Source organism: Coregonus clupeaformis, unplaced genomic scaffold (assembly GCF_020615455.1).
Source record: "Coregonus clupeaformis isolate EN_2021a unplaced genomic scaffold, ASM2061545v1 scaf2155, whole genome shotgun sequence".
NCBI classification, from domain to species: Eukaryota; Metazoa; Chordata; class Actinopteri; order Salmoniformes; family Salmonidae; genus Coregonus; species Coregonus clupeaformis.
In genome coordinates, this window is record NW_025535609.1 from 16,700 (window position 1) to 88,788 (window position 72,089).

Below are 72,089 nucleotides of genomic sequence, written 5' to 3' on the forward strand. Positions count from 1 at the left end.
TATAATGAGATCATGTGACACTTAGATTGCACACAGGTGGACTTTATTTAACTAATTATGTGACTTCTGAAGGTAATTGGTTGCACCAGATCTTATATAGGGACTTCATAGCAAAGGCGGTGAATACATATGAACTCACCAGTTTTCCGTTATTTATTTTTTAGAATTTCAGCTTTCTCTAAGGGTTTTGGGACATAGAGTCACTACTGTCCTGCTGCTCTCCACTGGAACATAGTAGAAACAAAGATTCGATAATTGGGCGACATGCACCACATTTCCATTGGCAAAAATCAATATTTCAGTATATATGAAACTATATGATAAATGTACTGCATATTCTAAAAATGTATAGATTTGAGGGGTCATGTGCTACAGTGATGTAGTGACGGGTACTAGATAAAGACCTCCACAAACTCTCATTTTAAACCAGGTTCATGGTTCAGGGTCCTCCAGACCACAACCCAGTCTGATATTATTTTACGTCCAACAAGAAAACTCTCTGTCTCTCTCCCTTTTCTATACAGGAAATGTACAGCTCATAACCACAGATGTCCTCTAAGCAAAAGTGTGAAAGTTAGCTGAGAATGCTGCAAGTTTAAGCTAAACTCATGCCATAATGTCATGTTAAATACTGAGCTATTCATTCTGTTGTTGGCTCCAATACAGCAAACTACTTCAGATACATCAGAATGTCACTCTCAAAATCACAAATGATCTTGAGAAGAATAAAATGTCTTTAAAAATATTCATGAAATTTTTTTTGATTGCTTTCATACTATTTTCACATGTATGTGGTAACATTTCACAACTCTTAGTACAAAACTCAAAACAGATCATCAAAAAGGCTGTTTTTTCAAAACTTTAAGCTATTGGTCACCATATAAAAAGGTGTGTGTGAACACTTGCAATTACTTTAACAAGGAGCAGGATAGACAGCAAGGGGGAGGGAGAAATCAAAGAGCTGGTGGACAAGGGGCCGTCAGAGAGGTGGGCATGGGCCCCATCAAAGAGGTCAAAGAGGTGGGCATGGGCCCCATCATAGAGGTCAAAGAGGTGGGCATGGGCCCCATCAAAGAGGTAAAAGAGGTGGGCATTAGACCCATCAAAGAGGTCAAAGAGGTGGGCATGGGCCCCATCATAGAGGTCAAAGAGGTGGGCATGGGCCCCATCATAGAGGTGAAAGAGGTGGGCATTAGACCCATCATAGAGGTGAAAGAGGTGGGCATGGGCCCCATCATAGAGGTGAAAGAGGTGGGCATGGGCCCCATGAAAGAGGTCAAAGAGGTGGGGAGTTGTGAAGGTTTGAGTCTGTGTGTGTGACACAGTATCTGTGTACTAATGTGTAGATCAGTCAAGGACAAAGGCACCAGTCGAGAATTACTCTACTTCCCAATGTTCACAGACCTCACTTTAACTCTTCCTGCTTCTGTTTGTGTGTACATGCCCCCCTCAGTGGCAGATAGCAGCTATTGCATTATATAGACTAGTTTAACCCAAACTCATAGTCACTACAACATTGTTCAAGCCCCCATGCAGTTTCATTTTATTTTTAAATCACTGTCTGTGTTCATTTCATGAAAACAAATCAAAAATACATTTTTCATGATTTATTTTCCTGAGCCTCCTTTTGACATTGAAATGCTCTGTGTGATCATGTGTGCGTGTTGATACAAATTTAAATATATTTAAATACAGAGCCCTGATTGGCGGAGAGGATTGTATAGACTAGAGCCTACCCAGCTTACCCCTTCAAAGTAGGAGGATACATATGCAAATAAAACAGAATCAGAATAATCATTTCAGATTGTGATGTCATTCTGTGGGTCAAAACTCCATCCCACTTGAACAGTCTGAAAATCCTGGCGTTTCTTTCTTCAAAAAGCTCTTACACTAAAAGGGCATTATCCAAATGTGTTACAATTTCACAGTATTATTTCAACCTCATAGTGTGGAAATATAATTTAAAAACAAACAGGAAACTCACATTTTGACTGCACTGCCCCTTTCAGCTTTCTCTAAGGGCTCTTTGGGACCAATAGTCACGATTATCCTCTCACCATCTGCTGGAAAATAGGTCACTAATGATTACACAAAGAAATGTATAGAATTGAGAGGGCAGGTGCTGCAGAGATGGAGTGATGGCTGCCTTCTATACAGGAAATGAACCCTGTTCACAGTAGACACAACTCAAAACCTCAGATGTCCTCCAACCTAAAGTGTTAAAGTTATGTCAGGAAGTTGCAGTACCAGAAGGCTGCAGGTTTCAGGTAAACTCATTCCATGACATGATGTTAACTACTGAGTTATAATTTCTATTGTTGGCTCCAACACAGCCAACTATTTCTGATACAACAATTTCACACCTAAACTCACAGAGCACATAATCTTGTGACAAATGATCTTGAGAACAGTATAATGTCTTTAAAAATGTTTATTAGCAAAGCATTTATATTTTCCATTAAAGCTGGAGAAGGTAAAGACAGAATAGTAGTCCAAGGCTCTGATTCAACAAGGAGAGGATTTGTTACAGTAAACCAGACGACCAAAAATCAACTACGAAACAACTCAAGAACTAAGGATTCATAAATCATGCTAAAAACAAACAAATTAAAATGTAACCTTGTTTTGTGTGTGTGTGTGTGTGTGTGTGTGTGTGTGTGGTTTAGTTCTACTATCCTTGTGGGGACCAGATGTCCTTACAATGACAGTAAAACAAGGACAAGTTGGGACAAGTGGGGACATTTCACTGGTAAAAGGTAAAAGGCTATTTTAGGTTTAGGGGTTAGGTTTAGGGTTACGGTTAGGGTTTAGGTTAGAATTAGCATTAGGGTTAGGGAAAATAGGATTTTGAATGGGCATACTTTTTTGATTCCCACAAATACAGTAAAACAAACGTGTGTGTGTTTTATCCTGAAGAAAGCTCAAAATATTTGTGTACATGCCCCCTTCAGTGAAAGATAGCAACTATTGCATTATATATACTAGTTTAACCCAAAACTCATAGTCACTACAATGTTTTCAGCTTCCAACATTCTCTAAGGGCTCTTTGGGACCAAGAGTCACTATTATCCTGTTACCCTCTGCTGGAAAATAGGTCACTAATGAGTTTCTCCCATTCTTCTCTGCAGATCCTCCCAAGCTCTGTCAGGTTGGATGGGGAGCATTGCTGCAAAGCTATTTTCAGATCGCTCCAGAGATGTTCGATCAGGTTCAAGTCCAGGCCAAGGCAGGGCCACTCAAGGAAATTCAGAGACTTGTCCCGAAGCCAGTCCTGTGTTGTGTCTTGGCTGTGTGCTTAGGGTCGTTGTCCTGTTGGAAGGTGAACCTTCGCCCCAGTCTGAGGTCCTAAACACTCTGGAGCAGGTTTTCATCAAGGATTTCTCTGTACTTTGCTCTGTTCATCTTTACCTCGATCCTGACTAGTCTCCCAGTCCCTGCCATTGAAAAACATCCCCACAGCATGGCGCTGCCACTACCGTGCTTCACCGTAGGGATGGTGCCAGGTTTCCTCCTGATGTGACGCTTGGCATTCAGGCCAAAGAATTCAATCTTGGTTTCATCAGACCAGAGAATCTTGTTTCTCATGGTCTGAGAGTCTTTAGGTGCCTTTTGGCAAACTCCAAGAGGGTTGTCATGTGCCTTTTACTGAGGAGTAGCTTCCGTCTGGCCACTCTACCATAAAGGCCTGATTGGTGGAGTGCTGGAGAGATGCTTGTCCTTCTGGAAGGTTCTCCCATCTCCACAGAGAAACTCAAGAGCTCTGTCAGAATGACCTTTGGGTTATTGGTCACCTCCCTGACCAAGACCCTTCTCCCCCATTTGCTTGCCCGAGCGGCCAGCTCTAGGAAGAGTCTTGGTGGTTCCAAACTTCATCCACTTAAGAATGATAGAGGCCACTGTGTTCTTGGGGACCTTCAATGCTGCAGAAATATTTTGGTACCCTTCCCCAGATCTGTGCCTCGTCACAATCCTCTCTCCGAGCTCTATGGACCTCATGGCTTGGTTTTTGCTCTGACATACACTGTCAACTGTGGGACCTTATATAGACAGGTGTGTGACTTTCCAAATCATGTCCAATCAATTTAATTGACCATATTATTCTTTATTTGATTTACCACAGGTGGACTCCAATGAAGATGTAGAACCATCTCAAGGATGATCAATGGAAACAGGATGCACATGAGCTCAATTTCGAGTCTCATATCAAAGGGTCAGAATACCTATGTAAATGATGTATTTCTGGTTTTAATTTTTTATAAATTAGCAAACATTTCTAAAAAACATTATGGGGTATTGTGTGTAGATTGTTGAGGATTTTTATTTATTTAATCAATTTTAGAATAAGGCTGTAACATAACAAAATGTGGAAAAAGTAAAGGGGTCTGAATACTTTCCGAAGGCACTGTAATTTCACAGAATTTCGTAACAGATGATCTTGAGAAGAGTAAAAAAAATTTATTAGCAAAGAATTTAAATATACCAATAAAGCTACAGAAGGAGAAGAAGGTGAAGAAGGTAAAGACATATCCCTCAATGAAAAATTTGCAAATGCTAAATAAATCTAGTTTCTACTCATCCTGTTTGACCTCAGAGTCGGTTTGCCGTGAACTTCACCACAGCAATGATGGTGCACAGGAGGAAGAGCACTGCATTAACAGTTTTCGGAAGGTAGAAGAGTGTTCTTTCCCATCTGTAGAAGAACAACATTGCTTTGAGGACATGACACTATGCAAATTGCAACCAGACAGTGTTAGTTGAAGACTGAGGCATACAGAAGGCATTTATTTTTTATTTTAAAACAACACAATGTATTCATCCAATAATTAAAATAAATGACCTTTTTGCTTATTGAGTACCGACTAAAGAGGTGGTAGTGTTCACCTACCCCTGGGCTCCATCGTGTGTGTTGTTGACTGGGGCCTGAGAGGTGGAAGAGGACACAGCAGGAACTACAGTTGTGGGTGAGGTCAGAGAGATGTCTTGAGGGGTCAGCTTTTCTGTCAAGGTTCAACAGCTTCTGTATTTCATTTATTAGTGTTGAAGTGACACAATTTCAGCGTGATATATCAATGTATCATGTATGCAAAATGACTTAAGTTGAATTCTGTGAATTTGAAAGACTAATTTCACTATATTAGGTTAAAAATGGTCTCTCATTACTTACTGATGATGGTGTCAGTCTGCGTTGTGGTCAGTTGATTGACAGTGGAGATGGTGATGGTGGAAGTGGGGGTAGGGGTGGTGGTGGAGGCAGGTGTGATACTCTGTGTTGTGGTCAGTTGATTGACAGTGATGTGAACAGGCATCTGTAGGTCACCTGTGGAACACCAGTACCAGCCAGTATCCCCATATTCAATCCATTCAGAGTCACTGTTAAAATGTGTCTGTTGTTGTTATCAATGGTCTGCTGTGATGTCACTGATGTTCCATCTAAAAGACCTGAATATCTTCCCACCAAGGGGACATAGTAGAGACCCATCTTACACCACAACCACTTCTTAGCCACAGTGTTACTATAGTGACAACAGACAGTGACACTCCCTCCTTCAACTCCAGTCACCTCCTGTTGGTCCACATAGAGTCCTGGAGTACCTGAACACAGAGGTACAGACACAAATTCACCAAGGGAGAAGCAACGCATGTCATATCATACAAAATGATGTACACTGAGTGTACAAAACATTAAGATCACCTGCTCTCTCCATGACATAGACTGACCAGGTGAATCCAGGTGAAAGCTAGTATCCTTTATTAATGTCACTTGTTAAATCCGCTTCAATCAGTGTAGATGAAGGAAAAGAGACAGGTTAAAGAAGGATTTTTAAGCCTTGAGCAAATTGAGACATGGATTGTGTATGTATGCCATTAAGAGGGTGAATGGGCAATAACAAATATTTAAGTGCCTTTGAACGGGGTATGGTAGTACGTGCCAGGCGCACCGGTTTGAGTGTGTCAAGAACTGCAACGCTGCTGGGTTTTTCACGCTCAACCGTTTCCCATGTTTATCAAGAATGGTCCACCACCCAAAGGATATCCAGCCAACTTCACACAACTGTGGGAAGCATTGGAGTCAACTGTCAGCGTCTGGGTGCAGTGGGGAAACGGAATCAGGCGCAGGACACAGAACTGAGAATAAATGGCTTTACTCGACTCCAAGTAAATATAGCAAACCCTCCACGCAGGGAAGAGCAAAAACAACAGCTCAACAGACGACGTAACAAAAACAATCACGCACACACTCAGGAGGGAAAACAGAGGTAATATAGGGAAACTAATAAGCCTAATGAGTAACAGGTGTGAACAATACAGACAGAACTAGTGGAGACACAGAAACATCGATCGGGTGGCAGCTAGTACTCCGGTGACGACGACCGCCGAAGCCTGCCCGAACGAGGAGAAGGGGCAGCCTCGGCCGATCCGTGACAGTACCCCCACCTGGACGCGGCTCCAGCCGTGCGGTCGACACCGCCTCGGGGACGGCCAGGAGGACGCGGAGCAGGGCGAGTCGGATGACGACGATGGAACTCCCTTAACAAGGAGGGATCGAGGATGTCCCTCCTGGGAACCCAGCTCCGTTCCTCCAGACCGTACCCTCCCACTCCACGAGATACTGCAGGCCTCCAACCCGACGCCTCAAATCCATGATGGAACGGACCGAGTACGCCGGTGCCCCCCTCAATGTCCAATGGGGGCGGAGGAACCTCCCGCACCTCGGACTCCTGGAGCGGACCAGCTACCACCGGCCTGAGGAGAGACACATGGAACGAGGGGTTAATACGGTAATCAGGGGGGAGCTGTAACCTATAACAAACCTTGTTCAACCTCCTCAGGACTTTAAAGGGCCCCACAAACCGCCAATCCAGCTTCCGGCATTTTGTGCCATTTCTGCCCAGGGGATGTAAACTGACCAATCCCCCTGCCGGTCCTGGCAATACGACCTCAGAAACCTACCCACATCCTGGTTTACTCTTTCCACCTGCCCATTACTCTCGGGGTGAAAACCTGAGGTCAGGCTGACCGAGACCCCCAGATGGTCCATAAATGCCTTCCAGACCCTCGATGTGAACTGGGGACCCCGATCAGACACTATAGGGCAAAGGAATGAGACGACAGGACTTAGAAAACCGATCCACAATGACCAGGATCGTGGTGTTACCCTGTGACGGAGGAAGATCTGTAACAAAGTCCACCGATAGGTGTGACCACGGCCGCTGTGGAACGGGGAGAGGTTGTAATTTACCTCTGGGCAGGTGTCTAGGTGCTTTGCACTGAGCGCACACCGAACAGGAAGAAACATAAACCCTCACATCCTGAGCTAAGGTGGGCCACCAGTACTTCCCACTAAGACAGCGCACTGTCCGACCAATGCCAGGATGGCCAGAAGAAGGTGACGTGTGAGCCCAATAAATCAAACGATCGCGAACCTCTGACGGAATGTACGCATGACCCACTGGACACTGGGGGGGAGTGGGCTCCGTGCGTAACGCCCGCTCGATGTCCGCGTCAACCTCCCATACCACCGACGCCACCAGACAAGAAGCCTGAAGTATGGGAGTAGGCTCCCTGGTCCGATCCTCTGAGTCATATAGCCGGGACAGAGCGTCTGCCTTAGCATTCTGGGAACCTGGTCTATACGATAGGGTGAACACAAAACGCGTGAAAAACATGGCCCACCTTGCCTGACGAGGATTCAGTCTCCTCGCTGCCCGAATGTACTCCAGATTGCGGTGGTCAGTCAAAATGAGAAAAGGGTGTTTAGCCCCCTCAAGCCAATGTCTCCACACCTTAAGAGCTTTCACAACAGCTAACAGCTCCTGATCCCCCACGTCGTAGTTTTGCTCCGCCGGGCTGAGCTTCTTCGAGAAGAAAGCACAGGGGCGGAGTTTGGGAGGCGTACCCGAGCGCTGAGACAGTACAGCTCCTATCCCCGCCTCGGACGCGTCCACCTCGACTATGAATTGCAAGGATGGATCCGGATGAGCCAGCACGGGAGCCGTGGTGAACAGCGCCTTCAGCTGACCAAAAACCACTGCAGGTGCACCGAACCGTTATGGGAGCTGCTACCTGGCCAAAGCCCTGGATAAATCTCCGGTAGTAGTTGGCAAAACCCCAAAATCGCTGCACCTCCTTTACCATGGTAGGAGTCGGCCAATTACGCACGGCTGAAATGCGGTCACACTCCATCTCGACCCCTGACTCTGACAAGCGGTATCCTAAGAAGGAGACGGACTGTCTGAAGAACAGACATTTCTCAGCCTTAACGTACAGGTCATGCTCCAACAGTCTACCAAGCACCTTGCGCACCAGGGACACATGCTCGTCGCGTGTAGCGGAGTATATGAGAATATCATCTATATACACCACTACACCCTGTCCGTGCAGGTCCCTGAAAATCTCATCGACAAAAGATTGAAAGACTGAGGGAGCATTCATCAACCCGTACGGCATGACGAGGTACTCATAGTGACCAGCGGTGGTACTAAATGCCGTCTTCCACTCGTCCCCCTCCCGGATACGGATCAGATTGTACGCGCTCCTGAGGTCCAATTTTGTGAAGATGCGGGCCCTGTGCAATGACTCCGTCATACTAGCAATGAGAGGAAGAGGATAGCTGTATTTTACGGTTATCTGATTTAGACCTCGATAGTCAATAAACGGGCGTAAACCTCCATCCTTTTTCTTCACAAAAAAGAAACTTGAGGAGGCAGGGGAAGTGGAGGGCCGAATGTATCCCTGTCCCAGAGATTCGGTGACATATGTCTCCATAGCCACCGTCTCCTCCTGTGACAGAGGATACACGTGACTCCTGGGAAGTGCAGCACCCTCACGGAGATCTATCGCACAATCCCCTCGTCGATGGGGTGGTAATTGAGTCGCCTTCCTTTTACAGAAGGCGAGAGCCAAATCGGCATATTCTGAGGGAATGTGCATTGGGGAGACATGGTTTGGACTCTCCACCATGGTTGCCCCCATACGGAAACACCTACACACCTTCCCGAGCACTGAGGTGACCATCCCTTAAGAGCCCTCTGTTGCCACGAAATACTGGGGTCATGGGTGGCTAGCCAGGGAAGGCCCAGCACCATGGGGAAACGCAGGGTATCAACAAGGAAGAGACTAATTCTCTCTTCATGACCCCCCCTGTGTCTCCACCCGAAGTGGAGCTGTGACCTCCCCTAACCATACCTGACCCTAATGGGCGACTATCTAGGGCACGTATGGGGAAGGGCACATCTAACGGCAATATAGGAATCCCTAATCTATGCGCAACCAATCTGTCCATGAAATTCCCAGCTGCGCCGGAATCTACGAGCGCCCTATGCTGGGAATGTGGGGAAAACTCAGGCTCCATAGGTGTGGACTCGGAAGTGCTGGGGGATGGACTGGACGGACCCTGATCTGGACGTCCGCGGGTAGCCAACAGGTTATCCAGCCGGATCGACAAATCTACCAGCTGGTCCAGGTTAAGATTAGTGTCCCTGCAGGCCAGCTCCCGACGAACATCCTCCCATACACTGCATCGGTAGTGATCAATCAGGGCCCTCTCGTTCTATCCCACTCTGGCTGCCAGTGTCCTGAAATCCAGGGTGTATTCCTGTGCGCTCCTCCTTCCCTGGCTGAGGTGAAACAGACGCTCCCCCGCTGCTCTCCCTCCAGGCGGATGATCGAATACTGCCCGGAAACGGCGGGTAAAGTCCTCATAACGAACGGACTCAGCGTCTATTCCACCCCACTCCGCGTTGGCCCATTCCAGGGCTCTGCCCGACAGACAGGAGATGAGGGCGGACACGCTCTCGTATCCCGAGGGAGCCGGGTGGATGGTGGCCAGGTAAAGTTCCACCTGGAGCAGGAAACCCTTACACCCGGCAGCTGTCCCATCGTATTCCCTCGGTAGCGAGAGCCGAAGACCACTGGACCCAGGGTTTGAGGATCTTGATGGAAGAGAAATCGGCGAAAGAGGAGGTGTAGAAAACCCAACTCTCTCCCATCGATCCATGGTGTGGATCACTTGATCCAGAGCCGAACCTAGTCGCTGCAGCATGGTCGCGTGCTGGTGGATGCGTTCCTCCAACGAAGCGCTGGGATCGGGCGTGCCTGCTGACTCCATAACGGGTGCGTGATTCTGTCAGCGTCTGGGTGCAGTGGGGAAACGGAATCAGGCGCAGGACACAGAACTGAGAATAAATGGCTTTACTTGACTCCAAGTAAATATAGCAAACCCTCCACGCAGGGAAGAGCAAAAACAACAGCTCAACAGACGACATAACAAAGAACAATCACGCACACACTCAGGAGGGAAAACAGAGGTAATATAGGGAAACGAATAAGCCTAATGAGTAACAGGTGTGAACAATACAGACAGAACTAGTGAGACACAGAAACATCGATCGGTGGCAGCTAGTACTCCGGTGACGACGACCGCCGAAGCCTACCCGAACGAGGAGGAGGGGCAGCCTCGGCCGTATCCGTGACATCAACATGGGCCAGCATCTCTGTGGAACACATTTGACACCTTGTAGAGTCCATGCCCTGACGAATTGAGGCTGTTCTGAGGTCAAAAGGGGGTGCAACTCAATATTAGGAAGGAGTTCCTAATGTTTTGTACACTCAGTGTATACAAACACTAGATTGCTGATGCTATGTATTGGCCAATGAGAGGCTTTGAAGCCACCGTCCGCCATATTGGTACTCCTCAGAAGGAGCGGTCTTCAATAGGAAGAATGGAATTCTACAGTATTTCAATTTAATGTCTCAAAGATAATTAATAAATCAGCATTTGGTTGTGATTTTGATTTCATTATGCATGGCTTATGAATGTGTTATGAAGTCCTTATGTAGAAACCCTTCATAATAAAGTGTTTCTGTTCTCCACAGTATAACAATGTATACCCACAATGAAAACACACTCCATACAGACATTGTATCTGCCTATATGTATAGCCATGTAAATACATTGTATTTAGAGCCTTAAAACAGTCTTCCCCCAAATCAATAGCTACATAGCTGTGTCATACTGAACAAATAAAAAAAACAGTGTGATTGAGGAGAGGTATGGGAGCTAACCTGTGGTAACTGACAGGTGCAAGTATGTGTGTTGATCTCTTCCTGTAGTCTCCACAGCACACCAGTAATACCCAGAGTCCTCTGGCTGCAGATCAGTCATGGTAACAGAGAAGATTCTTCGGGTGACATCATCAGAGATTGACACCGTCCCAGATATCTTTGGTTGGTCTGTGCGTACTAGAGCAGAACAAGAATTCCAGTAATCTCCTTGACACCAGTATTTGACATATTCTATGTATCTCAGATTATAGCGACATGGGATGGTGATGGAGTTTCCTGTCTTCACAGACACCTTACTCACTGTGGACACACCGTACTCCCCTGTCTGGGTACCGGCAGACACAGCAACAGAAAACACATTTAGACTCAGTCCTTTTGGTCAACTGATAAGGTGGTCTACCAATTACCCATTCAGGTGGACAAGGACAACAGTCGGAGTGAGTAGTGTACAAAATGGCTGGTATGGCAGGGATGAGTGTGGGCTGAATATGTAGGCTAGCTAATATTTTGTCTGACTTCAAGCAGCAGCGCACTGAACCATGAGACTTTTTCACTTCATAAAAACATGTTACCCTTACCTGAGAGTCGGGAGAAGAGGAGGAGGAGGAGGGAGAGATGAAGAGCCATGTGTGGTTTGTGTTTCTGTGTTATAGTACCTGTACACAAATGTATGTGTCAAGGACCGAGGCACCAAAGACAATGACTCCTATACACATCACTGTCTGTACCCCTCATTCTGCTTCTGTTAAAGTGAACATACCCCTGATTGGCTGGTAACAATACATTCTGTGGATCAGTCATTACAATTGATATGATTTGATTTATTCCAATTAATTGATTTCAATTCTTTATTTATGTACTTACTTGATGTATTTGTTCCCAATAAAGTTAGACCAATATCTCTACAGACCAGACCAAAAATCAGCTTCAAAGTAAACCCATGATTAGACTTCCAGTCTATGTGATTTTAAGGTGTTTTGCCAAAATCCAGATATGAACCCTCTCTGTCTTAAAAAGAATTAGACTAGAAAGGAATAGAAATAGAAACAATAAACGTTGTCCAGGAAATAAACCCTGGTCATAGACACAGCTCCAAACCACATTGTCCTGTAAGGTAGCGAATCAGCAGTAGAAGCTGCTGTACCACAAGTCTACAGATTTCAGGTTAACTCAATGCATTACATGTTGATAAAAGACTGCTTAGCTAAACTGTAGGGTTAGTTGGCAGTGGCTGGTATGGTGTCACTATTGGTTTATTTGACAAAAAGGTTGTTGCAGTTCCAGAATCCAGTGAGGAATATTTGCAGTGCGGGACAAAAACAGGAAAACCACACCAAAAAATTACAAATTTGAAAAACACGAGACTAGACTTCAACTTGGCTTTCAGTCGATACCCATATGTCTTGGGCTCTAAACGTTACATGCTTCTGCATCAAAGGTTCATTGCCGTGTTCACGTGCTGTCGGATTTCTTTGAAATTCCTAGTCCTGACTGGGAATTTTCACATGAAAAACCCTCCAAGTCAGAATTACAAGGGGATTTGAGAAAATGTTGCTGCCCGAGTTGTTGAGTTGTGAAGTTTCACCACTGACCTTTTAACCTTTTCAACCAAAGGATGACAACAAATACATTTTTGACCACTACAGCCTCATCAATATGTATAATGTAGCTAGTTTGACCATATTGTCAATGTTAAGTAAGCTAGCTAAACTCTTATTAGTTGAAGAATTGTTCCGACCAAATCACAAAAAAGCACATGAATGAAACAAAGTTGTATTTCCGACACCACAACTAGGAAATAGGAAATTCTGATGAGCACGTGTCACGATCGTCTAAGGAGGAGGACCAATGCGCAGCGTTGAAGGTGAACATATTTATTAGCGAATGATCACACGATCAAAACAACAGACGAAAACGTGATGTCTACGGTTGAACACAAACCAAAATAAGAACAAGAAACCACAAACAATGAATGCCTAACGGCTACCTAAGTATGACTCCCAATCAGAGACAACGAGCTACAGCCGTCTCTGATTGGGAGTCACCCTGGCCAACATAGATATACAACAACTAGAACATAAACAAATGAACACCCTGGCTCAACATACGAGAGTCCCCAGAGCCAGGGCGTGACAGTACCCCCCCCAAAGGCGCGGACTCCGACCGCGCCAACCAAACCCAACAGGGGAGGGACCGGGTGGGCACTCCGCCTCGGCGGCGGATCCGGCTCCGGACTTGACCCCCACTCCTTCTCTAAACCCCCAAAGTACCCCTGGTCCGGTCTGGCCCTGCTGACCGGAGCTGGACTGCACACTCGTGGAGCGGATAGCTTCAGCTCCACAGTGGAGCAGTTGACCGGGACCTTACCAGGCACCGGTGACCCAGGCACGGGTTGTGCTGGACTGACGACGCGCACCCCTGGCTTGGTGCGTGGAGGAGGAACGGGCCTTACCAGGCTGGACGACGCGCACCCCTGGCTTGGTGCGTGGAGAGAGGAACGGGCCTTACCAGGCTGACGACTCGCACCCCCTGGCTTGGTGCGTGGAGGAGGAACGGGCCTTACCAGGCTGACGACGCACACCCCTGGCTTGGTGCGTGGAGCAGGGACAGGCCGGACTGGGCTGACGAAGCACACCACTGACTTGGTGCGGGGAGCAGGAACGGGCCGAGCCGGGCTGACGGGCGCACCACCGACTTGGTGCGGGGAGCAGGAATGGGCCGAGCCGGGCTGGACGGGTGCACCACTGACTGGTGCGGGGAGCAGGAACGGACCGAGCCGGTGTGACGGCTACACCACTGACTTGGTGCGGGGAGCAGGAACGGGCCGAGCCGGGCTGACGGGCGCACCACTGACTTGGTGCGGGGAGCAGGAACGGGCCGAGCCGGGCTGGCGAGCGCACCACTGACTTGGTGCGGGGGAGCAGGAATAGACCGGACCGTACTGGGGACACACACCACTGGCCCTACACCGGGATCTGGAACGGGCCGGACCGGACTGGTAACACACCCCAGTACCTCTCGCCGTGCCTCTACATCCTCCATCCCCTCTTCGACCAGTGGCCCCCGTAACCTGGCGGCCTCCTCTGGCAACCCGCTGGGCCGCTCTATCGCGGCCTCCTGCTGCCCCGACGTCGTGAGCCCCCCCCCTAAAAAATTTCTGGGGGTCTCTCTTCCCCGTGGACCAGGCCTCTATCGTTCTCGCCCAACTCTCGCTCTCCTGCTTCCAACTCCAGCCATTCTGCTCCTCCTTTGGCTTGACCCAGTCGAAGCTCTTCCTCCATTGTTCCCAAGTCCACCCACTCTGCTCCTCACTAGGCTGCTTGGTCCAGTTCTGGTGGTTTCTTCTGTCACGATCGTCTAAGGAGGAGGACCAATGCGCAGCGTTGAAGGTGAACATATTTATTAGCGAATGATCACACGATCAAAACAACAGACGAAAATGTGATGTCTACGGTTGAACACAAACCAAAATAAGAACAAGAAACCACAAACAATGAATGCCTAACGGCTACCTAAGTATGACTCCCAATCAGAGACAACGAGCTACAGCCGTCTCTGATTGGGAGTCACCCTGGCCAACATAGATATACAACAACTAGAACATAAACAAATGAACACCCTGGCTCAACATACGAGAGTCCCCAGAGCCAGGGCGTGACAGCACGTGAATGCAGCATTTCATGGTCGTCACTAGCTTCCATAGCCACAAAGTCATAAACCCCGCCCATTTCTACAATTGATGTTCTTAAAATTCTATTTTAAACCTAACCATAACCCTAACCTAACCACACTGCTAACCTTATGCCTAACCTTAAATAAAATGTTGACTTTGTGGCTGTGGAATCTGACTCGGTGGCTATGGAAGCTAGTGGAATCTGCTTATCATGGTCTGCCCGCGACTCCAGGTCCGGGGACGAGCTCTACCCCAGCCTATAAATTGCCATAGCCCCCTCCTACGGAAACAATCAAATTCAATAAAGAAACTATACATTCAAAATTGCTAAAATATTCTAAAAACATAATAAAAGGTGCCATAAATTAATCAAAGTAAATGTTTACAGAAACCAACTTAAGGTACTTAAACAGTAACATATGATAAATGCCCCACTGTTCATCAATTCCCCTGCCCTGTACTTTAACAGATTTGGTTTGAACCCCGGAACTCCTCCACAATTGTCCTTTGACTCTCCACTGGGTTAATAATTTATTTTGGGCAGACGGAGACCAGGACACGTGAATGTTCAATGGCGACCACAAACAGTTCTGATTTTGTATATAGGTTCAGAACCTTTATGAAACAGCAGAGTTGAAAAATATATAGCAAATATAAATCAAAACTGGATGGTCTTCAGAGATAGATAGGATGGGTTGAGGGTAGCTGAAGGATGGGACTAAAAACAAACAAAAGAGAGCTATTTTAAAATATACTGTGTCCGTAAAATTTATATAGTTTGTATAAGCTGGAAGTAGAAGCTTAAGTGTTGTTGTCCATTAGTTTACTGGAAAGAGGAGACAGAGGGCTGTGAGACAGAGGTTTAATCCTTGATACATGAAAAGAGGGATGTATACGGAGGGTGCGGGGCTAAGAATCTTAGAGATGGGGAAAGGGCCGATGTAACGGGGGGAAAGATTGCGGAACTCCACCCGGAGGGGCAGATCCCGAGTGGTCCGCCATACCCTCTGCCCGAGACGACAATGGGGAGCCGGGGTCCGATGGCGGTCCGCCTGTCGTCCATACCCGGAGAAGAGCATGCCGGGCTCTCTTCCAGGTACGGCGACAGTGGCGGATGGATATCTGGGCCGAGGGTATGCTGACCTTGTCCTCTTGCTCAGGGAAGAGCGGGGGCCGATATCCCATCGAACACCCGAAAGGCGAGAGACCAGTGACTGAGCAGGGAAGGTTGTTGCAGGCATACAGTGGGGAAAGAATGTATTTAGTCAGCCACCAATTCTGCAAGTTCTCCCACTTAAAAAGATGAGAGAGGCCTGTAATTTTCATCATAGGTACACGTCAACTATGACAGACAAATTGAGATTTTTTTTCTCCAGAAAATCACATTGTAGGATTTGTAATGAATTTATTTGCAAATTATGGTGGAAAATAAGTATTTGGTCACCTACAAACAAGCAAGATTTCTGGCTCTCACAGACCTGTAACTTCTTCTTTAAGAGGCTCCTCTGTCCTCCACTCGTTACCTGTATTAATGGCACCTGTTTGAACTTGTTATCAGTATAAAATACACCTGTCCACAACCTCAAACAGTCACACTCCAAACTCCACTATGGCCAAGACCAAAGAGCTGTCAAAGGACACCAGAAACAAAATTGTAGACCTGCACCAGGCTGGGAAGACTGAATCTGCAATAGGTAAGCAGCTTGGTTTGAAGAAATCAACTGTGGGAGCAATTATTAGGAAATGGAAGACATAAAAGACCACTGATAATCTCCCTCGATCTGCGGCTCCACGCAAGATCTCACCCCGTGGGGTCAAAATGATCACAAGAACAGTGAACAAAAATCCCAGAACCACACGGGGGGACCTAGTGAATGACCTGCAGAGAGCTGGGACCAAAGTAACAAAGCCTACCATCAGTAACACACTACGCCGCCAGGGACTCAAATCCTGCAGTGCCAGACGTGTCCCCCTGCTTAAGCCAGTACATGTCCAGGCCCGTCTGAAGTATGCTAGAGTGCATTTGGATGATCCAGAAGAGGATTGGGAGAATGTCATATGGTCAGATGAAACCAAAATAGAACTTTTTGGTAAAAACTCAACTCGTCGTGTTTGGAGGACAAAGAATGCTGAGTTGCATCCAAAGAACACCATACCTACTGTGAAGCATGGGGGTGGAAACATCATGCTTTGGGGCTGTTTTTCTGCAAAGGGACCAGGACCACTGATTCGTGTAAAGCAGGGGTGTCAAACATACGGCCCGCGGGCCGGATCAGGCCCGCAAACGGGTTTAATCCGGCCCGCGAGATGATTTAAAAAAATAAAAAATAAAAAGCAATTTTTCAATAAAATAAACTGCTGTTCCAATTGCGTCCACTGGATGGCGCAATAGCAATTGTGTTAAGCAAGCAAACTGTTTATACCGGGGCAGAGCAAGTAGGTCAAGCACGTGCAGCCAATGAGCTACTTTGTTTTGCCCGCGATATTTATTACGGCTTCTACTTTTAACATTATGTGCTTTGGCACTCTCATTGCCCCAATATGTCTCTGTCAAAAAGAGAAAAGTGGACGAGAGTGCAGAGTGTTCCAAGAAAAATGGTCATCCTATTTAATCACGGAATTGAATGGGAAAGCTGTATGTTTGGTGTGTTCACAGCATGTTGCAGTGCTGAAAGAATATAACCTTCGTCGCCACTATGTGAGTCTTCATGCCGACAGATATGACAACTTTCAAGGACAGCGGAGATGAGAGAAGGTGAATGAACTTTTGGCGGGTCTGAAGAAACAGCAGTCTGTGTTTACTCACAGCCGAGACATCAGTGACGCTGCAGTGAAAGCTAGCTACCTCATTGCTAATGAAATCGCAGTGGCTTCAAAACCATTTAGTGAGGGTGAATTTGTAAAAACATGCATTATGAAGGCAGCGGAGATTGTGTGCCCTGAAAAGCGGCAGGCTTTTGCAAATATCAGCCTGACAAGAAACACAGTTGCAGACAGGGATTTCCGATCTTTCAGTGGATTTGGACAGCCAGTTGAAGCAAAAAGTAAAGTCATTTATTGCGTTTTGGTTGCAATTGATGAAAGCATGGACATTACAGATGTTGCACAACTGGCCATTTTTTCATCCGCGGAGTTGATGACACATTGACCGGTCACGAGGAGTTCGTGGAATTGGTGCCGATGACAGATACAACGACAGCAGCTGATATTTTTACCAGCAGCTCGTCGGGCGCGCTGGACAGGGTCGGAGTGGACTGGTCCCGCGCTGTCAGCCTGGCTACAGATGGTGCGCCCTCAATGATCGGGAAAAAAGCAGGCGTTGTGACAAAGTTCAGAGAGAAAGTGCAATCTGCAAATGGAGGACGTGATTTTTTGACTTTTCACTGTATTTTGCACCAGGAGGCTTTGTGTTGCAAGTCATTAAAGATGGATAACGTCATGAAGGTGGTCATCCAAACTGTTAATTTCATCCGATCCAGAAGCCTGAATCACCGTCAGTTTGACAGCCTTCTCAGAGAGAAAGACCACATCTATGGCCTGCCATACCACATTGAGGTAAGATGGTTAAGCCGAGGTGCTGTGCTGAGGCGTTTCTGATTTATTTACGAGAAGAAATTGAACAGTTCATGGAAGAAAAGGGCAAACCAGTGTTAGAATTTCATTCCGCAGAATGGATGCCGGACCTTGCATTTATGGTGGATGTTACAGAGCACCTGAATAACTTGAACAAACAGCTGCAAGGGCGCAACAAAGTTGTCACGCAGTCTTATGACAGCATACGTTCTTTCAAGTTGAAGCTGTCATTGTGGGAGACGCAACTTGCCGGTGGTGATGCAGCTCACTTCCCCTGTCTGAAAAATGTATGCGCAACCCAACATGTGGCAGACATGAAGCGGTTCAAAGATAAAATAACTGGACTGTTACGGGAGTTTGAGCAACGCTTTCAGATTTATGTTTATATGTTTTTATGTTGATGTGCTATTGTTTTTAATTGATTTTATTTTATTTGTATATTTAACCTATTCTTGACTCTGTGGTTCTTGCACTTGTTTGGGGAACAGGATTTCATTATTTGTATCTACATTTCTGCCTGAGAAATGACACCCTGATATAGTTCTGTGATCTGTGAAACAGTTCTGTTAATCACTGAGGCATTGTGTGTTTGTGTGTTCTTTTTCTTTAGAATTTTCAAATAAACTTGACGTGTTTTATGATTAATAGTGATGTTGTGCTTGTACTATTTTGGACACACTGTCCTCAGGCTCCAGCTTTATGTTGTATGTTGATCGTATTAAAACAAAGAAAACAATCTGAAGTTGTTGTTTTTAAGTTATATATACCATGATTTTTCCGGTCCGGCCCACTTGGGAATAGATTTTCCTCCATGTGGCCCCTGAGCTAAAATGAGTTTGACACCCCTGGTGTAAAGGAAAGATGAATGGAGCCATGTATCGTGAGATTTTGAGTGAAAACCTCCTTCCATCAGCAAGGGCATTGAAGATGAAACGTGGCTGCGTCTTTCAGCATGACAATGATCCCAAACACACCGCCCGGGCAATGAAGGAGTGACTTCGTAAGAAGCATTTCAAGGTCCTGGAGTGGCCTAGCCAGTCTCCAGATCTCAACCCCATAGAAAATCAGTTGAAAGTCAGAGTTGAAAGTCCGTGTTGCCCAGCGACAGCCCCAAAACATCACTGCTCTAGAGGAGATCTGCATGGAGGAATGGGCCAAAATACCAGCAACAGTGTGTGAAAACCTTGTGAAGACTTACAGAAAACGTTTGTCGTGTGTCATTGCCAACAAAGGGTATATAACAAAGTATTGAGAAACTTTTGTTATTGACCAAATACTTATTTTCCACCATATTTTGCAAATAAATTCATAAAAAATCCTACAATGTGATTTTCTGGATTTTTTTTCTCTTATTTTGTGTGTCATAGTTGACGTGTACCTATGATGAAAATTACAGGCCTCTCATCTTTTTAAGTGGGAGAACTTGCACAATTGGTGGCTGACTAAATACTTTTCCCCCCCACTGTATTCCACCCACACGAGTTGCTGGCTCCAGGAGGTGGGGTTGGCAGAGACGAGGCAACGAAGAGTCATCTCCAGATCCTGATTGGCTCCCTCCGACTGGCCGTTAGATTGGGGGTGAAAACAGGAGGACAGGCTGGCCGATGCCCCAATGAGGGTGCAGAACGCATTCCTGAAGCAGAACGAAAACAGAGGACCGCGATCGGAGACCACCGGAAGTCCATGGATCCGGAAGACGTGCTGCACCATGAGCTGGGCCATTTCCTTGGCTGAGGGTGACTTGGGAAGGGGAATGAAGTGGGCGGCTTTGGAAAACCTATCCACCAACGTGAGGATAGTGGTTTTGCCATCTGATGGAGGGAGACCCTTGACGATGTCCAGGGATATATGGGACCAGGTGCGGTGAGGAACGGGAAGAGGTTGAAGGAGGCCAGCCGGAGCTTGCCTTCGAATTTTATTCTGAGTACACACAGTGCAGGCGGTGATGAACATGGAGACGTCATGAACCAAGGTGGGCCACCAAAAAGGTAGTCGTACAAAGGTCAGGGTCCGACGGGAGCCAGGATGGCTGGCCAGTCGGGAGGGATGAGCCCATTCCAGAACTGGGGAACAGGCAGAGTCCGGGACAAACATCTGGGTAACCGGGCACCCTCCCCGGGGTCCGGCTGGGAACACTGTGCCTCACGGACCTGGTACTCTATACCCCAGACGAATGCAGCCGCGAGACAAGAGTTAGGGTAGGGCGGTCTCAGGATCCATTGGTGTAGCAGAGGGGCTATAGAGGCGTGAAAGCTCATCCGGCTTCACATTCTTGGATCCCGGGCTGAATGAGATGGTGAAGTTGATCCGAGTGAATAGCAGGGCCTGTCGAGATTGCCTGGAGTTGAGGCGCTACGGTGTGGAGATATTCCAGGTTCTTGTGATCCATCCACACTATGAAAGGGTGTTCCTTCCTCTCTAACCAGTGCCTCCACTCCTCTAACGCCATCTTAACCGTGAAGAGTTCTCGGTTACCCGCGTCGTAATTCCTTTCAGTGGTGTTGAGACGATGGGAGAAGAAAGTGCAGGGATGCAACATTTGGTCTTGGGCCGAACGCTGGGACAGGACAGACCCCAATCTGATGTCCAAGGCGTCGACCTCCAACACGAACTGCCGGGACTGATCCGGATGGATTAGGATGGGGGCGGTTGTGAATCAGTGCTTGAGGTCCAAGAACGCCCGGTCTGCAGCTGGAGACCACGTGATCGGGACCTTGGGAGAGGTGAGTGCTGAAAAACATGGAGGACATGTTCTTGAGCCAAGCGGGAAAAAACGAGAATGTCATTGAGGTAGACGAACACGAACTGGTTCAACATGTCACGGAGAACATTGTTAACCAGGGCCTGGAACACTGCAGGAGCGTTGGTCAGTCTGAATGGCATAACAAGGTATTCGTAGTGCCTGCTAGCCGTGTTAAAGGATGTCTTCCACTCGTCCCCTTCCCGTATCCTTACCAGATGGTAGGCGTTCAGGAGGTCCAACTTGGAGAAGATGGTGGCCCCCTGGAGAGACTCAAAAGCCGAGGCGATGAGGTGAAGTGGGTAACGGTTTTTAACCGTGATGTCATTCAGGCCCCGGTAGTCGATACGCAGGCGCAAGGTTTTGTCCTTCTTCTCCACAAAGAAATACCCCTGTGCCGGCGGGGGAGGCAGAATGATCGGATACACCCTGCAGCCAGGGAGTCCCTCAATGTACGTTTCCCATCGCCTTGGTCTCCGGACCCGACAGGGAATAGAGCCAACCCTGAGGCGGTGCAGTGCCCGGGAGAAGGTCAATGGCGCAGTCATAGGGCCGAAGCGGAGGAAGTGAGGTGGCACGGGCCTTTCTGAAAACCTCCCGGATGTCCTGGTATACCATGGGAATGGCGAAAAGGTCCGAGACTTTACCCAAGCCTGCAGGAAGACGTCCCAGGGCATGCTGCGCCTACTTCAGGCATTGAGCATGGCAGAATGCGGTCCAACCATTGATCGAACCCACAGTCCAGTCCACAAGGAGATTGTGTCTTTGGAGCCATGAAAACCCCAACACAACGGGTACCTGAGGGGATTCGATAAGTAGAAACTGGATCGTCTCGCGTTGGTTGCCTGACACTCGCAGGTTGATAGGAACCATGTTGTGGGTGACTCTGCCAATAGAACGCTCATCCAGCGCTCCGACGTCCATGGGAATGGAGAGGGTTTGAGTGAGGATTCCCAACTCTGACACCAGGGTAGCGTCCATAAAACTCTTGTCGGCCCCAGAGTCAATGAGAACCGGGAGAGATTTGGACCGGTCACCGCACAGCAAGATGGCATGGAGAGGGGTACGAGTAATGGGAGACTGGACATTCTCCGTAATGGCCACCAGTGTACTCATACCTCCTGATGAGCCGGGTCTTTTTACAGGACAGGTAGAAATATAATGACAGCCCTATGTGTTCAGTCTGTGTAACCATTTGGCAGGAGACAATCTAGCTCTGCCAAGTTGCATAGGCGAGTCGGCAACCCTCTGTGATTTCTGAGAGAACTCGGGTGACATCGGATTCACTCGGAAGTGTAGACTTTGGAGATTTCCGGGATTCCTTGGAGGCGAGGTGGAAATTGAGGACGTGCGAGGGCAACCGGAACAGAAGATGAGGGAGTACTGGGAGAGAAAAGCTTGGCAGGTTCCAGAATCTCCAGCATAGCGCTCCGGAGGTAAGCAAGGTTCTCGGGACACCGTGGTAGGCTGGGAAGAAATGCCGCTGGTGGCGGGGTTGCTGAGAGTCTGGGGGATTAAAGTAGTGGCTGCTGCCTAATAGACAATCTGCTGACTTTCTCCGGCAATGTATGGAAAGCACAGCCGTGGCGTTCAGCCAAGGTCTGGAATCCTTCCATAAGGTTGTGAAGTAACTCCTCGTGTCTTGCAATGGTGGCTCAGTGGGAGGAGACGGCGTCAGAGAGCTTGTCCGAGTCTGCTGTGTAAGCCAGTTTGTACTATCAGGAATCAGGATAAGACCCATATGCAAACAGTTCAAATCATAGATGTTTATTACAAAACAGTGGGCAGGCAAACGACAGGTCAAGGGCAGGCAGAGGTCAGTAATCCAGGGCAGAGTCAATAAGGTAGAGAACGGCAGGCAGGCTCAGGGTCAGGTCAGGCAGAGGTTTGTAAACCAGGTCAGAGTCAGATAGGTCCAGGACAGCAGGCATGCTCGGAGTCAGGACAGGTAGAATAGGTCAGAACCGGGAGAACTAGAAAACAGGGACTAGAGAGAATAGAAGTACGGGAAAAACACGCTGGTAGTCTTGACGAAACAAGACAAACTGGCAACAGACAAACAGAAAACAGGTAGAAATGCACAGGGGATACTGGGGAAAATGGGCTACACCTGGAGGGGGATGGAGACAAGCACAAGACAGGTGAAACAGATCAGGGTGTGTTGTGGAAAATAACCACTATACTTTATTACAAATAAGGTCTTACAGAGTTTTTGTTGCATCAAGAAATGACTTCATTAAAGTTTTCAACAAAGCCGATACCAGTCTGCAGAGGGGCACACATCCTTAAGGTCTCCCTCCATCTTATATAGTCCTCTTCAGTTTTCCTGCTCTTTTATTCCTCCGCCCACTTCCTTTGTCCCTGAGGACGGCTGAACTATTACTCCAACCAATCACCCGCTCCCCTGTCTTGCATGACAAGGCCCTAAATTACACAAACCTCACCCCCTCATGCTGTAATCAATCAAGAAGATACCAAGGAGACAAAGGTCTAGCCCAAACTCTATTCAACCCTGGTGCTGCTCCCTTCACTGTGTTTGAAGAGAGAGACAAAAACAAACGGCCCAATTCAGTTAGCCACAAAGAATGTTAACTATATGTTCATGATTAACTCAATTTTATCTGATAATCCATTAAAAATACACATCAGGTGTGACAGATGTCCATTGTGCAATATAGACAGTATAGTACATTTTATTATCGCAGTACAGTAGTTATTATACATAGTAGCTACTATACTATACTATCTATACTTTTGATCATGATTAGTTACAGGCATAGAACAATTAATTAGGTGAGAGAAATAAGATGATGATGTAAAAAACAAGTGACAAGGGGAAAGGTGGATGGAAAATAACTAATAACAGATATGTGGTAACAATGAAAACTAACACAGCAGACTGTCTTCAGTAGTTTATGGACACAAAAGGATAGAGGGGTCTTTCTGGGGTGGGTTAAGAGGTATGACAGAAGCATATTGGAGGCAGATAGATGTTGTGACACAGGAGAGGGGAGTGGGCTGTCCTTCCAGGATAAGGACTCCACCAAGGTCACTCAGTCAGTCACTGCTGTGCTGCTGCTGCCCTCTGCTGGAGAGAACGTGTAACATTCAGTCACATTCACTGTGGTGACATTTCCAATAATAATAATAATATGCCATTTAGCAGACGCTTTATCCAAAGCGACTTACAGTCATGTGTGCATACATTTTTACGTATGGGTGGTCCTGGGGATCGAACCCACTACCTTGGCGTTACAAGCGCCATGCTCTACCAATTGAGCTACAGAGGACCAATAGATACAGATCTAGAATCAGCTTCCCCTCCCCCAATCCTAACCTTAACCTTTAGTGGGAACATTTTTTAAATCTGACCCAAGATCAGCATCTAGGGGCAACTTCACCCTAAACCCAGGCACACTCCACACTGTAATGTTATGGATACACACTGAAAACAATGTGGTTAGCTGGTCACAATGTGATGATAAAGTTTTTCATACAGCAAAATAAAAAGACTAAGAAAGATTTGTGTGGTTAAAGAGTGACGTTTACAACACATAGCAATGTGGTGTTGTCTGTATCTTTGTTGAGAGATCAGCATCATCTGGTACAACAGACAGAGGAGACACCAGCACTGACCTGTGTGGTCACCTGTAGAGCTAGTGAGCTGTAGACCACATTATCATCTGGTTCTGCTGCCTACAGAGGAGGAACAGGTAGAGAGGTGAACAGGGACAGTTCTGTTATAATGGAGAGTACAGTTTGAAACACAGTTCTCTGTGAAAGACAGTTGTAATTGTGATATGTGACATAAAGGTGATATATTATGCCTATAGGTATAATGGTGACATAACCATGACTATATTAACACTGAGGAAACAATCACCTACTGTTGTTTCTGATAACAAAATACTAGCTGTGGCTAATCAGCAGAGCAGCTTTACCTTGGCCTGTACTTTTAGTTGGGCCTTGAGCTGGGGGATGACAGTGCTGTATGTGACATCATCATCATCTTCAGGAAATGGGGCCTGCTGATAGAGAGAGACCCAGATAACAAAAACATGTTGTTGTATGTTATAGTGTACATTTATCTATTGCTTGTTCCAAGAAAGATAATGAAACTGTAAATACAATTGTTTTCTAAAACAGATGCAAATTTGCCAAGGCTATGACGTTTTATGAGTAACATCCATAATGTTGTCTAAGACCAACGATGCATGTCGCCATATGTTGACCTTCTGTTCTGTCCTGAACTGATCAGGCATCACAGTGCTGTACATCACGTCATGGTGGCTCTCTGGCTTTGGACCCTGAGAAATGGACAGGACAGAAGGTAAACATATGGCGACATGCATAGGAATACAGAGTATAGGAACTTCAGATACTCAGCTCAACACTGCAGGGATTGAAAATCACAGTCTACTTGAATCACAGTCTACTTGAACAAAGCAATACTCAATCATGAGGCATCAAAGCCAAAGGAACTGAATAATATTAAGAAATGCTATAGATGGAAGGAAAGTAGTGTGGAAACCTACCAAAAAACAATTAGGCAACAACAAATTCAATCCATTCTAGACAACTTCCTGGACAAAACGTTCCACTGTAATAGTGTAAACTTGGCAGTAGAAAACCTAAACAGTATATTTGACCTCTCAGCATCCCTATCAAATCTAAAAGTCTCTAACAGAAAACCAAAGAAAAGTAACAACAGTGATAAATGGTTTGATGAAGAATGCAAAAACATAAGAAAGAAATTGAGAAACCTATCCAACCAAAAACATAGAGACCCAGAAAACCTTAGCCTACGCCTTCACTATGGTAAATCACTAAAACAATACAGAAATACACTATGGAAAAATAAGGAACAGCATGTCAGAAATCAGCTCAATGTAATTGAAGAATCCATAGACTCTAACCACTTCTGGGAAAATTGGAAAACACTAAACAAACAACAACACGAAGAGCTATCTATCCAAAACAGAGATGTGTGGGTAAACCACTTCTCCAATCTTTTTGGCCCTATAACAGAGAACAAACAACAAAAAAATATACATTATCAAATGCAAATCTTAGAATCAACTATTAAAGAATACCAGAACCCACTGGATTCTCCAATTACATTGAATGAACTACAGGACAAAATACAAACCTTCCAACCCAAAAAGGCCTGTTGTGTTGATGGTATCCTCAATGAAATGATAAAATATACAGACCACAAATTTCAATTAGCTATACTTAAACTCTTTAACATCATCCTTAGTTCTGGCATCTTCCCCAATATTTGGAACCAAGGACTGATCACCCCAATCCACAAAAGTGGAGACAAATTTGACCCCAATAACTACCGTGGGATATGCGTCAACAGCATCCTTGGGAAAATCCTCTGCATAATCATTAACAGCAGACTAGTTCATTTCCTCAGTGAAAACAATGTACTGAGCAAATGTCAAATTGGCTTTTTACCAAATGACCGTACGACAGACCACATATTCATCCTGCACACCCTAATTGACAAACAAACAAACCAAAACAAAGGCAAAGTCTTCTCATGCTTTGTTGATTTCAAAAAAGCTTTTGACTCAATTTGGCATGAGGGTCTGCTATACAAATTGATGGAAAGTGGGGTTGGGGGAAAAACATACGACATTATAAAATCCATGTACACAAACAACAAGTGTGCGGTTAAAATTGGCAGAAAACACACACATTTATTTCCACAGGGCTGTGGGGTGAGACAGGGATGCAGTTTAAGCCCCACCCTCTTCAACATATATATCAACGAATTGGCGAGGGCACTAGAACAGTCTGCAGCACCCGGCCTCACCCTACTAGAATCTGAAGTCAAATGTCTACTGTTTGCTGATGATCTGGTGCTTCTGTCGCCAACCAAGGAGGGCCTACAGCAGCACCTAGATCTTCTGCACAGATTCTGTCAGACCTGGGCCCTGACAGTAAATCTCAGTAAGACAAAAATAATGGTTTTCCAAAAAAGGTCCAGTTGCCAGGACCACAAATACAAATTCCATCTAGACACCGTTGCCCTAGAGCACACAAAAAACTATACATACCTCGGCCTAAACATCAGCGCCACAGGTAACTTCCACAAAGCTGTGAACGATCTGAGAGACAAGGCAAGAAGGGCCTTCTATGCCATCAAAAGGAACATACAATTTGACATACCAATTAGGATCTGGCTAAAAATACTTGAATCAGTTATAGAACCCATTGCCTTTTATGGTTGTGAGGTCTGGGGTCCGCTCACCAACCAAGAATTCACAAAATGGGACAAACACCAAATTGAGACTCTGCATGCAGAATTCTGCAAAAACATCCTCTGTGTACAACGTAAAACACCAAATAATGCATACAGAGCAGAATTAGGCCAATACCCGCTAATTATCAAAATCCAGAAAAGAGCCGTTAAATTCTATAACCACTTAAAAGGAAGCGATTCCCAAAACGTCCTTAACAAAGCCATCACCTACAGAGATATGAACTTGGAGAAGAGTCCCCTAAGTGAGCTGGCCCTGGGGCTCTGTTCACAAACAGAAACAGACCCCACAGAGCCCCAGGACAACAACAATAACAACAACAACACAATTAGACCCAACCAAATCATGAGAAAACAAAAAGAGAATTACTTGACACATTGGAAAGAACAAACAAAAAAACAGAGCAAACTAGAATGCTATTTGGCCCTAAACAGAGAGTACACAGTGGCAGAATACCTGACCACTGTGACTGACCCAAACTTAAGGAAAGCTTTGACTATGTACAGAGTCAGTGAGCATAGCCTTGCTATTGAGAAAGGCCACCGTAGGCAGACCTGGCTCTCAAGAGAAGACAGGCTATGTGCACACTGCCCACAAAATGAGGTGGAAATTGAGCTGCACTTCCAAACCTCCTGCCAAATGTATGACCATATTAGAGACACATATTTCCCTCAGATTACAGCGATCCACAAAGAATTTGAAAACAAACCCAATTTTGATAAACTCCCTTATCTACTGCGTGAAAAACCACAGTGTGCCATCACAGATGCAAGATTTGTGACCTGTTGCCACAAGAAAAGGGCAACCAGTGAAGAACAAACACCATTGTAAATACAACCCATATTTATGTTTATTTATTTTCCCATTTGTACTATTTGCACATTGTTACAACACTGTATATATACAAAATATGACATTTGAAATGTCTTTATTCTTTTGAAACTTCTGAGTGTAATGTTTACTGTTAATATTTACTGTTTATTTCACTTTTGTTTACTATCTACTTCACTTGCTTTAGCAATATTAAACATACGTTTCCCATGCCAATAAAGCCCTTAAATTGACAAATTGAATTGAATTGAATTGAGAGAGAGAGAGAGAGAGAGAGAGAGAGAGAGAGAGAGAGAGAGAGAGAGAGAGAGAGAGAGAGAGAGAGAGAGAGAACCTTAGCTCACATTGCAGGAATGGAGGAGAGAGAAAGAGAGAGAGAACCTTAGCTCCATGCAGAGATGGAGTGATTGGTATTAGTCCAAGATCTCCACAGACCTAAACCAGGTTTATTCAGTTTGTACCTGCTGTGCTGTTTCTCTGGTGTGGCTCACTGTGCTGTATGAAATGTCCTGCTCAGGGTCAGCAGACTGCAAAGAAATAAATAGCAAAGAGATACAGGACTTGTCTATTTACCAACTAAACCACAGTTTGTTTCCATGATAGGATGCAGTCAGAGGTATATTTAGTGAACTGACAGCTTCCTGTTCTCTGTCTTTTAAACATCATTTTCAACGTCTTGAGTGCTATAAGACCTTTGGTTCAGTTAGAATATTGTACCTTTTATGTCAACTCATTGATAACCAACTGAAGAGGTAACACTAGAGTCAAATGGTAGATGATCCCAAATCATGAACAGAAAAGCAGATGGTTGAAAATAATAGAATATAATAAAATAAGTGTATCCTACCACTGAGTTGTTAGGTGTCTGGTCCTTGGCCTTATTGTCCTCTGGAATAAAGAGGGAGATGTCAATTACTTCTGAGTTTGTTATAGTACAATAATACCTCTGAATGGATTTCTTATAGACAATTCCTCCAAATACGTTCTGTCATTCAAGATCAATCACAGCCAAGCAATATACTGTTGGTCACAATGTCAATACATTTTGTATTTTTGTAAACTATTCTCCTTTTTTATATTCACATAAAATGAATACTTACTATGCTTTGTCCACATCTTCCATGTGACTAGGATACCAGCTGTCACCACCACCAACATGCCCCAAGGAATCAGTAGGACTTTCACATCTATGGACCTGATGGATTACATAGAAGAACTTGAATCAAAAACACAATTAAAATAGATCATTATAAACTGATCATTTGTGAAAAGGTAATAACTTTTTGTTTACACTGTTCTGATAAACGGAAAAATTACTTAGCTATTCACATGTGTGGAAGTTGACCATGCAACTGAAGAGATGATATGATTATTATTGAGATTATTACTATACAAATAATGTTTTCTTTTTTTAAGAGTGCAACTTGTCCTTGCAAATTAGTGAGAATAATACAAACATTTCTGCTACTTCTCCAAATAGATGTTCTACCCAAGAGGAAGTGCTAACAGTCTCTATATGCATTTAGGGAGGGTGTTTGGTTATCTTCAGCTGTTGTAGTGTATGATGGAATTGTAACATTTCTTTGTGTTCTTATTATCAAACAATTGCCATAATATGTGGGATAATACAGCTGAATGAGTGATAATAACCTCCGGTGGACTTCCTCCATGTTCCCCTCAGCTTGGGTTGCTGTGAGGTAAAACAACAATGCCATCAATTAAATTACTGGTATACCAGATAGTCAGGTTGTATAGCAACATCACATTCATAGTCAATATTCCAATTTGTTTCAGATGATGAAACAAAGTGAATCTGCTGTCAAGGATTATGAAAACAGTAGCAGATTTTCACTGACTATCATCTATGTCAGGAAGTAAATCATGGAATAAATACATATTTTCAGGGTGATACTAATGTAAGAAAATTACATCATTTTGATGTGAAGTAACTATGGATATTAAACTATTTTTGTGACCCAAAATGAATGTACTTACTGATAGCAGTGATGATTTGTGTTGCAGTATGTTGACTGACAATGATGTGAACAGGCATCTCTAGTTCTCCCACTTCACACCAATACCAGTCAGTGTTCTCCATCTTCAGTCCACTCATAGTCACTGTTAAGACTGTTCTGTTGTTGGCCAGACTGATATCCTTTAATGTCACTGTTCCATGTAAAGTCCCAGAATACGACACACAATCACCACCCATCCTGCTTTATATCTCCAGAGTTACTATAGTAACAACGGACAGTGACACTCCCTCCTTCAACTGCAGTCACTTCCTGTTGGTCCACATAGAGTTCTGGAGTACCTGAACACAGAGGTACAGACACCAAAGAAAGAACTCAGCAGCAGAACTTTATTTCTAGTAAGTATTTTTACTTCCAAAGTATCCTCATTAAAATCATCAATTGATAGAATCAGTATGACCTTTTTTTGCCAAGTACATTTACAAATAGTGTTACTTGTTGATATGGTGCTGCTAGTGATAGACAACATTGAGAGACAGAATACAGACAGCGGAGTTTAAACAAAGTTTACACCACAATCTACATATAGAGAACATAAAGTAGTCTTATACCTACATTCTTCAGGTCAACTTGAACAATAATGGTGATACCAGTTACCAGACAAGGAACCAGTTACCAGGAAATTAAATGAGAACACCAGTCATTTAGTTTGTGGAAGCAGGCTATTTCTGATTGTCTCATCATTACTGAGAACTACCTATTCTACTTTACTTAATTGTAGGAGTTGCAGGGATCTTACCTGGAGTGACAGACAGGTAGAACCGTTGTATCATGATATCTGGTCCTCCATTGATCTCCACAACACACCTGTAAGTCTTAGAGTCCTCTGGCTCCAGATCAGTCATGGTCACAGTGAAGACTCTCTGGTTGATGTCATCAGAGATTGAGGCATTACCACTGCTCTTAGGATGGTCACTGCGTACTAGAGAGGAGGAACGAATCCAATCATACCCTTTACACCAGTATTTCACATGATTTATGTAATACTGATCATAGTGACATAGTCCTGTCTGCACAGACACATGCCTCACTGTGGACACATCAACACAAAATACATTTAGGTTGGAATTCAACAAAATCTGCACTGCAGAAAAAAAATAGCTTGTTAATGATTGAGATTTATTACACCGTGTTTACAGTGAATTGACCCACTGGACTTCAGCCCTTTATAGAAACATGTTACACATACCTGCTGATACTCTGTAGAGGATGAGGAAGAGGAGGAGGAGGAGGAGTGAGAGATGAAGAGCCATGTGAAGGTTTCAGTCTGCCTGGTATATTACATGGTACCTGAGCACAAATGTGTGTCAAGGACGAAGGCAACAGCCAGAATGACTCTACTTCCTAATGTTAATAGACTTCACTGTCTGTAACTCTCTTCCTGCTTCTGTTTGTGTGTACATGCCCCCCTCAGTGGCAGATAGCAACTATTGCATCATATGGACTAGTTTAACCCCAAAATCATAGTCACTAAAATATATTTCAGCTTTCTCTAAGGGTTTTGGAACCAAGAGTCACTACTATCCTGTTACCCTCTACTGAAAAATAGACTGCTAATGATTACAAATATTCAATAATTGGGCGACATGCACCACATTGGCAAATTCAATATTTCAGTATATAAGAAACGATATGATAAATGTTCTCAATGTGCTAGACATTGATAGATTAGAGGGGTCATGTGCTACAGAGATGTAGTGATGGGGACTAGAACAAGACCTCCACAAACTCTCACTTTAAACCAGGTCACGGTTCAGGGTCCTCTGGACCACAATCCAGTCTGATGTGGTTTTACGTTCAACACGAACGCTCTCTGTCTCTCTCCCACTTATTTTAAAGATTTTTGTAGTAATTTTACCCGACCGTAGGTCGAATCATGCATCCTCTGAAACATGACCCGCCATGCCGCGCTGCTTCTTAACACCTGCTTGCTTAATCCGGAAGCCAGCCGCACCAATGTGTCGGAGGAAACACTGTTCAACTGACGACTGCTGTCCCACCACAAGGAGTCGCTAGAGGACGATGTGCCAAGGAAAGCCCCTGGGCCAAACCCTGCCCTAACCCAGACGATGCTGGGGCAATTGTGCACCGCCCTATGGGACTCCCGCTCATGGCTGGCTGTGACAAAGCCTGGGATAAAACCCCAGGCAGTAGTGACACCTCAACACTGCAGTGCAGTGCCTTTGACTGCTGCGCCAATTGGGAGGCCCCTTTATCCCTCTTCTATACAGGAAATGAACCCTTTGTCATGTACAGCTCATAACCACAGATGTCCTCCAAGCCAAAGTGTTAAAGTTAATTCAGGAAGCTGCATTACCAGAATGCTGCAAGTTTCAGCTAAACTCATTCCACAACGTCATGTTAACTACTGAGCAATGCATCCAACACAGCAAACTACTTCACACTCAAACTCACACACATTGTTTTTTGCTTTGGTACAATTTTCATACATATGTGGTAACGTTTCACAACTCTTAGTACAAAACTCAAAACAGATCATCAAAAAGGTTGTTTTTTCAAAACTTTAAGCACATTTTCAATTGACTAAGTACAACACACAAAAGCACATTAAAGCATTAGACCTATCACTAAAAGCTTCAGTCATGCAATACTTAAATCTGAACTGGTTCTCTAGCAAATCAGTAAGATTGTCTCAACCAATGTTCAAGAATGGCCTTTTTCCCTTTATTCAGATTACAACTAATCTCCCAGATATCACTATTTCTAAAACAAGCCATAGAAAGTTGGTTGCAATTTCAATTTAATCCACCAGAAACGAAATAACAAATAATGCAACAAATATTGTGGTTAAACTCAAATATACTAATTGACAAAAACACCTTTTTTTTTTGATAAAATGTTTAAAAAAGGTAGAATCTTTGTAAATGATATCATCGGTAGGACTGGTGGAGTTATGTCGCACATGCAGCTAATAAAGACATATGCAAATGTCTGCTCTACCCAAAATTACAACCAAATAATTGCAGCCTTACCGCAAAAATGGAAGAGGAGAGTGGAAGGAGGAGAAAGTAAGGAACTTGTCTGTCGGCCTTGCATTAAAGAACATAATTGGTTAAGGAAAACTGTGATAAATATAAAGGTATATCAGTTTCATTTAAGGACCAAAGGATTGACAGCCGTCCCATATAGATTGCAAAATAGTTGGGAAGAGATTTTTGACATACCGATCCCATGGCATAGTGTTTATGAACTGATAAGCAAAACGACACCGGTTTCAAAACTTTGAATCTTTCAATTTAAATTATTATATAAAATTCTTGCTACCAATAGAATGTTATTTATATGGGGGATACAATCTTCCCAGCTCTGCAGATTTTGCTGCAAAGAGAAAGAATCATTAGATCATTTGTTTTGGTACTGTCCACTTGTAGCTTGATTTTTTCACACAGGTCCAGGAATGGCTAAAGGATTGCAATATTTACCTGGTGCTAACCTTGCATATAGCATTACTGGATAATCTGAAAAGTCATAGTCAATCGATCAATAACATAATAATACTTTTAGCAAAAATGTTTATTTTCAATTCACAATCTGTAGAAACAATGAGAATAGAAAGGTTCAGACCTTTTGTAAGACATCACAGTACAGTTTAAATATATATGGCAAATATAAATCCTATATGGATGGTGTTAAAAGATAGATAGAAGGTGTTGAATGGAATTGAAGGATGGGACTAATAACAACTAACAACAAATAATAACAAGATAACTAATAATGTAAGCATACTGTGTCCATAATAAGTATATAGGTTGTCGGTTGGGAGCTTTTGTTAGAAAGATATGGCATATAGAAGCAAACTTGATGGACATCATGAAAATGATCGGAGAGGTTGAGAGTAGAGGAAGTTCAGGAGAAAAAACAAACAAAATAGAATTATTGTACAATTGACTGTGTCCATAAAATGTAGATAGTAGGTATAAGCTGGAAGTAGAGGCCTAAGCATTGTTGTTCACAAGTTTACTCCAAGTAGGGAAAGGGTGGCGGGGTTGGAAAGTAATAAAGGGGAATATATATATTTTTTTAAAGGATATGTATGTGTATGTATGTATGTATGTATGTATGTATGTGTGTATGTATGTGTGTGTGTATATATGTGTATATATATATATGTATATATGTATATGTATATGTATATGTATATGTATGTGTATGTGTATGTGTATGTGTATGTGTATGTATATGTGTATATACAGTGGGGGAAAAAAGTATTTAGTCAGCCACCAATTGTGCAAGTTCTCCCACTTAAAAAGATGAGAGAGGCCTGTAATTTTCATCATAGGTACACGTCAACTATGACAGACAAATTGAGAAAAAAAATCCAGAAAATCACATTGTAGGATTTTTAATGAATTTATTTGCAAATTATGGTGGAAAATAAGTATTTGGTCACCTACAAACAAGCAAGATTTCTGGCTCTCACAGACCTGTAACTTCTTCTTTAAGAGGCTCCTCTGTCCTCCACTCGTTACCTGTATTAATGGCACCTGTTTGAACTTGTTATCAGTATAAAAGACACCTGTCCACAACCTCAAACAGTCACACTCCAAACTCCACTATGGCCAAGACCAAAGAGCTGTCAAAGGACACCAGAAACAAAATTGAAGACCTGCACCAGGCTGGGAAGACTGAATCTGCAATAGGTAAGCAGCTTGGTTTGAAGAAATCAACTGTGGGAGCAATTATTAGGAAATGGAAGACATACAAGACCACTGATAATCTCCCTCGATCTGCGGCTCCACGCAAGATCTCACCCCCGTGGGGTCAAAATGATCACAAGAACAGTGAACAAAAATCCCAGAACCACACGGGGGGACCTAGTGAATGACCTGCAGAGAGCTGGGACCAAAGTAACAAAGCCTACCATCAGTAACACACTACGCCGCCAGGGACTCAAATCCTGCAGTGCCAGACGTGTCCCCCTGCTTAAGCCAGTACATGTCCAGGCCTGTCTGAAGTTTGCTAGAGTGCATTTGGATGATCCAGAAGAGGATTGGGAGAATGTCATATGGTCAGATGAAACCAAAATAGAACTTTTTGGTAAAAACTCAACTCGTCGTGTTTGGAGGACAAAGAATGCTGAGTTGCATCCAAAGAACACCATACCTACTGTGAAGCATGGGGGTGGAAACATCATGCTTTGTGGCTGTTTTTCTGCAAAGGGACCAGGACCACTGATCCGTGTAAAGGAAAGAATGAATGGAGCCATGTATCGTGAGATTTTGAGTGAAAACCTCCTTCCATCAGCAAGGGCATTGAAGATGAAACGTGGCTGCGTCTTTCAGCATGACAATGATCCCAAACACACCGCCCGGGCAACAAAGGAGTGGCTTCGTAAGAAGCATTTCAAGGTCCTGGAGTGGCCTAGCCAGTCTCCAGATCTCAACCCCATAGAAAATCAGTTGAAAGTCAGAGTTGAAAGTCCGTGTTGCCCAGCGACAGCCCCAAAACATCACTGCTCTAGAGGAGATCTGCATGGAGGAATGGGCCAAAATACCAGCAACAGTGTGTGAAAACCTTGTGAAGACTTACAGAAAACGTTTGACTTGTGTCATTGCCAACAAAGGGTATATAACAAAGTATTGAGAAACTTTTGTTATTGACCAAATACTTATTTTCCACCATAATTTGCAAATAAATTCATAAAAAATCCTACAATGTGATTTTCTGGATTTTTTTTCTCTTATTTTGTGTGTCATAGTTGACGTGTACCTATGATGAAAATTACAGGCCTCTCTCATCTTTTTAAGTGGGAGAACTTGCACAATTGGTGGCTGACTAAATACTTTTTCCCCCCACTGTATTCCACCCACACGAGTTGCTGGCTCCAGGAGGTGGGGTTGGCAGAGACGAGGCAACGAAGAGTCGTCTCCAGATCCTGATTGGCTCCCTCCGACTGGCCGTTAGATTGGGGGTGAAAACAGGAGGACAGGCTGGCCGATGCCCCAATGAGGGTGCAGAACGCCTTCCAGAACCAGAACGAAAACAGAGGACCGCGATCGGAGACCACCGGAAGTCCATGGATCCGGAAGACGTGCTGCACCATGAGCTGGGCCATTTCCTTGGCTGAGGGTGACTTGGGAAGGGGAATGAAGTGGGCGGCTTTGGAAAACCTATCCACCAACGTGAGGATAGTGGTTTTGCCATCTGATGGAGGGAGACCCTTGACGAAGTCCAGGGATATATGGGACCAGGTGCGGTGAGGAACGGGAAGAGGTTGAAGGAGGCCAGTCGGAGCTTGCCTTAGAATTTTATTCTGAGTACACACAGTGCAGGCGGTGATGAACATGGAGACGTCATGAACCAAGGTGGGCCACCAAAAAGGTAGTCGTACAAAGGTCAGGGTCCGACGGGAGCCAGGATGGCTGGCCAGTCGGGAGGGATGAGCCCATTCCAGAACTGGGGAACAGGCAGAGTCCGGGACAAACATCTGGGTAACCGGGCCCCCTCCCCGGGGTCAGGCTGGGAACACTGCGCCTCACGGACCTGGTACTCTATACCCCAGACGAATGCAGCCGCGAGACAAGAGTTAGGGTAGGGCGGTCTCAGGATCCATTGGTGTAGCAGAGGGGCTATAGAGGCGTGAAAGCTCATCCGGCTTCACATTCTTGGATCCCGGGCTGAAGGAGATGGTGAAGTTGAACCGAGTGAATAGCAGGGCCTGTCGAGATTGCCTGGAGTTGAGGCGCTTGGCGGTGTGGAGATATTCCAGGTTCTTGTGATCCATCCACACTATGAAAGGGTGTTCCTTCCTCTCTAACCAGTGCCTCCACTCCTCTAACGCCATCTTAACCGTGAAGAGTTCTCGGTTACCCGCGTCGTAATTCCTTTCAGTGGTGTTGAGACGATGGGAGAAGAAAGTGCAGGGATGCAACATTTGGTCTTGGGCCGAACGCTGGGACAGGACAGACCCCAATCTGATGTCCAAGGCGTCGACCTCCAACACGAACTGCCGGGACTGATCCGGATGGATTAGGATGGGGGCGGTTGTGAATCGGTGCTTGAGGTCCAAGAATGCCCGGTCTGCAGCTGGAGACCACGTGATCGGGACCTTGGGAGAGGTGAGTGCTGAAAAACATGGAGGACATGTTCTTGAGCCAAGCGGGAAAAAACGAGAATGTCATTGAGGTAGACGAACACGAACTGGTTCAACATGTCACGGAAAACATTGTTAACCAGGGCCTGGAACACTGCAGGAGCGTTGGTCAGTCTGAATGGCATAACAAGGTATTCGTAGTGCCTGCTAGCCGTGTTAAAGGATGTCTTCCACTCGTCCCCTTCCCGTATCCTTACCAGATGGTAGGCGTTCAGGAGGTCCAACTTGGAGAAGATGGTAGCCCCCTGGAGAGACTCAAAAGCCGAGGCGATGAGGTGAAGTGGGTAACGGTTTTTAACCGTGATGTCATTCAGGCCCCGGTAGTCGATACGCAGGCGCAAGGTTTTGTCCTTCTTCTCCACAAAGAAAAACCCTGTGCCGGCGGGGGAGGCAGAATGACGGATACACCCTGCAGCCAGGGAGTCCTCAATGTACGTTTCCATCGCCTTGGTCTCCGGACCCGACAGGGAATAGAGCCACCCCTGAGGCGGTGCAGTGCCCGGGAGAAGGTCAATGGCGCAGTCATAGGGCCGAAGCGGAGGAAGTGAGGTGGCACGGGCCTTGCTGAAAACCTCCCAGATGTCCTGGTATTCCATGGGAATGGCGAAAAGGTCTGAGACTTTACCCAAGCCTGCAGGAAGACGTTCCAGGGCATGCTGTGCCTACTTCAGGCATTGAGCATGGCAGAATGCGGACCAACCATTGATCGAACCCACAGTCCAGTCCACAAGGGGATTGTGTCTTTGGAGCCATGAAAACCCCAACACAACGGGTACCTGAGGGGATTCGATAAGTAGAAACTGGATCGTCTCGCGTTGGTTGCCTGACACTCGCAGGTTGATAGGAACCATGTTGTGGGTGACTGCCAATAGAACGCTCATCCAGCGCTCCGACGTCCATGGGAATGGAGAGGGTTTGAGTGGGGATTCCCAACTCTGACACCAGGGTAGCTTCCATAAAACTCTTGTCGGCCCCAGAGTCAATGAGTACCGGGAGAGATTTGGACCGGTCACCGCACAGCAGGATGGCATGGAGAGGGATACGAGTAATGGGAGACTGGACATTCTCCGTAATGGCCACCAGTGTACTCATACCTCCTGATGAGCCGGGTCTTTTTTACAGGACAGGTAGAAATATAATGACAGCCCTATGTGTTCAGTCTGTGTAACCATTCGGCAGGAGACAATCTAGCTCTGCCAAGTTGCATAGGCGAGTCGGCAACCCTCTGTGATTTCTGAGAGAACTCGGGTGACATCGGATTCACTCGGAAGTGTAGATTTTGGGGATTTCTGGGATTCCTTGGAGGCGAGGTGGAAATTGAGGACGTGCGAGGGCAACCGGAACAGAATATGAGGGAGTACTGGGAGAGAAAAGCTTGGCAGGTTCCAGAATCTCCAGCATAGCGCTCCGGAGGTAAGCATGGTTCTCGGGACACCGTAGTAGGCTCAGAAGAAATGCCGCTGGTGGCTGGGTTGCTGAGAGTCTGGGGGATTAAAGTAGTGGCTGCTGCCTAATAGACAATCTGCTGACTTTCTCCGGCAATGTATGGAAAGCACAGCCGTGGCGTTCAGCCAAGGTCTGGAATCCTTCCATAAGGTTGTGAAGTAACTCCTCGTGTCTTGCAATGGTGGCTCAGTGGGAGGAGACGGCGTCGCAGAGCTTGTCCGAGTCTGCTGGGTCAGCCAGTTTGTACTATCAGGAATCAGGATAAGACCCATATGCAAACAGTTCAAATCATAGATGTTTATTACAAAACAGTGGGCAGGCAAACGACAGGTCAAGGGCAGGCAGAGGTCAGTAATCCAGGGCAGAGTCAATAAGGTAGAGAACGGCAGGCAGGCTCAAGGTCAGGTCAGGCAGAGGTTTGTAAACCAGGTCAGAGTCAGATAGGTCCAGGACAGCAGGCATGCTCGGAGTCAGGACAGGTAGAATAGGTCAGAACCGGGAGAACTAGAAAACAGGGACTAGAGAGAATAGAAGTACGGGAAAAACACGCTGGTAGGCTTGACGAAACAGGACAAACTGGCAACAGACAAACAGAAAACACAGGTAGAAATGCACAGGTGATACTGGGGAAAATGGGCTACACCTGGAGGGGGATGGAGACAGGCACAAGACAGGTGAAACAGATCAGGGTGTGTTGTGGAAAATAGCCACTATACTTTATTACAAATAAGGTCTTACAGAGTTTTTGTTGCATCAAGAAATGACTTTATTAAAGTTTTCAACAAAGCCGATACCAGTCTGCAGAGGGGCACACATCCTTAAGGTCTCCCTCCATCTTATATAGTCCTCTTCAGTTTTCCCGCTCTTTTATTGCTCCGCCCACTTCCTTTGTCCCTGAGGACGGCTGAACTATTACTCCAACCAATCACCCGCTCCCCTGTCTTGCACACACACTCATGTTTAGTTTAAACATGACAAGGCCCTAAATTACACAAACCTCACCCCCTCATGCTGTACTCAATCAAGAAGATACCAAGGAGACAAAGGTCTAGCCCAAACTCTATTCAACCCTGGTGCTGCTCCCTTCACTGTGTTTGAAGAGAGCGACAAAAACAAACGGCCCAATTCAGTTAGCCACAAAGAATGTTAACTATATGTTCATGATTAACTCAATTTTATCTGATAATCCATAAAAAATACACATCAGGTGTGACAGATGTCCATTGTGCAATATAGACAGTATAGTACATTTTATTATCGCAGTACAGTAGTTATTATACATAGTAGCTACTATACTATACTATCTATACTTTTGATCATGATTAGTTACAGGCATAGAACAATTAATTAGGTGACAGAAATAAGATGATGATGTAAAAAACAAGTGACAAGGGTAAAAGGTGGGTGACACATAACTACTATAACAGACAGTGTATGGGGTGACAAGAACACTAACACAGCAGACTGTCTTCAGTAGTTTATGGACACAAAAGGATAGAGGGGTCTTTCTGGGGTGGGTTAAGAGGTATGACAGAAGCATATTGGAGGCAGATAGATGTTGAGACCCAGGAGAGGGGAGTGGGCTGTCCTTCCAGGATAAGGACTCCACCAAGGTCACTCAGTCAGTCACTGCTGTGCTGCTGCTGCCCTCTGAAAACAATGTGGTTAGCTGGTCACAACGTGATTATACAGTTTTTCATGCAGCAAAACTAAAAAGACTAAGAAAGATTTGTGTGATTAAAGAGTGACATTTACAACACATAGCAATGTGGTGTTGTCTGTATCTTTGTTGAGAGATCCGCATCATCTGGTACAACAGACAGAGGAGACACCAACACTGACCTGTGTGGTCACCTGTAGAGCTAGTGAGCTGTAGACCACATTATCATCTGGTTCTGCTGCCTACAGAGGAGGAACAGGTAGAGAGGTGAACAGGGACAGTTCTGTTATAATGGAGAGTACAGTTTAAAACACAGTTCTCTGTGAAAGACAGTTGTAATTATTATATGTGACATAAAGGTGATATATTATGCCTATAGGTATAATGGTGACATAACCATGACTATATTAACACTGAGGAAACAATCACCCTACTGTTGTTTCTGATAACATAGTACTAGCTGTGGCTAATCAGCAGAGCAGCTTTACCTTGGCCTGTACTTTTAGTTGGGCCTTGTGCTGGGGGATGACAGTGCTGTATGTGACATCATCATCATCTTCAGGAAATGGGGCGTGCTGGAAGAGAGAGACCCAGATAACAAAAATGTATTGTTGTATTGTTATAGTGTACATTTATCTATTGCTTGTTTCCAAGAAAGAAAATGAAACTGTAAATACAATTGTTTTCTAAAACAGATGCAAATTTGCCAAGGCTATGACGTTTTATGAGTAACATCCATAATGTTGTCTAAGACCAACGATGCATGTAGCCATATGTTGACCTTCTGTTCTGTCCTGAACTGATCAGGCATCACAGTGCTGTACATCACTACATGGTGGCTCTCTGGCTTTGGACCCTAAAAATTGAAAAGGACAGAAGGTAAACATATGGCGACATGCATAGGAATACAGAGTATAGGAACTTCAGATACTCAGCTCAACACTGCAGGGATTGAAAATCACAGTCTACTTGAATCACAGTCTACTTGAATCACAGTCTACTTGAACAGAGCAATACTCAATCATGAGGCATCAAAGCCAAAGGAACTGAATAATATTAAGAAATGCTATAGATGGAAGGAAAGTAGTGTTGAAAACTACCAAAAAACAATTAGGCAACAACAAATTCAATCCATTCTAGACAACTTCCTGGACAAAACGTTCCACTGTAATAGTGTAAACTTGACAGTAGAAAACCTAAACAGTATATTTGACCTCTCAGCATCCCTATCAAATCTAAAAATCTCTAACAGAAAACCAAAGAAAAGTAACAACAGTGGTAAATTGTTTGATGAAGAATGCAAAAACATAAGAAAGAAATTGAGAAACCTATCCAACCAAAAACATAGAGACCCAGAAAACCTGAGCCTACGCCTTCACTATGGTGAATCACTAAAACAATACAGAAATACACTACGGAAAAATAAGGAACAGCATGTCAGAAATCAGCTCAATGTATTTGAATAATTCATAGACTCTAACCACTTCTGGGAAAATTGGAAAACACTAAACAAACAACAACACGAAGAGCTATCTATCCAAAATGGAGATGTATGGGTAAACCACTTCTCCAATCTTTTTGGCCCTATAACAGAGAACAAACAGCAAAAAAAATATACATGATCAAATGCAAATCTTAGAATCAACTATTAAAGAATACCAGAACCCACTGGATTCTCCAATTACATTGAATGAACTACAGGACAAAATACAAACCCTCCAACCCAAAAAGGCCTGTGGTGTTGATGGTATCCTCAATGAAATGATAAAATATACAGACACACACATTTCAATTAGCTATACTTAAACTCTTTAACATCATCCATAGTTCTGGCATCTTCCCCAATATTTGGAACCAAGGACTGATCACCCCAATCCACAAAAGTGGAGACAAATTTGACCCCAATAACTACCGTGGGATATGCGTCAACAGCAACCTTGGGAAAATCCTCTGCATTATCATTAACAGCAGACTAGTTCATTTCCTCAGTGAAAACAATGTACTGAAAAAATTTCAAATTGGCTTTTTACCAAATTACCATACGACAGACCACGTATTCACCCTGGACACCCTAATTGACAAACAAACAAACCAAAACAAAGGCAAAGTCTTCTCATGCTTTGTTGATTTCAAAAAAGCTTTTGACTCAATTTGGCATGAGGGTCTGCTATACAAATTGATGGAAAGTGGGGTTGGGGAAAAACATACGACATTATGAAATCCATGTACACAACCAACAAGTGCTCGGTTAAAATTGGCAAAAAACAAACATATTTCTTTCCACAGGGCCGTGGGGTGAGACAGGGATGCAGTTTAAGCCCCACCCTCTTCAACATATATATCAACGAATAGGCGAGGGCACTAGAACAGTCTGCAGCACCCGGCCTCACCCTACTAGAATCTGAAGTCAAATGTCTACTGTTTGCTGATGATCTGTTGCTTCTGTCACCAACCAAGGAGGGCCTACAGCAGCACCTAGATCTTCTGCACAGATTCTGTCAGACCTGGGCCCTGACAGTAAATCTCAGTAAGACAAAAATAATGGTGTTCCAAAAAAGGTCCAGGTGCTAGGACCATAAAATACAAATTCCATCTAGACACTGTTGCCCTAGAGCACACAAAAAACTATACATACCTTGGCCTAAACATCAGCGCCACAGGTAACTTCCACATAGCTGTGAACGATCTGAGAGACAAGGCAAGAAGGGCCTTCTATGCCTTTAAAAGGAACATACAATTTGACATACCAATTAGGATCTGGCTAAAAATACTTGAATCAGTTATAGTACCCATTGCCCTTTATGGTTGTGAGGTCTGGGGTCCGCTCACCAACCAAGAATTCACAAAATGGGACAGACACCAAATTGAGACTCTGCATGCAGAATTCTGCAAAAACATCCTCTGTGTACAACGTAAAACACCAAATAATGCATACAGAGCAGAATTAGGCCAATACCCGCTAATTATCAAAATCCAGAAAAGAGCCGTTAAATTCTATAACCACTTAAAAGGAAGCGATTCCCAAAACTTCCTTAACAAAGCCATCACCTACAGAGAGATGAACTTGGAGAAGAGTCCCCTAAGTAAGCTGGCCCTGGGGCTCTGTTCACAAACACAAACAGACCCCACAGAGCCCCAGGACAACAACAACAACAACAACAACAACACATTTAGACCCAACCAAATCATGAGAAAACAAAAAGAGAATTACTTGACACATTGGAAAGAACAAACAAAAAAAACAGAGCAAACTAGAATGCTATTTGGCCCTAAACAGAGAGTACACAGTGGCAGAATACCTGACCACTGTGACTGACCCAAATTTAAGGAAAGCTTTGACTATGTACAGACTCAGTGAGCATAGCCTTGCTATTGAGAAAGGCCACCGTAGGCAGACCTGGCTCTCAAGAGAAGATAGGCTATGTGCACACTGCCCACAAAATGAGGTGGAAACTGAGCTGCACTTCCAAACCTCCTGCCAAATGTATGACCATTTTATAGACACATATTTCCCTCAGATTACAGCGATCCACAAAGAATTTGAAAACAAACCCAATTTTGATAAACTCCCATATCTACTGGGTGAAAAACCACAGTGTGCCATCACAGCTGCAAGATTTGTGACCTGTTGCCACATGAAAAGGGCAACCAGTGAAGAACAAACACCATTGTAAATACAACCCATATTTATGTTTATTTATTTTCCCATTTGTACTTTAACTATTTGCACATTGTTACAACACTGTATATATACATAATATGACATTTGAAATGTCTTTATTCTTTTGAAACTTCTGAGTGTAATGTTTACTGTTAATATTTATTGTTTATTTCACTTTGATTACTATCTACTTCACTTGCTTTGGCCATATTAACATACGTTTCCCATGCCAATAAAGCCCTTAAATTGAAAAATTGAATTGAATTGAATTGAGAGAGAGAGAGAGAGAGAGAGAGAGAGAGAGAGAGAGAGAGAGAGAGAGAGAGAGAGAGAGAGAGAGAGAGAGAGAGAGAGAGAGAGAGAGAGAGAGAGAGAGAGAGAGAACCCAAGCTCACATTGCAGAAATGGAGGAGAGAGAAAGAGAGAGAGAACCTTAGCTCCATGCAGAGATGGAGTGATTGGTACTAGTCCAAGATCTCCACAGACCAAAACCAGGTTTATTCAGTTTGTACCTGCTGTGCTGTTTCTCTGGTTTGGCTCACTGTGCTGTATGAAATGTCCGGCTCAGGGTCAGCAGACTGCAAAGAAATAAATAGCAAAGAGATACAGGACTTGTCTATTTACCAGCTAAACGACAGTTTGTTTCCATGATAGGATGCAGTCACATATATATTTAGTGAACTGACAGCTTCCTGTTCTCTGTCTTTTAAACATCATTTTTCAACGTCTTGAGTGTTATAAGACCTTGGGTTCAGAATATGGGACCTTTTATGTCAACTCATTGATAACCAACTGAAGAGGTAACACTAGAGTTAAATGGTAGATGAACCCAAATCATGAACAGAAAAGCAGATGGTTGAAAATAATAGAATATAATAAATTAAGTGTATCCTACCACTGAGTTGTTAGTTGTCTGGTCCTTGGCCTTATTGTCCTCTGGAATAAAGAGGGAGATGTCAATTACTTCTGAGTTTGTTATAGTACAATAATACCTCTGAATAGATTTCTTATAGACAATTCCTCCAAATACTTTTTGCCATTCAAGATCAATAACAGTTAAGCAATATACTGTTGGTCACAATGTCAACACATTTGGTATTTTTCTTAACTATTCTCCTTTTTTATATTCACATAAAATGACTACTTACTATGCTTTGTCCACATCTTCCATGTGACTAGGATACCAGCTGTCACCACCACCAACATGCCCCAAGGAATCAGTAGGACTTTCACATCTATGGACCTGATGGATTACATAGAAGAACTTGAATCAAAAACACAATTAAAATAGATCATTATAAATTGATCATTTGTGAAAAAGTAATAACTTGTTGTTTACACTGTTGTGATAAATGGAACAATTATTTAGCTATTCACATGTGTGGAAGTTTACATTATTATTATTGAGATAATTACTATACAAATAACGTTGTTTTTTTAAAGTGTGCAACTTGTCCTTGCAAATGAGTGAGAATAACACAAAAATTGCTGCTACTTCTCCAAAGAAATGTTCCAACCAAGAGGAAGTGCTAACAGTCTCTATATGCATTTAGGAAGGGAGTTTGGCTAGCTTTAACTGTTGTAGTGTATGATGGAATTGTAATGTTTCTTTGTGTTCATATTATCAAACAATTGCCATAATATGTGGGATAATACAGCTGAATGAGTGATAATAACCTCTGGTGGACTTCCTCCATGTTCCCCTCAGCTTGGTTTGCTGTGAGGTAAAACAACAATGCCATTAATGAAATTACTGGTATACCAAATAGTCAGGTTGTATAGCAACATCACATTCATAGTCAATATTCCAATTTGTTTCAGACGATGAAACAAAGTGAATCTGCTGTCAAGGATTATGAAAACAGTAGCAGATTTTCACTGAATGTCATCTATGTCAAGAAGTAAATCATGGAATAAATACATATTTTCATTGTGATACTAATGTAAGAAAGTTACATAATTTTGATGTGAAGTAACTATGGATATTAAACTATTTTTGTGACCCAAACAGAATGTACTTACTGATAGCAGTGATGATTTGTGTTGCAGTATGTTGACTGACAGTGATGTGAACAGGCATCTCTAGTTCTCCCACTTCACACCAATACCAGTCAGTGTTCTCCATCTTCAGTCCACTCATAGTCACTGTTAAGACTGTTCTGTTGTTGGCCAGACTTATATCCTTTAATGTCACTGTTCCATGTAAAGTCCCAGAATACGACACACAATCACCACGCATCCTGCACCACTTTATATCTCCAGAGTTACTATAGTAACAACGGACAGTGACACTCCCTCCTTCAACTCCAGTCACTTCCTGTTGGTCCACATAGAGTTCTGGAGTACCTGAACACAGAGGTACAGACACCAAAGAAAGAACTCAGCAGCAGAACTTTATTTCTAGTAAGTATTTTTACTTCCAAAATATCCTCATTAAAATTATCAATTGATAGAATCAGTATGACCTTTTTTCGCCAAGTACATTTACAAATAGTGTTACTTGGTGATATGGTGCTGCTAGTGATAGACAACATTGAGAGACAGAATACAGACAGCGGAGTTTAAACAAAGTTTACACCACAATCGACATATATAGAACATAAAGTATTCTTCAGGTCAACTTGAACAATAATGGTGATACAAGTTACCAGACAAGGAACCAGTTACCAGGAAATGAAATGAGAACACCAGTCATTTAGTTTTTGGAAGCAGGCTATTTCTGATTGTCTCATCATTACTGAGAACTACCTATTCTACTTTACTGAATTGTAAGAGTTGCAGGGATCTTACCTGGAGTGACAGATAGGTAGAACCGTTGTATCATGATATCTGGTCTTCCATTGATCTCCACAAAACACCTGTAAGTCTTAGAGTCCTCTGGCTCCAGATCAGTCATGGTCACAGTGAAGACTCTCTGGTTGATGTCATCAGAGATTGAGGCATTACCACTGCTCTTAGGATGGTCACTGCGTACTAGAGTGGAGCAACTAATCCAATCATACCCTTTACACCAGTATTTCACATGATTTATGTAATACTGATCATAGTGACATGGGATGGTGATGGAGCCTCCTGTCTGCACAGACACATACCTCACTGTGGACACATCAACACAAAACACATTTAGGTTGGAATTCAACATAATCTGCACTGCAGAATAAAAATCCCATTGCTTATACACTATAAAACATTCCAAGATGGCGAATTAGTGCAGTTGTGTTTTTATCGTCTGTCTGTAAATAGCCTGTAAATACCCTATTTTCGTACATTTTTCGTGGACATATTTCCCTATCAGACTTTTCATCCTTCTACAAGATATACTTTCCTGCAACCGCCCTCACTCAATGTGGAACGGATTCTATTATTGACTTACCTTTATCTAGAATCTAGAATCTCCAGTTGAAACTAGCTAGCCAGCTAACTAGCTACTTGCTTTTTGCTATTAGCCACAGCTAGCGGTGTTTTCACCCAGAACATTGGATTTTTTTCCAGCGGATTAATTTTAATCACTGGACATTGATCACCGGATATTCGGCCAGTCTGCACAGCTGCGTATCGACCCAGAACATATCAGTTTTTCCGGCGGAATCACTGATTCACTGGAACTTTAACCCGATCCAGCTGGCTACAACAAAACGGACGCTGTGGTCTGGCTAATCAACCTGAGCTAGGCCCATCTCCCGGCTATCTACCTCTCTATCAACCGGACGGGACCACATAGTATTGACACGGAGCCCCGCCGATCCTACACGACTGGTCTGCCGACGAAATGCGTCTGATGTGGTTACTGACGTAACCACGAAGATTCCATCCATCTGCTAGCCCTGGCCCGTTAGCACACGCTTACTCACTAAACTGAACTAGCTACTGGACTAGCTACTTGCTATTAGCCACAGCTAGCAGTGTTTCACCCAGAACATTTGATTTTTTTTTCGCGGGATTAATTTTAATCACTGGTCTTTGATCACCGGATATTCGGCCAGTCAGCACTGCGGCGTTATCGACCCAGAACATATCAGTTTTTCCGCCCGGAATACTGGACCTCTAACTCCGGATTCTTCACGCTACCAGCTGGCTACAACAAAACGGACGTAGCACACGCTAGCCGTTTCCTCTTACTCACTAGCACTTCACCACCGGACCTTATGATAACCCAGCTATACAGCTGATATCTGCTGGACTGTTCCTTTTTACGGTACTACATCCTGTTTATGTTTAGCCTCAGCCCAAACATGGTTAGTTTATTGTTGTTTCGGGTTATTTCTAATTGTACTATATCACTGTAGACCCCCCCAGCCTAGCTAAACCTGCCTTAGTTAGCTCCTTTGTCCCTCCACCCATACACTCAGAGACCGAATCAATTGATGCCTCTAGAGATACTATCTCTTTCAGTGTTACCCAACGCTAGGTTTACCTCCACTTTACTCATATCCTTCCATATCCTTGTCTGTACATAATGCCCTGAATCTTTTCTATAACACCCGGAAATCTGCCCCCTTTATTCTATGTACCCAACGCACTAGAAGACCAGTTCTTAAAGCCTTTAGCCGTATCCTTATTCTAGTCCTCCTCTGTTCCTCTGGTGATGTAGAGGCTAACCCAGGCCCTGTAGCCCCCCAGTATCACTCCTAATCCCCAGGAGCTATCATTTGTTGACTTCTGTAATCGCAAAAGTCTTGGTTTCTTGCACATAAATATCAGAAGTCTACTTCCTAAGTTTGAGTTATTCACTGCGTTAGCACACTCTGCCAACCCTGATGTTCTAGCAGTGTCTGAATCCTGGCTCAGGAAGGCCACCAAAATTCTGAAATTTCCATCCCCAACTATAACATTTTCCGTCTAGATAGAACTGCCAAAAGGGGGTGGAGTTGCAATCTACTGTAGAGATAGCCTGCAGAGCTCTATCATACTATCCAGGTCTGTACCCAAACAGTTTGAGCTTCTACTTCTAAAAATCCACCTTTCCAGAAATAAGTCTCTCACTGTTGCCGCTTGCTACAGACCCCCCTCAGCCCCCAGCTGTGCCCTGGACACCATATGTGAATTGATTGCCCCCATTTATCCTCTGAGTTTGTACTGCTTGGTGACCTAAATTGGGATATGCTTAATACCCCAGCCATCCTACAATCCAAGCTAGATGCCCTCAACCTCACGCAAATTATCAACGAACCTACCAGGTACAACCCTAAATCCTTAAACATGGGTACCCTCATAGATATCATCCTGACTAACATACCCTCTAAATACACCTCAGCTGTCTTCAACCAGGATCTCAGCGATCACTGCCTTATTGCCTGCGTCCGTAGGGTCCGCGGTCAAACAACCACCCCTCATCACTGTCAAACGCTCCCTAAAACACTTTAGCGAGGAGGCCTTCCTAATTGACCTGGCCCAGGTATCCTGGATGGATATAGATCTCATTCCGTCAGTAGAGGATGCCTGGTTGTTTCCTTAAAAGTAATTTCCTCTCAATCTTAAATAAACATGCCCCATTCAAAAATACAGAACTAAGAACCGATATAGCCCCTGGTTCTCCTCAGACTTGACTGCCCTTGACCAGCACAAAAACATCCTGTGGCGTACAGCATTAGCATCAAATAGCCCCGCGATATGCAACTTTTCAGGGAAGTTAGGAACCAATATACACAAGCAGTCAGGAAAGCAAAGGCTAACTTTTTCAAACAGAAATTTGCATCCTGTAGCACTAACTCCAAAAGTTTTGGGACACTGCAAAGTCCATGGAGAATAAGAGCACTTCCTCCCAGCTGCCCACTGCACTGAGGCTAGGAAACACTATCACCAACGATAAATCTACAATAATCGAGAATTTCAACAAGCATTTGCTACAGCTGGCCATGCTTTCCATCTGGCTACCACCAACCCGGCCACCAACTCTGCACCCTCTGCTGCAACTTGCCCATGCCCCCGCTTCTCCTTCACACAAATTCAGACAGCTGATGTTTTGAAAGCGCTGCAAAATCTGGACCCCCTACAAATCAGCTGGGCTAGACAATCTGGACCCCTTTCTTCCTAAAACTACCGCCGAAATTGTCGCAACCCCTATTACTAGTCTGTTCAACCTCTCTTTCATAACGTCTGAGATCCCCAGAGATTGGAAAGCTGCCGCGGTCATCCCCCCTCTTCAAAGGGGGTGACACTCTAGATCCAAACTGCTACAGACCTATATCCATCCTGCCCTGCCTTTCAGAAAGTATTCGAAAGCCAAGTTAATAAACAGATCATCGACCATTTCGAATACCACCGTACCTTCTCCGCTATGCAATCCGGTTTCCGAGCTGGTCACGGGTGCACTTCAGCCACGCTCAAGGTCCTAAACGATATTATAACCGCGATTGATAATAGACAGTACTGTGCAGCCGTCTTCATCGACCTGGCCAAGGCTTTCGACTCTGTCAACCACCGCATTCTTATTGGCAGACTAAATAGCCTTGGTTTCTCAAATGACTGCCTCGCCTGGTTCACCAACTACTTCTCAGATAGAGTTCAGTGTGTCAAATCGGAGGGCCTGTTGTCTGGACCTATGGCAGTCTCTATGGGGGTGCCACAGGGTTCAATTCTTGGGCCGACACTTTTCTCCGTGTATATCAATGATGTCGCTCTTGCTGCTGGTGACTCTCAGATCCACCTCTACGCAGACGACACCATTTTGTATACATCTGGCCCTTCATTGGACACTGTGTTAACAAACCTCCAAACGAGCTTCAATGCCATACAACAATCCTTCAGTAGCCTTCAACTGCTCTTAAACACTAGTAAAACTAAATGCATGCTTTTCAATCGAACGCTGCTAGCACCCGCCCACCCGACTAGAATCACCACTCTCGACGGGTCTGACCTAGAGTATGTGGACAACTACAAATATCTAGGTGTCTGGTTAGACTGTAAACTCAACTTCAGACTCACATAAAGAATCTCCAATCCAAAGTTAAATCTAGAATCGGCTTCCTATTTCGCAACAAAGCCTCCTTCACTCATGCTGCCAAACATGCCCTCGTAAAACTGACTATCCTACCGATCCTTGACTTCGCGATGTCATTTATAAAATAGCCTCCAACACTCTACTCAGCAAATTGGATGTAGTCTATCACAGTGCCATCCGTTTTGTCTCCAAAGCCCCATACACTACCCACCACTGTGACCTGTACGCTCTTGTTGGCTGGTCCTCACTACATGTTCGTCAGTCAAACCCACTGGCTCCAGGCCATCTATAAATCACTGCTAGGCAAATCCCCGCCTTATCTTAGCTCATTGGTCACCATAGCAGCACCCACCCGTAGTCTGCGCTCCAGCAGGTATATCTCACTGGTCATTCCCAAAGCCAACACCTCCTTTGGCCGCCATTCCTTCCAGTTCTCTGCTGCCAATGACTGGAACAATTGCAAAATCTCTGAAGCTGGAGACTCTTATCTCCCTCAATAACTTTAAGCATCAGTTGTCAGAGCACCTTACCGATCACTGCACCTGTACACAGCCCATCTGAAATTAGCCCACCCAACTACCTCATCCCTATATTGTTATTTAATTTGCTCTTTTGCACCCCAGTATCTCTATTTGCACATAATCTCTTGCACATCTAGCATTCCAGTGTTAATACTATTGTAATTATTCTGCACTATAGCCTATTTATTGCCTTACCTCCATAACTTGCTACATTTGCACACACTGTATATATATTTTTCTGTTGTATTTCTGACTTTATGTTTTTTATTTTTACCCCATATGTAACTCTGTGTTGTTTTTGTTGCACTACTTTGCTTTGTCTTGGCCAGGTCGCAGTTGTAAATGAGAACCTGTTCTCAACTGGCTTACCTGGTTAAATAAAGGTGAAATAAAAAATAAAATAAAAAACAGCTTGTTAATGATTGAGATTTATTACACCGTGTTTACAGTGAATTGACCCACTGGACTTCAGCCCTTTATAGAAACATGTTACACATACCTGCTGATACTCTGTAGAGGATGAGGAAGAGGAGGAGGAGGAGGAGGGAGAGATGAAGAGCCATGTGAAGGTTTCAGTCTGCCTGGTATATAATATGATACCTGAGCACAAGTGTGTGTCAAGGACGAAGGCAACAGCCAGAATGACTCTACTTCCTAATGTTAATAGACTTCACTGTCTGTAACTCTCTTCCTGCTTCTGTTTGTGTGTACATGGCCCCCTCAGTGGCAGATAGCAACTATTGCAGTGTATAGACTAGTTTAACCCCAAAATCATAGTCACTAAAATATATTTCAGCTTTCTCTAAGGGTTTTGGGACCAAAAGTCACTACTATCCTGTTACCCTCTACTGAAAAATAGACTGCTAATGATTACAAATATTCGATAATTGGGCGACATACACCACATTGGCAAATTCAATATTTCAGTATATAAGAAACTTTATGATAAATGTTCTCAATGTGCTAGACATTGATAGATTTGAGGGGTCATCTGCTACAGAGATGTAGTGATGGGGACTAGACCAAGACCTCCACAAACTCTCACTTTAAACCAGGTCAGGGTTCAGGGTCCTCCGGACCACAACCCAGTCTGATGTGGTTTTACGTTCAACAAGAACGCTCTCTGTCTCTCTCCCACTTCTTTTAAAGATTTTAGTAATAATTTTACCCGACCAGAGGTCGAATCATACATCCTACGAAACATGACCTGCCATGCCGCGCTGCTTCTTAACACCTGCTCACTTAATCCGGAAGCCAGCCGCACCAATATGTCGGAGGAAACACCATTCAACTGACGACTGAGGTCAGCTTGCAGGCGCCAGTCCCACCACAAGGAGTCGCTAGAGCGCGATGAGCCAAGGAAAGCCCCCAGGCCAAACCCTGCCCTAACCCAAACGACGCTGGGTCAATTGTGCACCGCCCTATGGGACTCCCGCTCATGGCTGGCTGTGACACAGCCTGGGATAAAACCCCAGGCAGTAGTGACACCTCAACACTGCGGTGCAGTGCCTTTTACCGCTGTGCCAATCGGGAGGCCCCTTTATCCCCTTTCTATACAGGAAATGAACCCTGGTCATGTACAGCTCATAACCACAGATGTCCTCCAAGCCAAAGTGTTAAAGTTAATTCAGGAAGCTGCATTACCAGAATGCTGCAAGTTTCAGCTAAACTCATTCCACGACGTCATGTTATACTACTGAGCAATGCATCCAACACAGCAAACTACTTCACACTCAAACTCACACACATTGTTTTTTGCTTTGGTACAATTTTCATACATATGTTGTAACGTTTCACAACTCTTAGTACAAAACTCAAAACATATCATCAAAAAGGTTGTTTTTTCAAAACTTTAAGCACATTTTCAATTGACTAAGTACAAGTATAAGTATGAGTTATTTTTTTGATAACATTTAAAAAAAAAGGTAGAATCTTTGTAAATGATATCATCGGTAGGACTGGTGGAGTTATGTCGCACATGCAGCTAACAAAAACATATGCAAATGTCTGCTCTACCCAAAATTACAACCAAATAATTGCAGCCTTACCGCAAAAATGGAAGAGGAAATGGAAGGAGGAGAAAGTAAGGAACTTGTCTGTCGGCCTTGCATTAAAGAACATAATTGGTTATGGAAAACTGTGATAAATATAAAGGTATATCAGTTTCATTTAAGGACCAAAGGATTGACAGCCGTCCCATATAGATTGCAAAATAGTTAGGAAGAGATCTTTGACGTACCGATCCCATGGCATAGTGTTTATGAACTGATACGCAAAATGACACTGGATTCAAAACTTAGAATCTTTCAATTTAAATTATTATATAAAATTCTTGCTACCAATTGAATGTTTTTTATATGGGGGATACAATCTTCCCAGCTCTGCAGATTTTGCTGCGAAGAGAAAGAATCATTAGATCATTTGTTTTGGTACTGTCCATTTGTAGCTTGTTTTTTTGGACACAGGTCCAGGAATGGCTAAAGGATTGCAATATTTACCTGGAGCTAACCCTGCAGATAGCACTACTGGGTGATCTGAAAAGTCATAGTCAATCGATCAATAACATAATAATACTATTAGCAAAAAATATATATTTTCAATTCACAATCTGTAGAAACAATGAGAAAAGAAAGGTTCAGAACTTTTGTAAGACATCACAGTACAGTTGAAATATATATGGCAAATAGAAATCCTATATGGATGGTGTTAAAAGATTGATGGGAGGTGTTGAATGGAATTGAAGGATGGGACTAATAACAACTAACAACAAACAATAACAAGATAACTAATAATGTAGGCACGCTGTGTCCATAATAAATGTATGGGTTGTAGGTTGGGAGCTTTTGTGAAGGAGCACAGTTAGAAAGATATGGCATATAGAAGCAAACCGGATGGACATCATGAAAATGATCGGAGAGGTTGAGAGTAGAAGAAATTCAGGAGAAAGAACAAACAAAATGTAATTACTGTAAAATTGACTGTGTGCATAAAATATAGATAGTAGATATGGGATGGAAGTAGAGGCCTAGGCGTTGTTGTTCAGTAGTTGACTCCAAGTGGAGAAAGGGTGGCGGGGTTGGAAAGTAATAAAGGGGAATATATATAATTTTTAAAGGATATGTATGTGTATGTATGTGTATGTGTATGAGTATGTATATATTATATATATATATATATATATATATATATATATATATATATATATATGTGTGTATGTATGTATGTGTGTATGTATGTATGTATATATGTATAAAAAACATGGGGGATTGGAAGTGATGCAGACAATTACATTGATGGAAGTAACAATCTATCTGCAATATCAGCCCAGAACTACACGGCAGGACCTGGTCATTGACCTGAAGAGAGCTGGGACCACAGTCTCAAAGAAAACCATTAGTAACACACTACGCCGTCATAGATTAAAATCCTGCAGCGCACGCAAGGTCCCCCTGCTCAGGCCAGCGCATGTCCAGGCCCGTCTGAAGTTTGCTAATGACCATCTGGATTATCCAGAGGAAGAATGGGAGAAGGTCATGTGGTCTGATGAGGTAAAAATAGAGCTTTTAGGTCTAAACTCCACTCGCCTTGTTTGGAGGATGAAGAAAGATGAGTACAACCCCAAGAACACCATCCAAACCGTGAAGCATGGAGGTGGAAACATCATTCTTTGGGGATGCTTTTCTGCAAAGGGGACAGGACGACGTCACCATATTGAGGGGAGGATGGATGGGGCCATGTATCGCGAGATCTTGGCCAACAACCTCCTTCCCTAAGTAAGAGCATTGAAGATGGGTCGTGGTTGGGTCTTCCAGCATGACAACGACCCGAAACACACAGCCAGGGCAACTAAGGAGTGGCTCCGTAAGAGGCATCTCAAGGTCCTGGAGTGGCCTAGCCAGTCTCCAGACCTGAACCCAATGGAAAATCTTTGGAGGGAGCTGAAAGTCTGTATTGCCCAGCGACAGCCCCGAAACCTGAATGATCTGGAGAAGGTCTGTATGGAGGAGTGGGCCAAAATCCCTGCTGCAGTGTGTGCAAACCTGGCCAAGACCTACAGGAAACGTATGATCTCTGTAATTGCAAACAAAGGTTTCTGTACCAAATATTAAGTTCTGCTTTTCTGATGTATCAAATACTTATGTCATGCAATAAAATGCAAATTAATTACTTAAAAATCATACAATGTGATTTTCTGGATTTTTGTTGTAGATTCCGTCTCTCACAGTTGAAGTGTACCTATGATAAAAATGACAGACCTCTACATGCTTTGTAAGTAGGAAAACCTGCAAAATCGGCAGTGTATCAAATACTTGTTCTCCCCACTGTATATAATAAATTATCAACCCTGCAAGCAATTTAAGACAATATTATTATGGTGGGGGATTATAATACTGTTTCAAATAGCTCAATGGACCGTAAAGGAAATCACACCACAAACAATCACCCACATGCTCTTAAGGAAATCGTGAATGTCATGGATACATTAGAACTAGTAGATATATGGAGGCTTAGATATCCTGATCTAGTGAGATATACATGGCGGCGACTCAATCAAGCTAGTCGTCTTAATTACTTTCTTATCTCATTCTCGTTGGCACCAAAAGTTTAAAAATTGTTGATAGGGGACAGAATGCGGTCGGACCATCATATAATTGGCATATACATTACTCTTACTGAATTTCCACATGGGCGAGGATATTAGAAATGTAATCAAAGCCAATTGGATTATAATTTATTTTTAACTAGGACAAAGGAATTTATAACTTACTTTTTCCGACATAACATAGGTACAGCAAATCCCCTTATTGTATGGGACACCTTTAAATGTGCCTTTAGAGGCCATGCAATTCAGTACTCATCTCGAAAACAAAAGCAATTTAGGTCAAAAGAGTTTATACTAACAAAGGAAATAGAAAGTCTAACAGAACAGATAGATGGCAACAAAAACTGTAACATTGACGCTCAGAATAAATTAGAGGAAAAACAAAAAGAAATGGAGAAACTTATTCAAGAAAGATCAGGTGTAATATATTATAAAAATAAAGCAAACTGGATGGAATATGGGGAAAAATGCACCAAATTCTTTTTTAATCTTCAACATAGGAATGCTACCAAAAATAATTTAATGAAACTGGTTACAATTGACCCATGATTCACCAAATTATATTTTGAAGGAGGAAACAAAGTACTTTAAGCATATGTTTTCGTTTCAGTCGCCTCCATCTCCTCTAACTGAAGCTAATTGTAGAGATTTTTTTCTATTGATAATTTAAAATTAACAGCCATACAGAAAGACTCATGTGAAGTTAAAATTACAGAGGAGGAACTTCTGGATGCAATTAAAGACTTTAAGTCCGGGAAAACTCCAGGGTTGGATGGCATACCAGTCGAGGTATACCAAACCTTTTTTGATATACTAAGAGGACCGTTATTAGCATGTTTTAACCACTCCTATGTAAATGGTAGATTATCTGACACTCAAGAAGAAGGTCTGATCTCATTATTAGTGAAACAGGATACAAGTGGAAAATATAAAGATCCAGTCCATATAAAAAATTGGAGGCCCCTTACACTTCAGTGTTGTGATGCAAAAATTCTAGCAAAATGTATAGCGCATAGAATTAAAAAGGTATTGTCGGATATTATTCATTCTAATCAGACAGGTTTTTTACATGGAAGATACATTGGAGATAATATAAGGCAAGTATTGGAAACAATAGAACACTATGGAAAATCTGGGAAACCAGGCCTGCTATTCATAGCAGACTTCAAAAAGGCATTTGATAAAGTACGACTGGGGTTTATATATAAATGCCTGGAGCATTTCAATTTTGGAGAATCTCTTATAAAATGGGTCAAAATCATGTATAGTAACCCTAGGTGTAAAATAGTAAATAATGGCTATTTCTCAGAAAGTTTTAAACTGTCAAGAGGAGTAAAACAATGTTGTCCACTATCGGCATATCTATCTATTGTGGCCATCGAGATGTTAGATTAAAATCAGATCCAACAATAATATAACGGGATTAGAAATCCAAGGCTTAAAAACAAAGGTGTCATTGTACGCTGATGATTCATGTTTTCTTTAAAATCCACATCTAGAATCCCTCCACAGCCTCATAGAGGATCTAGATACATTTTCTAACCTCTCTGGATTACAACCAAATTATGACAGATGTACTATATTACGTATTGGATCACAAAAAAATACAATTTTTACATTACCATGTAGTTTACAAATAAAATGGTCTGATGGTGATGTGGATATACTCTGAATACATATCCCAAAGGAAATAAAGGATCTCACTTCAATTAATTTTAATAGAAAGTTAGCAAAAATAGATAAGATCTTGCTAACATGGAAAGGTAAATACCTGTCAATTTGTGGAAAAATCACCCTGATTAACTCTTTAGTATTATCCCAGTTTACCTATTTGCTTATGGTCTTGCCTACGCCTAGCAAACTGTTTATTAAATTATATGAGAAAAAAATATTCAATTTTATTTGGAACGGCAAGCCAGACAAAATTAAACAGGCCAATTTATATAATGAATATGAATTCGGAGGACAGAAATGATTAAATATTAAAGATTAGACCTATCACTAAAAGCTTCAGTCAAACAAAAGTTATACTTAAATCCGAACTGGTTCTCTAGCAAATTAGTAAGATTGTCTCACCCAATGTTCAAGAATGGCCTTTTTCCCTTTATTCAGATTACAACCTCTCACTTTCATTTATTTGAAAAGGAAATCATCTCCCAAATATCACTATCTCTAAAACAAGTCATAGAAAGTTGGTTGCAATTTCAATTTAATCCTCCAGAAACGACAAAACAAATAATGCAAAAAATATTGTGGTTAAACTCAAATATACTAATTGACAAAAAACCTTTTTTTTTGACAAAATGTTTAAAAAAGGTATAATCTTCGTAATTGATATCATCGGTAGGACTGGTGGAGTTATGTTAACATAAAACATGGAAATTAAAAATTACAAATATGCAGCAAAATGGGAGTAAAACTCGTCGCCTTAAAGCATAAGGGAAAACTGTCATAAATAAAAAAGTATATCAGTTTCATTTAAGGACCAAATGATTGACAGCCGTCCCATATAGATTGCAAAATAGTTGGGAAGAGATTTTTGACATACCAATCCCATGGCATAGTGTTTATGAACTGATACGCAAAACGACACTGGTTTCAAAACTTAGAATCTTTCAATTTAAATTATTATATAAAATTCTTGCTACCAATAGAATGTTTTTTATATGGGGGATAGAATCTTCCCAGCTCTGCAGATTTTGCTGCAAAGAGAAAGAATAATTCGATCATTTGTTTTGGTACTGTCCATTTGTAGCTTGATTTTTTGACACAGGTCCAGGAATGGCTAAAGGATTGCAATATTTACCTGGAGCTAACCTTGCAGATAGCATTACTGGGTAATCTGAATAGTCATAGTCAATCGATCAATAACATAATAATACTTTTAGCAAAAATATTTTCAATTCACAATCTGTAGAAACAATGAGAAAAGAAAGGTTCAGACCTTTTATAAGACATCACAGTACAGTTTAAATATATATGGCAAATATAAATCCTACATGGATGGTGTTAAAAGATAGATAGAAGGTGTTGAATGGAATTGAAGGATGGGACTAATAACAACTAACAACAAATAATAACAAGATAACTAATAATGTAAGCATACTGTGTCCATGATAAGTATATAGGTTGTAGGTTGGGAGCTTTTGTGAAAGAGCACAGTTAGAAAGATATGGCATATAGAAGCAAACTTGATGGACATCATGAAAATGATCGGAGAGGTTGAGAGTAGAGGAAGTTCAGGAGAAAAAACTAACAAAATAGAATTATTGTACAATTGACTGTGTCCATAAAATGTAGATAGTAGGTATAAGCTGGAAGTAGAGGCCTAAGCATTGTTGTTCACAAGTTTACTCCAAGTAGGGAAAGGGTGGCGGGGTTGGAAAGTAATAAAGGGGAATATATATATATATATTTTTTTTAAGGATATGTATGTGTATGTATGTATGTATTATGTATGTGTATGTATGTGTGTGTGTATATGTGTATATATGTGTATATATATATTTATATATGTATATGTATATGTATGTGTATGTGTATGTATATGTGTATTTACAGTGGGGGAAAAAGTATTTAGTCAGCCACCAATTGTGCAAGTTCTCCCACTTAAAAAGATGAGAGAGGCCTGTAATTTTCATCATAGGTACACGTCAACTATGACAGACAAATTGAGAAAAAACAATCCAGAAAATCACATTGTAGGATTTTTAATTAATTTATTTGCAAATTATGGTGGAAAATAAGTATTTGGTCACCTACAAACAAGCAAGATTTCTGGCTCTCACAGACCTGTAACTTCTTCTTTAAGAGGCTCCTCTGTCCTCCACTCGTTACCTGTATTAATGGCACCTGTTTGAACTTGTTATCAGTATAAAAGACACCTGTCCACATCCTCAAACAGTCACACTCCAAACTCCACTATGGCCAAGACCAAAGAGCTGTCAAAGGACACCAGAAACAAAATTGTAGACCTGCACCAGGCTGGGAAGACTGAATCTGCAATAGGTAAGCAGTTTGGTTTGAAGAAATCAACTATGGGAGCAATTATTAGGAAATGGAAGACATACAAGACCACTGATAATCTCCCTCGATAAGGGGCTCCACGCAAGATCTCACCCCGTGGGGTCAAAATGATCACAAGAACGGTGAGCAAAAATCCCAGAACCACACGAGGGGACCTAGTGAATGACCTGCAGAGAGCTGGGACCAAAGTAACAAAGCCTACCATCAGTAACACACTACGCCGCCAGGGACTCAAATCCTGCATTGCCAGACGTGTCCCCCTGCTTAAGCCAGAACATTTCCAGGCCCGTCTGAAGTTTGCTAGAGTGCATTTGGATGATCCAGAAGAGGATTGGGAGAATGTCATATGGTCAGATGAAACCAAAACTTTTTGGTAAAAACTCAACTCGTCGTGTTTGGAGGACAAAGAATGCTGAGTTGCATCCAAAGAACACCATACCTACTGTGAAGCATGGGAGTGGAAACATCATGCTTTGGGGCTGTTTTTCTGCAAAGAGACCAGGACCACTGATCCGTGTAAAGGAAAGAATGAATGGGGCCATGTATCGTGAGATTTTGAGTGAAAACCTCCTTCCATCAGCAAGGGCATTGAAGATGAAACGTGGCTGGGTCTTTCAGCATGACAATGATCCCAAACACACCGCCTGGGCAACGAAGGAGTGGCTTCGTAAGAAGCATTTCAAGGTCCTGGAGTGGCCTAGCCAGTCTCCAGATCTCAACCCCATAGAAAATCAGTTGAAAGTCCGAGTTGAAAGTCTGTGTTGCCCAGCGACAGCCCCAAAACATCACTGCTCTAGAGGAGATCTGCATGGAGGAATGGGCCAAAATACCAGCAACAGTGTGTGAAAACCTTGTGAAGACTTACAGAAAACGTTTGACCTGTGTCATTGCCAACAAAGGGTATATAACAAAGTATTGAGAAACTTTTGTTATTGACCAAATACTTATTTTCCACCATAATTTGCAAATAAATTCATAAAAAATCCTACAATGTGATTTTCTGGATTTTTTTTTCTCAATTTGTCTGTCATAGTTGACGTGTACCTATGATGAAAATTACAGGCCTCTCTCATCTTTTTAAGTGGGAGAACTTGCACAATTGGTGGCTGACTAAATACTTTTCCCCACTGTATTCCACCCACACGAGTTGCTGGCTCCAGGAGGTGGGGTTGGCGGAGACGAGGCAACGAAGAGTCGTCTCCAGGTCCTGATTGGCTCCCTCCGACTGGCCGTTAGATTGGGGGTGAAAACAGAGGACAGGCTGGCCGATGCCCCAATGAGGGTGTAGAACGCCTTCCAGAACCAGAACGAAAACAGAGGACCGCGATCGGAGACCACCGGAAGTCCATGGATCCGGAAGAAGTGCTGCACCATGAGCTGGGCCATTTCCTTGGCTGAGGGTGACTTGGGAAAGGGAATGAAGTGGGCGGCTTTGGAAAACCTATTCACCAACGTGAGGATAGTGGTTTTGCCATCTGATGGAGGGAGACCCTTGACGAAGTCCAGGGATATATGGGACCAGGTGCGGTGAGGAACGGGAAGAGGTTGAAGGAGGCCAGCCGGAGCTTGCCTTAGAATTTTATTCTGAGTACACACAGTGCAGGCGGTGATGAACATGGAGACGTCATGAACCAAGGTGGGCCACCAAAAAAGTAGTCGTACAAAGGTCAGGGTCCAACTGGAGCCTGGATGGCTGGCCAGTTGGGAGGAATGAGCCCATTCCAGAAATGGGGAACAGGCAGAGTCCGGGTCAAACATCTGGGTAACCGGGCCCCCTCCCCGGGGTCCGGCTGGGAACACTGTGCCTCACGGACCTGGTTCTCTATACCCCAGACGAATGCAGCCGCGAGACAAGAGTTAGGGTAGGGCGGTCTCAGGATCCGTTGGTGTAGCAGAGGGGCTATAGAGGCGTGAAAGCTCATCCGGCTTCACATTCTTGGATCCCGGGCTGAAGGAGATGGTGAAGTTGAACCGAGTGAATAGCAGGGCCTGTCGAGATTGCCTGGAGTTGAGGCGCTTGGCGGTGTGGAGATATTCCAGGTTCTTGTGATCCATCCACACTATGAAAGGGTGTTCCTTCCTCTCTAACCAGTGCCTCCACTCCTCTAATGCCATCTTAACCGTGAAGAGTTCTCGGTTACCCGCGTCGTAATTCCTTTCAGTGGTGTTGAGACGATGGGAGAGGAAAGTGCAGGGATGCAACATTTGGTCTTGGGCCGAACGCTGGGACAGGACAGACCCCAATCTGATGTCCAAGGCGTCGACCTCCAACACGAACTGCCGGGACTGATCCGGATGGATTAGGATGGGGGCGGTTGTGAATCGGTGCTTGAGGTCCAAGAACGCCTGGTCTGCAGCTGGAGACCACGTGAACGGGACCTTGGGAGAGGTGAGTGCTGAAAAACATGGAGGACATGTTCTTGAGCTAAGCGGGAAAAAACGAGAATGTCATTGAGGTAGACGAACACGAACTGGTTCAACATGTCACAGAGAACATTGTTAACCAGGGCCTGGAACACTGCAGGAGCGTTGGTCAGTCCGAATGGCATAACAATGTATTCGTAGTGCCTGCTAGCCGTGTTAAAGGATGTCTTCCACTCGTCCCCTTCCCGTATCCTTACCAGATGGTAGGCGTTCAGGAGGTCCAACTTGGAGAAGATGGTAGCCCCCTGGAGAGACTCAAAAGCCGAGGCGATGAGGTGAAGTGGGTAACGTTTTTTAACCGTGATGTCATTCAGGCCCCGGTAGTCGATACGCAGGCGCAAGGTTTTGTCCTTCTTCTCCACAAAGAAGAACCCTGTGCCGGCGAAGGAGGCAGAATGACGGATACACCCTGCAGCCAGGGAGTCCCCAGTGTACTCATACCTCCTGATGAGCCGGGTCTTTTTACAGGACAGGTAGAAATATAATGACAGCCCTATGTGTTCAGTCTGTGTAACCATTCGGCAGGAGACAATCTAGCTCTGCCAAGTTGCATAGGCGAGTCGGCAACCCTCTGTGATTTCTGAGAGAACTCGGGTGACATCGGATTCACTCGGAAGTGTAGACTTTGGGGATTTCCGGGATTCCTTGGAGGCAAGGTGGAAATTGAGGACGTGCGAGGGCAACCGGAACAGAAGATGAGGGAGTACTGGGAGAGAAAAGCCTGGCAGGTTCCAGAATCTCCAGCATAGCGCTCCGGAGGTAAGCATGGTTCTCGGGACACCCTGGTAGGCTGGGAAGAAATGCCGCTGGTGGCGGGGTTGCTGAGAGTCTGGGGGATTAAAGTAGTGGCTGCTGCCTAATAGACAATCTGCTGACTTTCTCCGGCAATGTATGGCAAGCACAGCCGTGGCTTTCAGCCAAGGTCTGGAATCCTTCCATAAGGTTGTGAAGTAACTCCTCGTGTCTTGCAATGGTGGCTCAGTGGGAGGAGACGGCGTCGCAGAGCTTGTCCGAGTCTGCTGGGTCAGCCAGTTTGTACTATCAGGAATCAGGATAAGACCCATATGCAAACAGTTCAAATCATAGATGATTATTACAAAACAGTGGGCAGGCAAACGACAGGTCAAGGGCAGGCAGAGGTCAGTAATCCAGGGCAGAGTCAATAAGGTAGAGAATGGCAGGCAGGATCAGGGTCAGGTCAGGCAGAGGTTTGTAAACCAGGTCAGAGTCAGATAGGTCCAGGACAGCAGGCATGCTCGGAGTCAGGACAGGTAGAATAGGTCAGAACCGGGAGAACTAGAAAACAGGGACTAGAGAGAATAGAAGTACGGGAAAAACACGATGGTAGGCTTGACGTAACAAGACAAACTGGCAACAGACAAACAGAAAACACAGGTAGAAATGCACTGGGGATACTGGGGAAAATGGGCTACACCTGGAGGGGGATGGAGACAAGCACAAGACAGGTGAAACAGATCAGGGTGTGTTGTGGAAAATAACCACTATACTTTATTACAAATAAGGTCTTACAGAGTTTTTGTTGCATCAAGAAATTACTTTATTAAAGTTTTCAACAAAGCCGATACCAGTCTGCAGAGGGGCACACATCCTTAAGGTCTCCCTCCATCTTATATAGTCCTCTTCAGTTTTCCCGCTCTTTTATTCCTCCGCCCACTTCCTTTGTCCCTGAGGACGGCTGAACTATTACTCCAACCAATCACCCGCTCCCCTGTCTTGCACACACACTCATGTTTAGTTTAAACATGACAAGGCCCTAAATTACACAAACCTCACCCCCTCATGCTGTAATCAATCAAGAAGATACCAAGGAGACAAAGGTCTAGCCCAAACTCTATTCAACCCTGGTGCTGCTCCCTTCACTGTGTTTGAAGAGAGAGACAAAAACAAACGGCCAAATTCAGTTAGCCACAAAGAATGTTAACTATATGTTCATGATTAACTAAATTTTATCTGATAATCCATTAAAAATACACATCAGGTGTGACAAATGTCCATTGTGCAATATAGACAGTATAGTACATTTTATTATCGCAGTATAGTATGTATTATACATAGTAGCTACTATACTATACTATCTATACTTTTGATCATGATTAGTTACAGGCATAGGACAATTAAATAGGTGTTAGAAATAAGATGATGATGTAAAAAACAAGTGACAAGGGTAAAAGGTGGATGGAAAATAACTAATAACATATATGTGGTAACAATGAAAACAAACACAGCAGACTGTCTTCAGTAGTTTATGGACACAAAAGGATAGAGGGGTCTTTCTGGCGTGGGTTAAGAGGTATGACAGAAGCATATTGGAGGCAGATAGATGTTGTGACACAGGAGAGGGGAGTGGGCTGTCCTTCCAGGATAAGGACTCCACCAAGGTCACTCAGTCAGTCACTGCTGTGCTGCTGCTGCCCTCTGCTGGAGAGAACGTGTAACATTCAGTCACAATCACTGTGGTGACATTTCCAATAGATAGAGATCTAGAATCAGCTTCCCCTCCCCCAATCCTAACCTTAACCTTTAGTGGGATTTAAAAAAAAATCTGACCGAAGATCAGCATCTAGGGGCAACTTCACCCTAAACCCAGGCACACTCCACACTGTAATGTTATGGATACACACTGAAAACAATGTGGTTAGCTGGTCACAACGTGATTATACAGTTTTTCATGCAGCAAAACTAAAAAGACTAAGAAAGATTTGTGTGATTAAAGAGTGACGTTTACAACACATAGCAATGTGGTGTTGTCTGTATCTTTGTTGAGAAATCAGCATCATCTGGTACAACAGACAGAGGAGACACCAACACTGACCTGTGTGGTCACCTGTAGAGCTAGTGAGCTGTAGACCACATTATCATCTGGTTCTGCTGCCTACAGAGGAGGAACAGGTAGAGAGGTGAACAGGGACAGTTCTGTTATAATGGAGAGTACAGTTTAAAACACAGTTCTCTGTGAAAGACAGTTGTAATTGTGATATGTGACATAAAGGTGATATATTAGGACTATAGGTATAATGGTGACATAACCATGACTATATTAACACTAAGGAAACAATCACCTACTGTTGTTTCTGATAACATTATACTAGCTGTGGCTAATCAACAGAGCAGCATGGTTACATACATAGGAAGACAGAGTATAGGAACTTCAGATACTCAGCTCAACACTGCAGGGATTGAGAGATAGAGAGAGAGAGAGAACCCCAGCTCACACTGCAGAAATAGAGGAAGAGAGAGAGAGAGAGAGAGAGAGAGAGAGAGAGAGAGAGAGAGAGAGAGAGAGAGAGAGAGAGAGAGAGAGAGAGAGAGAGAGAGAGAGAGAGAACCCAAGCTCACACTGCAGAGATAGAGGAGAGAGAAAGAACCTTAGCTCCATGCAGAGATGGAGTGATTGGTACTAGTCCAAGATCTCCACAGACCAAAACCAGGTTTATTCAGTTTGTACCTGCTGTGCTGTTTCTCTGGTGTATCTCACTGTGCTGTATATAATGTCCTGCTCAGGGTCGGCAGACTGCAAAGAAATAAATAGCAAAGAGATACAGGACTTGTCTATTTACCAACTAAACCACAGTTTGTTCATGAAAGGAGCAGTCAGAGATATATTTAGTGAACTGACAATTTCCTGTTCTCTGTCTTTGTCAAGGGTGCTGAAGGTGGGTGTGGTGCATGAATCAAGCGCAGGGACGCAGAAGCTCAGTCCAAAAGACTTTAGTGCAATATTCACGTAGAAAATAAGCACAATAAGCCCGAAGGCGAAATAATGCGCACACAGGCGTCAAACAAATGAGCGCACTAACATGTGCGAAAAACCTCCAAAACACTGGAGGGAAGTACGTAGCTCCAACACAAAACAGAAGAGCAATACACACAAGACAAACACACACAACGAGAACTAAATAGGACACTAACGAGGACTAAACAAGACACAGGTGTACAACATCAAGACAAAACCAAACGAACATGAAACATAGATCGGTGGCAGCTAGTACTCCGGGGGGACGACGACCGCCGAAGCCTGCCCGAACCAGGAGGAGGAGCAGCCTCGGCCGAAACCGTGACAGTACCCCTCCTTGACGCGCGGCTCCAGTCGTGCGCCGACCCCCGGCCTTTGGGGACGACCAGGAGGACGCGGAGCAGGGCGCGCGGGATGGTCCCGGTGGAACTCCGACAGGAGAGATGGGTCTAGGATGTCCCTCCGCGGCACCCAGCACCGCTCCTCCGGGCCGTACCTCCCACTCCACGAGATACTGGAGACCCCCATCCGGCGTCTTGAGTCCAAGATGGACCGAGACGGTGTACGCCGGAGCCCTCGATGTCCAGTGGGGCGGAGGAGTCTCCCTATCTCATTGTCCTGGAGTGGACCAGTACCACCGGCCTGAGAAGAGACACATAAACGAGGGGTTAATATTCTTATACTCACAGGTAGATGTAACCTATAACACACCTCGTTCAATCTTCTCAGGACTTTAAAAGGCCCCACAAACCGCCGACCCAGCTTCCCGGCAGGGCAGGCGGAGGGGTAGGTTTCTGGTAGAGAGCCAGACTTGATCTCCGGGTGCGTACACCGCCCTCACTGCGGTGGAGATCGGCGCTCGCCTTGTGACGGGACGGCCCGCTGCAGGTGGACGTGGGCAGCGTTCCACGTCTCTTCCGAGCGCCTCATCCAATCATCCACCGCAGGGGCCTCGATCTGGCTCTGCTGCCAAGGTGCCAGAACCCGGCTGGTAACCTAACACACATTGGAAGGGGGTTAGGTTGGTAGAGGAGTGGCGGAGAGAGTTCTGGGCCATCTCGGCCCAGGGAATGTACCGTGCCCACTCCTCCGGCCGGCCCCTGGCAATACGACCTCAGAAACCTACCCACATCCTGGTTGACACGTTCTACTGCCGTTACTCTCCGGGTGGTACCCTGAGGTAGGGCTAACCGAGACCCCCAAACGCTCCATGAACGCTCTCCAAACACGGGAGGTAAACTGGGGGCTTCGATCAGACACTATATCCTCGGGTACCCGTAATGCCGGAAGACGTGGGTAAATAGGGCCTCAGCGGTCTGTAGGGCAGTAGGAAGACCCGACATAGGGGAGAAGACGACAGGCCTTAGAGAACCGGTCCACAACGACCAGGATGGTGGTATTCCCCCTGAGAGAGGGGAAGGTCTGTCACAAAATCCACCGAGAGGTGGGACCATGGTCGTTGTGTAACGGGCAGGGGTTGTAACTTACCCTGGGCAGATGTCGGGCGCCTTACACTGGGCGCACACCGAGCAGGAGGAGACATAAACCCTCACATCCCTAGCCAAAGTGGGCCACCAGTATTTAGTGCTAAGGCAATGCACTGTCCGGCCAATACCCGGATGTCCAGAGGAGGGGTGATGTGTGAGCCCAGTAAATGAGTCGATCCCGAATCTCGAGCGGAACGTACCCGACCCTCAGGACACTGTGGAGGGCTGGGGTCGGTACGCAACCGCCGCTCGATTTCGGCATCGACCTCCCACACCACCCGGTGCCACAAGGCAAGACTCCGGTAGCGATGGGAGTAGGCTCAACGGACCTCTCCTCCGTGTCATACCGCTGGGACAGCGCATCTGCCTTACCATTCTGGGACCCAGGGATGTACGTGATTTTAAATACGAACCTGGTGAGAAACATAATCCATCGAGCCTGGCGAGGGTTCAGTCTCCTCGCTGCCCGGATGTACCCAGGTTCCGATGGTCAGTCAAAATGAGGAAAGAGTGTTGAGCCCCTCAAGCCAATGCCTCCACACCTTAAGGGCTTGAACTACAGCTAACAGCTCCCTGTCCCCAACGTCATAGTTACGCTCCGCCGGGCTGAGCTTTTTTGAGTAAAAAGCACAGGGGCGGAGTTTATGGCGTGCCGGACCGTTGAGAAGAACGGCCCCTATAACAGCCTCAGACGCGTCTACCTCAACCTGAAAGGGTAATCGCGGGATCCGGATGCGCCAGCACCGAGCCGACGTAAACATGGTCCTTCAGTCTCCTAAAGGCCCTGTCCGCATCAGCTGACCACTGCAGGCGCACCGGACCCCCTTTCAGAAGGGACGTGATGGAAGCTGCCACCTGTACAAAACCCCCGGATAAACCTCCGGTAGTAATGCAAAGCCCAAGAACTGCTGCACCTCTTTTACAGTGGTTGGAGTTTGCCAATTACGCACAGCGGACACACGATCCACCTCCATTCTCACCCCTGACGCGGACAACCGATAACCCAAAAAGAAGACCGACTCCTGGAAAAACAGACATTTCTCTGCCTTGACATATAGGTCGTGCTCCAACAGCCTCCTCAATACACGACGCCAGGGTTATATGCTCGGCTCGGGTAGACGAGTACACCAGAATGTCATCAATGTACACGACCACCCCTTGTCCCTGCATATCCTGGAAAATGTCATCTACGAAGGATTGGAAGACTGATGGAGCATTCATCAACCCATATGGCATGACGAGATATTCGAAATGACCTGACGTGGTACTAAACGCTGTCTTCCATTCGTTGCTTCCCTCCTAATGCGCACCAAGTTATACGCGCTCCTGAGATCCAATTTTGTGCAAAAACCGCGCTCCATGCAATGACTCTGTCATGGTCGCAATCAGAGGGAGTGGATAACTGTATTTCACAGTAATCTGATTGAGACCACGGTAATCAATGCATCCGGCGCAACCCTCCATCTTCTTCTTCACAAAAAAGAAGCTCGAGGAGGCGGGGAGAAGTGGAGGGCCGTAATGTATCCCCTGTCTCAAAGATTTGGCTATGTAAGTCTCCTAGCTTTTCTCTCCTCTTGAGACAAAGGATACACGTGGCTCCGTGGGAGCGCTGCTCCTGCCTGGAGATCTATCGCACAATCCCCCTGTCTATGAGGAGGCAACTGCGTAGCCCTATTTTACTAAACACGAGAGCTAAATCCCCATATTCAGGCGGAATGTGCAGTGCGGGCACTTGGTTTGGACTTTCCACCAAGTCGCCCCCCACGGAAACACCCAGACATCGCCCCTCGCACTGAGCAGACCACCCATCGAGAGCCCTCTGTTGCCACGAAATAGCAGGGTTATGGGTGCTTAACAGGAATTCCCCCAGCACCACTGGGTACGCGAGGAGAGTCGATCAGATACAGCTGTATAGTCTCTTCATGACCCCCCTGCGCACACATCCTAAGTGGTGCTGTGATCTCCCTAATCAACCCCGACCCCAACGGGCGGCTATCTAAGGCATGAACGGGAAAATGTTTGTCAATAGGTAGGAGAGGGATCCCTAAATCTAAACAAAACTTCCGATCAACAAATTCCCAGCTGCGCCTGAATCTACTAGCGCCTTATGCTGGGAATGAGGTGCAACCTGTTGGAAAACACACAGGTATACAAAAGTGCGCAAACAGAAAGCTCTGGGTAAGTGGGACGTCTACTCACCTGGGAGGCCCCCCAGTGCGTGGCCTGTTGTCTTCCCCCCGGAGAACCCTCCCAGCACCTGGCCGCAGTGTGCCCTCCACGACCGCACCTGGTGCAGGAGACAGGCCCCCCGGGCTCCTTCTCCTCCTTTTCTCTAGCGCCAGCACCCCGAGCTCCATAGGGCTCGGCTCGGAGGTGCCGGAGGGCGGAATGGGACGGACCCCCTCGGGGACGTCCCCACGGGTGGCCAGCAGGGTGTCCAGACGGATGGACATATCGACCAACTGGTCGAAGGTGAGAGTGGGTATCCCTGCAGGCCAGCTCACGTTGAACGTCCTCCCGTAGGCTGGGCACGAAAAATGGTCGATGAGGGCCCGTTCATTCCACCCTCTGCGTCCGCCGCTAGAGTCCGAACTCTAGAGCAACGCCTGTGCGCTCTCTCTCCTGTCTCAGGTGGACTAGACGCTCCCCGCCGCTTTGCCCTCAGGTGGATGGTCGAACACGGCCTTGAAGCGGCGGGAGAACTCGGCGTAGGAGATGGTGTTGGCGTCCATCTTCCTCCACTCGGTGTTAGCCCACTCCAACGCCTTGCCCGTGAGACAGGAGATGAGGGCGGAAACGCTCGTGTCCCGAGGGCACCGGGTGTACAGTGGCCAGGTAGAGCTCCACCTGCAGGAGGAACCCCTGACACCCGGCAGCTGTTCCGTCCTACGCCCTCGGGAGCGAGAGCCGAATCCCCTGGGTTCGGACCTGGGACTGGTGGACCGGCGATGGGGTTGGCAGGGTAGGTGGAGGTGTGGGTACCCGCTGGCCTCCCATCGGTGCAGGGTGTTGATGACGCCTGTAGAGCGGTCCCCAGTTGTCGTATCTGGTCATCTTGGCCGCGAACATGCTCCTCGAGCGACTCAGGCGTAACTGCAGATCCTGCTGATTCCATTCAGGTGTGTGATTCTGTCTAAGGTGCTGGAAGGTGGGTGTGGTGCATGAATCAAGCGCAGGACACAGAAGCAGTCCAAAAGACTTTAGTGCAATATTCACGTAGAAATAAGCACAATAAGCCCGAAGGCGAAAATAATGGCGCACACAGGCGTCAAACAAACGGCGCACTAACATGTGCGAAAAAACCTCTCCAAAACACTGGAGGGAAGTACGGCGCTCCAACACAAAACAGAAGAGCAATCACACACAAAGACAAACACACACAACGAGAACTAAATAGGACACTAACGAGGACTAAACAAGACACAGGTGTACAACATCAAGACAAACCAAACGAACATGAAACATAGATCGGTGGCAGCTAGTACTCCGGGGACGACGACCGCCGAACACTGCCCGAACCAGGAGGAGGAGCAGCCTCGGCCGAAACCGTGACAGTCTTTTAAACAGCATTGGTTTCAGTTAGAATATGGGACCTTTTTTGTAAAGTCATCGATAATCAACTGAAGAGGTAACGCTTTCGACTCAAATGGTAGATGATCCCAAATCAAGAACAGAAAAGCAGATGGTTGAAAATAATAGAATATAATAAAATAAGTGTATCCTACCACTGAGTTGTTAGTTGTCTGGTCCTTGGCCTTATTGTCCTCTGGAATAAAGAGGGAGATGTCAATTACTTCTGAGTTTGTTATTGTACAATAATACCTCTGAATGGATTTCTTATAGACAACTCCTCCAAATACTTTCTATCATTCAAGATAAATCACAGGCAGCAATATACTGTTGGTCATGAATGTCAATACAGTATTTTTCTAAACTATTCTTTTTATATTCACATAAAATGACTACTTACTATGCTTTGTCCACATCTTCCATGTGACTACCGGATACCAGCTGTCACCACCACCAACATGCCCCAAGGAATCAGTAGGATTTTCTACATCTATGGACCTGATGGATTACATAGAAGAACTTGAATCAAAAATACAATTAAATAGATCATTATAAATTGATCATTTGTGAAAAGGTATAACTTGTTGTTTACACGTTGTGATAAACTGAACAAGTATTTAGCTATTCACATGTGTGGAAGAAGACCATGCAACTGAAGAGATGATATTATTATTATTGAGATTATTACTATACAAAT

At 44.5% G+C, this 72,089-nt stretch overlaps 1 protein-coding gene and 2 long non-coding RNA genes across 4 annotated transcripts; all 3 read right to left on the reverse strand.

The window, feature by feature from the left end:
• Nucleotides 1-23,947: 23,947 nt before the first annotated feature.
• On the reverse strand, nt 23,948-46,294 carry LOC123488317. Its single transcript, XM_045219225.1, has 9 exons — nt 46,090-46,294; nt 45,745-45,784; nt 45,216-45,310; nt 44,963-45,003; nt 28,615-28,680; nt 25,283-25,357; nt 24,992-25,075; nt 24,687-24,746; nt 23,948-24,138 (listed from the first exon to the last, which is right to left on the reverse strand). Exons 1-9 carry the CDS (start codon nt 46,205-46,207, stop codon nt 24,112-24,114), a joined length of 606 nt encoding a protein of 201 aa, XP_045075160.1. The 5' UTR covers nt 46,208-46,294; the 3' UTR covers nt 23,948-24,111.
• Nucleotides 40,209-40,981, reverse strand: LOC123488318. Its single transcript, XR_006660017.1, has 3 exons — nt 40,895-40,981; nt 40,589-40,648; nt 40,209-40,396 (listed from the first exon to the last, which is right to left on the reverse strand). It is a non-coding gene; the product is annotated as an uncharacterized LOC123488318 (long non-coding RNA).
• Nucleotides 46,295-64,829: 18,535 nt separating the features above from the next.
• On the reverse strand, nt 64,830-65,500 carry LOC123488319. 2 transcript variants are annotated; one of them, XR_006660019.1, is made up of 2 exons: nt 65,415-65,500; nt 64,830-65,020 (listed from the first exon to the last, which is right to left on the reverse strand). It is a non-coding gene; the product is annotated as an uncharacterized LOC123488319 (long non-coding RNA). The 2 variants fall into 2 exon arrangements; XR_006660018.1 differs by having other exon boundaries at nt 64,830-65,017; nt 65,415-65,476.
• Nucleotides 65,501-72,089: the final 6,589 nt, after the last annotated feature.

Excerpts from the sequence above, each read along its gene's own strand:
- LOC123488317 (XM_045219225.1), bottom strand. The coding sequence starts at position 46,207 with ATGAGTGGACTGAAGATGGAGAACACTGACTGGTATTGGTGTGAAGTG. Across the intron at positions 28,681-44,962 it reads AGACAACTAACAACTCAGTG|TCTGCTGACCCTGAGCAGGA; the intron begins GTAGGATACACT and ends ATTTCTTTGCAG. Across the intron at positions 25,358-28,614 it reads CCAGAGAAACAGCACAGCAG|GGTCCAAAGCCAGAGAGCCA; the intron begins GTACAAACTGAA and ends TCCATTTCTCAG.